This window comes from Sceloporus undulatus, chromosome 3, assembly GCF_019175285.1.
Source record: "Sceloporus undulatus isolate JIND9_A2432 ecotype Alabama chromosome 3, SceUnd_v1.1, whole genome shotgun sequence".
Classification (NCBI taxonomy): domain Eukaryota; kingdom Metazoa; phylum Chordata; class Lepidosauria; order Squamata; family Phrynosomatidae; genus Sceloporus; species Sceloporus undulatus.
In genome coordinates, this window is record NC_056524.1 from 43,405,282 (window position 1) to 43,465,615 (window position 60,334).

General features: G+C 39.4%; 1 protein-coding gene across 6 annotated transcripts; it reads left to right on the plus strand.

Annotated features, from left to right (window-relative positions):
* The first annotated feature begins 923 nt into the window (after nt 1–923).
* Nucleotides 924–57,274, plus strand: ST3GAL6 (ST3 beta-galactoside alpha-2,3-sialyltransferase 6). Of its 6 annotated transcripts, none has more exons than XM_042460300.1 (11): nt 924–1,174; nt 31,413–31,512; nt 33,170–33,247; nt 35,022–35,186; nt 36,566–36,669; nt 38,551–38,614; nt 41,287–41,385; nt 43,329–43,518; nt 46,857–46,994; nt 50,438–50,590; nt 53,425–57,274. In XM_042460300.1, the coding sequence occupies exons 2-11, from the start codon at nt 31,424–31,426 to the stop codon at nt 53,509–53,511; spliced, it is 1,167 nt and encodes a 388-aa protein (XP_042316234.1). In that variant the 5' UTR covers nt 924–1,174; nt 31,413–31,423; the 3' UTR covers nt 53,512–57,274. The 6 variants fall into 6 exon arrangements, with proteins under 6 accessions (XP_042316234.1, XP_042316233.1, XP_042316235.1 ...); XM_042460299.1 differs by lacking the exon at nt 924–1,174 and adding an exon at nt 2,360–2,720; XM_042460301.1 differs by lacking the exons at nt 924–1,174; nt 35,022–35,186 and adding an exon at nt 2,603–2,720.
* Nucleotides 57,275–60,334: the final 3,060 nt, after the last annotated feature.

Consider the following 60,334-nt stretch of genomic DNA (forward strand, 5'->3'; position numbering starts at 1 on the left):
CTAATAGCTCCTCTGCCTCTGTCCCAGGATTTATTATCATAATCAGATGCGAATGAGACTAAAAATCTGCCTTGCTTTGTAGTTCTAAAGTGCAATTAACAAATGGCTGTTAAAATCACCTTGAGTTTTAACATTCATATTAAGCAATGAGTCTGTACAGAGGTTGGGAATGGGAAGGCAAAGCATGGCAATGTAACTTCTTTGGATTGCAACTCTCAGAATTTTCCAGCCAGCATGGTTACTGTTTCTTGGGTTGTGAAAATGGGCCTCTTTTTCTTTCCCCCCATTTTGGTTAATCTGTGGGATTAAGACAGGAACAACAGGGCTGGATTATTACAGACTAATGGCCTAAAGAGAGAGCCAGCCTGACGCCGTGTTTGGAAGGTTGGACCAGGGCTCTGGAGACCAAGGTCTGATTCCCTGCTGGGCCATGGAACTGTTTGTGTCCTTGGGCAAGTCACACCCTCTCAGCCTCAGGAAAGCAATAGCAAGCCTTCTCTGAACAAATCTTGCCCACAAAAGCCTTAGGGTTGCCATAAATCAGAAACCAATGTGAAGGCACATGCCAACAAGAAACAGCCTAAAGGCACCTAGACGCCCCCCATCTGCTCTTGGAAACTAAACAGGGTCAGCTCTGGTTAGTACTTGGATGGAAGACCACCGATGAATACCAGGAGATGTAAGCTATGTTTTAGAGGAAGGAACTGGCAAGGAGAAAACCCACTCGGTGGCCTTGGAAAAGTCACATTTTCTCAGCCTCACAGGACGGCAAGAGCAAATCCAGTTCCTTCCTTCCTCTTCCCTCCCCTCCAATCCTCTCCCTCCCCTCCCTCCTCCCTTCCTTCTTCCTTCCTTCCTTCCTAGGGCGCGTTCTGGGCATTTGTGTGGGGAGCTGGAGGGCTTCCCCCTGGCCTTACCTCGAAGTGGTGGGCAGTGGCCACAGGCGGGGCCTCCTCTCCCTCCTCCTTCTCCCTCTCCTTCTGGCCACCACCACTCGCCCTGCTTCCTGCCGCCCCACTCCGGCCTCTGGGCCCCAGGAGGCTCCTTCCCTTCCCTTTCCTTGGGGCCAGAGAGACTGAGGCCGCCAAGCTGCAGAGGAAGCCACGCGGGACCCTCCCGGCGCAGCCACGCTGGAGCTTGGCAAAGGACCGGCGACGGCCGCCCCAAGGGCAAGGTGAGGCCAGGAGGATGGGGAGGGCAGACACACTGGGGAGATAATCCGGTTTGGCCGCGCTTTAACTCTTTGTCTGTCTCTTTGTAAACTCCAACTCCCAGAATTCCATAGCAAAGAGACAGACAAAGAGTTAAAGCGCAGCAACAGCCGGGGCTCCATCCAAAGGAATCCTGGGACTGGCCGTTTTGCAGTGGTGAAGTGGTTTTGAGTCTTGGGACTACAGGCGGCATCCGCACTGGAGAAATAACCCGGTTTGGCCTCGCTTTAACTGCTCTGGCGCAAGGCTATGGACGTTTGCGAGTTGGAAAACTACACAACCCTTTTGCAACTCCTTTCCAAAACTGCACATTCCCAGGATTCCGCGGCGTCGAACTGCGTTGTTTCTGCCGTGTGGATGCCTCCCTCAAGGGATGCTCTGGAGCTTAGCTCCTCCATTGGATTTGCTCAGGAGAAATAGCAAAAAACACAGACAGGGACTTTCTCTCAGGGAAGTGTGTGTGTGTGTGTGTGATTCCCCTTTCCCCTCTCCTTTGCTGGAAAGTGTAGGAAGAATCTTGTCTAGAGCTGAGGGAAGGGAAAAGGACCCGGCCTTCATCATCCTCCCTCGCAGTGAAGGATTCTGGGAGTAGATGTTCAACAAACCAAAAGGGAAGGTCCCCAAGTTTTAGTTCATATGCTGAGGCTGCACCTTTCTGGAAAAGAAGAGGCTTAAAAGGCCTCAAAGGGAAATGGACTCTTTCTTAGAGGCATGACAGACTTCCTTCCTCTCTTCGTTGGGGAAATATGCCACAAAGGCTGACCTTGGGCCTCCGTCCCTGAAAATGTTCAAATAAAGGCTGCATCCAAACTCTATAAATAATCTGGTTTAAGACCACTTTAACAGCCATGGCTCCATGGTATGGAACTGTGGGAATGGTAGTTTGTTGCGGCACCTCTGGTGCAGATCCAAAACACACAGCTAGACAAGAATGAGTTGGCATTACTGACATTTGCTTGCCTTCTGGACCGACTTTTAGTCCACAAGTCCTTTCTTTTCATCTTTTAGTGTGGCGCCCTACCAGTCTTTACTTTTCTTCCTAGGCTTTTAAAACCACATTTCCTCCTCCCAAAGGGAGCCTCTGCAAATAGCTGGAAGAATTATGGGCTTTGGAGTCTCCATAGTAAAATGGGGTCTAGAGCTATGTGCCATTTTATATGGAAGTCAAAGCCAGTAAGAACCAAAGCTATCGATTTATGCATCCTGTCTTAAAAGTTAAATACTGGCCATTTCCTTTCCCAGCCCCTGTGTATGTCTGTATACACTTGCCTTTATCATCTTTCTAACCTTTATGGTCAATGCCTCTGAGAATGAGGACTTTGCCCCTATTTATGCTAGGTGCGCATTTTGTATAACACATAAACGCGACACCTGGCCAAAACGGTAAGCATGGCATGAATTGGCTTGTTTCCCTGGCTTTGTGTACTTTCTCACCCGCAGTTCATTTCTTTGGAAGCCAGATTATTTCAGTTCAGCTTCCAGAGAAGTCGACCAGGTATAAGCTTCCAGGTAAGTCCTTTGACATGGGTTAGTTTAAAGCTCTGAAGTATAAAATAATATAAAATATAATATAAATAATAAATAATAAAAGAATTCAAACATATAGCCATGTTAGTCTGTAGAATCAGTGTGTAGAGAGATGTAGCACCTTTGAGACTTAACGTAAAGAAAGCTGTTGGCAGTATGAGCTTTCGTAGACTAAAGTCTACTTCCTCAGATGTATTTAGTGGAGTGGAAGCCAGGGACAGATATATACAGTTGGCCCTTCTTATACACGGATTTCTTATACACAGATTCAAACATCCATGGTTTGAAAATGTTCCAAAAAAGTATAAATTTCAAATATCAAACCTTGATTTTCTATTTTTTATAAGAGACACAATTTTTCTATGTCATTATATTTAATGGGACTTGAGCATCCATGGATTTTGTTATCCATGAGGGATCTTGGAACCAAAACCCAGAATATAACAAGGGTCCACTGTATAATGTGGGTGTGTATGTATGTGTACACACACACACACACACACACATGTGTATATACAGTATAAGGTATACATGCCTGTCCCTGGCTTCCACTCCACCATATGCACCTGAGGAAGTAGCCTGAAGTCCAAGAAAGCTCATGCTGCCAACTTCTTTCTTTCAGTTAGTGTAAAAAGTATTACAAGATCTCTCTATGTACTAATACAGTTGCCCCTCCTTTCTTGCGGACTTGAGGTCCGTGGTCTTGAATATTCATGGAGGGGTGACTTCCATTATTTTTAATGGGGTGCACTCCCACGGTGTGTTCCCCATGCACACACGCAGGCATGCACTCTATTCAAACCTATGGGACTTGAATATAGGCAAGTCATTGTTTTTGCAGGGGGGGGCGTCTGGAATGGATCCCCCGTGAAAATGGAGGGTTGACTGTAATAAAACATGGTTTTAAACTTCCAAGTTCAAGACTAAATATATTGACTCAGAAGCAATTTACAGTAGTTTCCATAGGATATAACTTTCAAGGAAATGTGCTTAAGACTGCAGCATGAACTAGAAATGTCTAAACCCTTTTTTTTAATTATTATTTTTTATTATTTTTCATATTTTCCATTCTACATTGACATTAAATGTTACATATTGATCTTCAATATGCTGTAACCATATACAAATCTTCCATTAAACCATACATATTTCCATCCATATTATATATACATTCTCTTGCATTGTATTATTCTATATAGACCTAAGGGGTTGAGCCATAAAGTTAGTTTAACTAAGATTATTGAAACAAAATTACCTCTTTTGTGTCTTTTATGTCTTTTATGTCACATATTTCTTCCAATATCTTATGACTGGTTCCCATTCAGTTTCTCTTTTTTCTCTTGATTCATAATTGATTAATGCTGACAATATATCCATGTCTTTATATTCTATGGCTTTCTGTAACCACTCTTCTACTTTTGGTATAATATCCGACTTCCAATTTTTCCCCAGTAGTATTCTAGCTGCTGTGATTAGATAAAGTATAATTCTCCAGTATCTTTTCTCTAAAATTTCACCCAGAAAAGATGTCATAGGCCTGTTACAGACTGCCAAAATAAAGCTGCTTCGGGTCTCTTTGGAGGTATACTATTTAAATGATGCATGGGTCCTAAGAGTCCGGAGGTCGTGCCAAAGCCACACTCCATTCCTAAGCACTGGAGTGCAGCTTTGGTGTAGCTTCTGGATTCTTAGGATGCATGCATCATTTAAACAGCATACCTCCAAAGAGACCCGAAGCAGCTTTATTTTGGCAGTCTGTAACAGGCCATATTTAGCAAATATAACTCTGGGGTTAAGGGGTATTGTATTTCAAATATTTCTTGTATGTTCTTATGTATTTTACACCAGAAGGTTTTGGCTTTTTGGCAGGACCACCACATATAATGGTAAGAACCTTTTCCTTTATGGCACTTCCAGCATTTTTATCTTTTAAATTATATTGTGTTGCTATCTTTAGTGGTGTGTAATACCATCTATTTGCTATTTTGATGTAATTTTCTCTGAGGTCTTGTGATGCAGTAAATTTATAGGACTTTTTCCATGCACGTTCCCAGTTTTCTAATGATATTTCATGCCCTATTTCCTGTGCCCATTTTACCATATACATGGTGACTTGTATAATCTAGAGATCTTCCCCTTGTCTTTTTTCCATATTATTTTATCTAATTTATTCAGCTCTTTCTCAAAACCTTCCCTGTTTAGGTCTTTTTTGTATCTTTGTGTGATTTGTAAGTATCCGAACCAAGTTATATCTTTATACCTGATCCAGCTGTCTTTTCCTTCCCACCTTCCAATGGAAAAAGCTGCTTCTATTGAGATCCATGCTGGTATTCCTCTATAAAACTTTTTCTTTACTGTATTCCAAGTCCTTAGTAACGCTTTCCTTATTATATGTTTGTTAAAGTTTTTATCCATTATTTCTTTAGAATACCGTAGATGAGCATGCCATCCATTTTTAATACTGGTTGCTTCTAAATTCAGTAATTTTTAATCTTCTAACATTATCCATTCTTGAATCCATAGCATGCTACATGCTCTATAATACAATTTTAAGTCCGGTAAAGCACACCCTCCTAGATCTTTCTCTTTTTTCAGTATTCTTAACTGTATTCTAGCCTTCTTTCCTCTCCACACAAAATTCGATATTCCTCTTTCCCATATTTCAAACATTTTTTCATTTAGAATAATTGGCAGATTTAAAAACAGAAACATAAATCTTGGTAGGACACTCATTTTTATTGCGGCTATTCTGCCCAGTAATGATAATTTATATGTGTTCCAGTGTTTCAGATCTTTCTCTATTTTTTGCCATGTTGCTTTATAGTTGTTTTTGAACAAATTTATATTACTTTCGGATAACCAAATCCCTAAATGCTTTTTTTAAAAAAAATAATATTCTGCATAGTTATGCACAATTATTTTCTGAGTATGAGGGAAAGCCATGAAACCTCTAGGAAAGGCAAGGAAATGAATGAGAGAAACTGAGTCATTCTGATGCTGTGTGATCTCCAAACTTTTTGGACTTCAGCTCCTATGATAGCTCATTGTTGGCCATGTTAGGTCAATAGGAGTTATAATGGAAAACATTTGTGGGGCACCACCTTGGGGAAGGTTGAATTAAAGGTTTCACACTACTTACTGGCAAAATCTCCAGCTAGGTACATCTGCTCAGTTGTTTTTGGTGGAGGCTAATTTCTGCTAAGCTAACTCATTGTCATGGTTTCCTCTGCAAGCAGGAAGGCTATATATGCTGTATGAGAAAGTTGAGTAAATTTGGCTTAGATATACAGTGTCACATTTCCACAGCTCATGTATCCATGTGTATTTCAGACAGTACTTAGAAATGGCAGCCTTGTAACACGCCTTGACTCAATATTTGTAGGCAGTGTAAATAAGAGTAATGAATTTCTCTGTAAGTAACGGACCAATCCTCAGACATTAATCCTCTTTTGCATTAGCCTCCCAGCCTGAGGCTGGCCATTAACACAGGACAATGCACATGCAAATCACTCCTGCATTCACAGTATATATACAACCAACTTTTTCCAAGCAAAGCATTCTCTGAAGATGCCAGCCACAGATGCTGGCAAACTCAGAATGAAACTCTACTAGAACATGGCCACATAGCCCGAAAAACCCACAAAAAACTATGGATGCTGGCCATGAAAGCCTTTGACTTTATATTGGACCAATCCTGTTTGGGGTTGGGGAATAATAGGCGAATAATGCATGTCAGATGGCTGGACTCGATCAGAGAGGTTATGGGCCTAAGCCTGTAGCATCTGAGTAGAGAGGCTGAGAGTAGGGGTTTTTGGAGATGTATCATTCATAGGTGGCCATGATTTGAGGTGTTCTGGAAGGCAGTTAACAAAGCAAAGCAAAGTGATAATGGTAGATTGGCTGCTTCAGAGGGATTTCCAAAACCATGCTGGACAAAACATTTATTTCTTATATTAATTTGTATCCCTCTTTTCTCCTAAAATTGGAACCCAAAGTGGCTGCTACTAATATGAAGAGGCAGGTGTGCTGATTTTTTTGGGGGGAGGGGTCCTGTTAGATCTTATGTTTTTGGTAATTAACCAATGAAAGATTGTCTACATTACTCTGGGCTAGCATAGTTGAGGGGTCCAGTCCAGGTCCCTTCCTATTTGGGCTCTAACCTTTGCAGGAACACTGCTTGTTCTTTTTGTTGGTGTGATGGTGGTCTCTGGAGTGGATGCACCTCAGTACATAGCATATATGTATATAGGCTTGACAAAGCTCCTTTACTGGTTGATTGGGCACTATACAAAAAGTCCTCTTCTAAAATCAAAAGGACTGGGGGGAGAGAGCGCACATTCAATTCTAACCCATGTTTGCTACTGTCAGTAGAAAAACCTGCATTTGAGATAGATCTGTAGTAGAATTATGTACATACTATTTTTTTTAAAAAACGATCCTCTTTATTACATGGATCTCAATTTAAGTTGTGAACAGCAGCTTTAAAAATCTATTCACGCTCTGGTAACCTCTCGATTGGATTTCTGCAATGCGCTCTACATGGGGCAACCCTTATACCATACCCGGAAGCTACAGATGGTACAGAATATGGCAGCCAGACTGGTCACTGGTACTTCCAGGGCCAGCCATATTACACCTATACTTAAAGATCTGCATTGGCTGCCCATCCGCTTCCAGGCACAGTACAAGGTGTTGGTGATAACCTATAAAGCCCTATATGGCTTGGGCCCAGGATACCTGAAGGACCGCCTCTCTCCATACATTCCGCCCCGCACCCTCAGAACCTCTGGGCAGCAACTACTGAGGGTTCCAGGGGCTAGACTAACCTCCACAACGAGGAGGTCATATTTCATCGTCGCCCCGGCCCTCTGGAATACGCTGCCCATAGAGCTCCGCTCGGCCACCTCCCTGATCCAGTTTAAGAAGGAGCTAAAAACCTTCTTATTTCAATCTGCATTCCCCGAATGAAGTTCCAGCTGGTCTTCCCCCCCGACGACAATGATGATTGGCTGATGGTGCTTTAATTTTGTTTTTAATATACATGTATTGTATTTTTTGTATTATGGTGTTTTTGTATTGTTATTGATAATATGTTGTTCACCGCCCTGATCAATGGAAGGGCGGTATACAAATAAATTTTTTATTTATTATTATTTTATTATTCAATGTATTTAAAAATATTACAGCTGTTGAGCTTGCTTGTTAAAAGGAATTTAATGCTGTGTGCATTAGCCCAAAGGAACCCAAGTGAAGCCATATGGCTAAGGGATGGGAGTGGGGCTTTGGCTGTCTTGTTCAGTAACTGACCAGAGTTTGTGTTGATCCACTATGAAACCTTTTACTGAAAGTTAATTAAACTCGGGGACGTTACCCTCCCATTCATACAGGAGCAGAAGAGGGGAGGAGGGGCAAGCACATGTGCCAGATAGTTGGTTAATGTTTATTTATGCTCATGCATGTAGTGCTAAATGATGGTTACATGTGAACCTGTTTTTCCAAGCAGTTTATCACACAGGATACAAATCACCCAAATCTGGTGGATAAACGGGATTTAAATCCTGTGGATATCCTGCAAGAGCGGGATTGTTTTCAAACATGTTGGGGCGCTTTGGCAGTAACCCGACATTAACCTGTGCAAAAAGTGGCAAAATCATGCCGCTTTTAACTTTGGGATTTTCTTGAAGTTAAAAAGTGGTATGATTTTGCTGCTTTTTGCACAGATTAATGTCAGGTTAATGCCAAAGCCGAGCAACGTCATCTGAAAGCAATCCCACTCTTGCAGGATATTCACAGATTCAAACCCCATTTATCCACGGGATTTGGGCACTTCTCTCTCTTATGAGAAACTCCCAAGTCTTTTATGGAAGGAATGGCAGGATATTCCTGAGTAATAGGAGTGGAGGCAGTTGTGTTTTCCACACAGTTTTGAACTCTGCTCCTATGCAAAAGTATTTAGTGTCAGGACAGATTTTAAAATATAGTCAGTTTTTCTGAGTATTGTGAAAGTTAAAATGAGTAAATAATCAAAGAGCACTGAACTGAAACGTAAATTGCATAATAAATTTCCCTGGTAATTCATGGGATGACTAGCTTCCCCTCCTGGGTAGATTAGCCAGTTCTTAATCATCTATGAACACATGTCCTCAGGGCAACATTTGCAGCATTTTGTAGAGGAAAAGGACAATGTGATGATGTAAAGCACTTGATGTGTGTTGTATCAGTACATTGTTGAAGAAAAGAATCTGAAGAGAAATTTTTTCCTGGTTTTTCTAGCACTATATGAAGGCTTCAGATTATCCAGGCTATAGGGGATAGACTGGAAGCACAATCTGGAATGAATTATTCAGTGGCCACTGTAAGTTTTGATTTCCTTAGCAAACGGTAAGCAGAGCAGCTCTGAGATTATGCTAATACATATAGGAAAGGAAAGAAGGCAGTGGTGGTGGGCGAGTTCAGGGGTGCCCAATTGCCATACAAGAGCTGGAATAGTTGGACAAAGGCTTTGAATGTCCACTTCACACTCTGCAAGTGAAGTGAGGAGAATGTGTGCTGCTCTTCACATATGTTCCATGTGTTTTTTCTGATGGTACTATGGCACTTAAATGCTGTAAATTAGACATACAAGGATATGTGATACTTTTCCTTAAAGTGTTACATTTTTAGGTTCACAGAACTGGTGGAAGGGAGAGAAAAAGGGAGATGAGTGGAATGTAGTATTATATTTGCAAGGCAGTGGAAGCATTTGTAGTTAAAAAAATACAATTATTTGAAATTAAAAAAAAGAATAAAAGAATGTAAAGATAGAAGTGTGTGTGTGTGTGTGTGTGTGTGTGTGCACGCGCTTATTAAACACATAGGCCTGTTACAGACTGCCAAAATAAAGCTGCTTTGGGTCTCTTTGGAGGTATGCTATTTAAATGACGCATGGGTCCTAAGAGTCCGGAGGTCGCACCAAAGCCACACTCCATTCCTAACCACTGGAGTGAAGCTTTGGTGCAGCTTCTGGATTCTTAGGGTGCATGCATCATTTAAATAGCATACCTCCAAAGAGACCCAAAGCAGCTTTATTTTGGTAGTCTGTAACAGGCCATAGTCTGTCTTTCTGCCAGAAAATAGCACTCAAGGCCTCTGACAATAATTATTGATATGGGAGAAGCAGTTGAGAGGGGGAGAGAAGATTTAATACAACTCTTGAGTAGATTGCATTAATGCCATATAACTTTAGGATTTATTACTACATCCCAGAATTAGGTTATTTAAAAAAACACATTTCTAGTCTTTATGGAAGTGGTGGTGGTAACTTAGATTTCTATGTTGGACTGTTTACCCACAGGAAAAATCTGTTGAACTCCTGAGTGGCCAGTGGGTAAAACCATAACCAAAGGAGTGAGAGTTTGTAGCACTAGAGGTGCATAGCTGAAGTTCAAAAATGGAAATGCAGCCATGGAAGTTTGTGGGCTGGCTCGTGTGTAAACGTGGAACACTGAATGTTCATTCTTTCCTTCTGCTGTGCCCCCTTTTCTCTTCTCTCATCTCTGTCTTTTCCTCTTCTTTAAAAACTTGGTACAGAATTTTGACCTCTTCAGCATGCATAGTCTTGCCCTCTTGCACAAAAGAAGGTAGCATGCTCTGTTTGGCTGTATAGGAAAGAAATATATATTTGGATGTATACAAAGAAAAGTAGTTCGTTTTCTATAAAAGTTGACATTTATAGACCTTGTGTACCCTGTGTAAAGTACTGTGGCACTGAGGGGCCAGTTAAAAGTTAAGTAAGTAAATACAGCCTTTTGTTGAACTAATTCTAGTAATTTCAGTTTAATTTCTGTTCAGAAAATTGCATGGTCTTTCAGTATTAGAAGTTAATTCAGTAATAGGTAACTGTGAGCCCAGCTTGTGATGTGAGTCAACATGTAAAGTTTAATAGCTGCTTCTCAGTATTCTGGTATGTGGTATACAGTTCTAGAAAAATAGACATGCAGCATTGACAGGCTCCTTTTAGCCTTTGGGAAAGCACACATGTTTCTGTTTGACATGGTTTGTTGACTAATTGCCTTTTGGCAAGTAGCAGTTAGGTCTGAGAATGGGCTATAACAGTTCCATATGGTACAGCTACATGGAAATTTTACTTCAGTGACTTCCAAGTATGCCAGGAAATAGGGGAAGCTGGCTTTCCTACAAATAAATTGCCTGAGGACTTCCTCAGAGTGCTTCCCTTGACTTGCTTCCAGTCTTTTAAATTCAAGTGAATGATGAACAGATATCACATCACTTTCAGATGCCAGACAAATCTAATCTCTTTCTTTGATAAAATTACTAGCTTGATAGATGAAGGGATATCGTATATGGATACTATGGATATTGTATATCTTGATTTCAGTAATGCTTTTGACAAGGTTCCCCATGACATTCTTGTAAACAAGCTTATAAAAAATGGGATAGACAAGGCAACTGTTACATGGATTTGTAATTGGTTGACTGACCGAACGCAAAAGGTGCTCAACAATGGCTCCTTTTCATCCTGGAGAGAAGTGACCAGTGGGGTCCCACAGGGCTCTGTCCTGGGCCCAGTGCTATTCAACATCTTTATCAACGACTTGGATGACAGAATTGGGAGCATTCTTATCAAATTTGCAGATGACACCAAATTAGGAGGAGTAGCTAACACTCCAGAGGACAGGATCAACATTCAAGATGACCTGAATAAACTAGAAAGTTGGGCCACAGTTAACAAGATGAACTTCAACAGGGAGAAATGCAAGGTACTGCACTTAGGGCAGAAAAATAAAATGCACAGATATAGGATGGGAGACACATGGCTGAACGAGACTACGTGTGAAAGGGATCTGGGAGTCCAAGTAGACCACAAGCTGAACATGAGTGAACAGTGTGATGCGGCAGCTAAAAAGGCCAATGCAATTTTAGGCTGCATCAGTAAAAGTATCGTATCTAGATCAAGGGAAGTAATAGTGCCACTCTATTCTGCTTTGGTTAGGCCCCACCTGGAATATTGTGTCCAGTTCTGGGCGCCACAATTCAAAAAGGATGTTGAAAAACTGGAACGTGTCCAAAGGAGGGCAAGTAAAATGGTGAAAGGTCTAGAAACCATGTCCTATGAGGAACAACTTAAGGAGCTGGGGATGTTTAGCCTGGAGAAGAGAAGGTTAAGAGGTGATATGATAGCCCTGTTTAAATACTTGAAGGGATGCCATACTGAGGAGGGAGCTGACTTGTTTTCACTTGCTCCAGAGACTAGGACCCGTAACAATGGATGCAAGCTACAAGAAAAGAGATTCCACCTCAACATTAGGAAGGACTTCCTGACAGTAAGGGCTGTTGGACAGTGGAACAAACTCCCTCGGAGTGTAGTGGAATCTCCTTCCTTGGAGGTCTTTAAACAGAGGCTAGATGGCCATCTGTCAGGGATGCTTTGATTTGGATTTCCTGCATGGCAGGGGGTTGGACTGGATGGCCCTTGAGGTCTCTTCCAATTCTATGATTCTATGATTCTAAATGAAGCACAGAACTGCATATAGAGACTCTTAATGCAGTATCTGTTTTCTGCTTTCCAGTCATCCCTGTTAAACAGTCACAATACAAGGAAACATATGGAAGAGGTATCTTAGACATGCTACTTGAAGTGGTGCTCTCTGGACTGGGGCTGGTCCCTGAGCCATTGGCTGCTGGTCCCCAGTGACTTTTCAGGAAAGAAAGAAACAACCATAACCAAATATAGTGCTGGTCCCTGATAGACTGGTGCTGGCCCTCCACATCAGATAGCCTGAGATGCACTGTCACAGTGCAGCTTTCATGGATGACATATTGTAGGTTATTAGCTATAAGCAGGCACACCCATGGGTTTGAGGAATTGAGGTTATGAAAGAATGAGAACAGTATTGTAATGGCAATGAATGAATGAGAATCATTTCTATATAATGAAGAAAATCAGAGCTTATGGGAGATAAAAAAGAGACGTGGATGCAACTGTTTCCTGGTTGACTATTGGTTGGTATACTACTCTTGTTCCTGGAAATTGCATGCTACTGTATTCTTGAGCCTTAAGCCTACTTTGTTTACTGTTTTGATTCCCATGCATGCTATGTTGGAAAATGAAAAAAAAAAACTATGCAACTTTACTCATGATTTTATTCTGTATCCTTTAACCTTCTGATATTTTTGTTACCTCCCCCCTCCCCAATGCCATATGATTGCGTAGGGTGGGATTGTAACTTTAAAAAAATCCTGCTGTTTCAAGCATTTTTTAAAAAGATACTTCCTCTTGTTATTTAGCATAAATCCTTTGGGATTATAGCTGTCATGTGTCTGAACATGCATGGTAAACTGACAGTGTTTAAACTGGAGTCAAGGGAGTATATTTTATTATTGACCATGCTTTAGAACAGACTGAAGTGCACTCAGGTTGGTTGAAATCAGTGGTTAGTCAGGCTTAAATAACTATTTAATATTTGTTAGTTACTCTTAGTATATCCTGCCCTTCCTTCAATAAACTCAAAGCAGTGTAGTGCTCTCCCAAATCCATCTTCGCAACAAGAAGGCAAGGCTAATATAAAGATTGGCGGTCACCTGCTGAGTTTCATGACTCAGTAGAGACTGAAGAATCTGTATCTCCCAAGGTTTCAGTGCAGCACTATTTTTCTAAACTTGCTTTGAAGCATTGTATTGGGCCTGCTGAATTTTATGGAGAAGGTTTAATTCCTTTTGCTTTTTTCTTGTGTCTTATAACCCTGGATTCTGCAATTTTCTTACAAATTTAATGGAATATTTTAGATACCATATTTTAAAAAAACGGTTTTTTTGCAGTAAATGTTTAAGAAAACTACAGTTGGATGAAATATGTTTTACTGAGAACTACAATCGACATACCCAGTTGATATGAATGCAGATTAGGCAGTGGCAGCATCTGATACATTGTAACTACTGTGCGCCCGTGTCATACGTGGACACACCACACATGGCTTTCAGCATATGCTGAAAGCCGCTAAGGAGCCCGTGGGAGCCCGCGGGCACAAGTGGCAGCATGCCCCATTGACAATAATGGGGTGTGTGCCCATGCCGCGCGTGCACCACTGTGCCACCACACCAACACGCCATGCATGAGCCCCATTATTGTCAATGGGACTCAAGCATATGCATTTTTTTTACATGGGGGCGGAACGGATCCTCCACCTAAAAAGAGGGTGCACTGTGCTGCTTATCCTGCATTTGGGTTAAATAACTACTAGTAAGCTTTTAATTCAGCTTTCAAATCATTTTTTCTATATATTATTAAATTACTACCAGTTGGATAAGCTTGGTGCAGAATGCTGCTATTAAGTGATCATGGTATTCAAAAATATAATTTTTTTAATTATTCAAAGAAGGTTGTACATTTCCTTGTTTTCGTACTTATTTTGTCTTGGTTCTCAGGCATGAGTCTAGTGTAGAATAACACCAACTACGGAACTGTTTGGTCATGTAATCTCATTGCATACCATGGATATATATCACTGTATGATGCTATGTTAAGGAGGCTATGGGAGAGCTTCCAAGATAGAGAAATGCTTAATTAGAAGTGGACCAAGAAAAAGCAATTGTGGTCCATATCTCAGTAAAGGTCCTACTACATAGTTTTTTTCAGTTGATAACTCCAATTGTTAACTCCTAACTACAGTAAAACCACTGAATCAAAGGAAACGTGATACATCAACCCTTTTGTAAATTCTGCAGAAACCGCTTTTATTGGAATTAACAGTGGATTTAGGCCTAATCGATAGTCTGAAGATGGCAAAAGCTCCACCACAGACTGCTTTTGAATAGGAATGGTATGGGTATCAGTTATAATTGATTTTCTTTTAATTGGCCTTATAACTATTTATGCGTTTATGTGGATTGTTTAATATGTCCGTGCTGCTCTACCAAAAATGTTTTGGGGGTTTGGATTTCAAAGGTTCCAAATGGTTGGTTTTACAGACTGATATTCTGCTGTATTTTCTTGGAAAACTTGGTCTCTTTGGGAAGACATTTAAGCTTTGTAGATTATTCTGCATTGGTATTTTCCTTACAAAGCTGCTAATAGTCCCAGAGAACTGGCCATTAAGGTTGGCCATAGGAAGACAAAGGAGGGCCATGATATTAATTTCCATTATGGAAAGTAAAGCAAGAACGTTAGTCATCTTTTCTTCTTCATGCATCTTGCTTAACTGTTTGTGGAGACAATGGTATTCTAGACTATGAAAATCAACTGACTGTTGATTCAAAATGCTTGTAGCAGGTGTATAATTTTCTTCCGCTATTATGCTTCTATCTCTTAATGGTATTCATCTACCCTTCTGTAGTTTTTCATGTGTTCCCTTTTGCTGGCATTTCAGTCTCTCTGTTCTCATCTTTCTCACCATTTTATTGCTGCCATTTTTTCTGTGCACTCTCTTCTGGATCCTCTTGGTCTATTTTTACCACTTTTCTCTCTGTTTCTCCTACAGTGTCAACTTCTGTGTTTTATTTCAGTTGAACCACTGTATTTCATGCTTCCTTTACACATTTCTTGGAGGGCTGTTTCTTCAGTGAAGCTTTTCCTGTATTATTGCAGGAAGGAAATCATGGGGGCTTCCAGATATTGTGGGACTGCAACTTCCAGCGTTCCTAACTATGCTGGGTAGGGCTGCTAAGCAAGTCCTAAAAATATTTCTTAATTTTCTTTCAGTGTTGAAGAAATAGTGAGAGCCAGCATGGTGTAGTCATTTGAATGTTGGACTAGGACTCTGGGAAGCCAGAGTTCAGGCCTTCACTTGACCATGGAAACCCATTGGGTGACCTTGGGCAAGTCACACTCTCTTAGCCTCACAAGAGGGCAATGAGAAACCCTCTTTCAACAAATCTTGCCACAAAAATCCTGTGATAGGTTTGCCATAATTGGGGATGACTTGAAGGACACAGTACACATACACAGACAGAAGAATTAAAAATTTATTTATTTATTTATTTATTTATTGGGTTTATATCCCACCTTTCTCCCACAATGAGATTCAAGGTGGTTTACAATAATTTAAAAAGACTGAACTAAAACATTGATTACAAAAGTTAATAAATAATTAAATATTACCAACATTAGAACACAAGTTAAAAAAAGCAACAACAACAACAACAACAAAAAACATTGAAATATTAAGACATCACCATCACACTACACAAGTAAAATTCACCCACCAAATGCCTGTCTAAATAGAATCATAGAATAATAGAGTTGGAAGAGATCCAGTTTAACCCCCCTGCCATGCAGGAAATCTCAATCAAAGCATCTCTGACAGATTGCCATCCAGCCTCTGTTTAGATGAGTTGGTTACAGCAATTTACTTTTGCCTGAACCTATTAGATAAAAATGTCTTCAGCTGCCATCGAAAAGAGAGCAGAAAGGGGGTGACCTAACTTCCCATGGGAGTTCCACAGTCTGGGAGCAGCCATGGAGAAGGATCTCTCCCAAGTCTACAGCAGCTGCACCTTTAAAGGTGGTGGGACTGAGAGAAAGCCCTCTCCTGCTGATCTTAGTGCTTGGGCTGGCTTGTATAGGGAGATACGGCCCTTCAGATAGTCTGTACCCAAGCTGTTTAGGGGTTTAAAGGTCACAACCAGTACCTTGAATTCTGCCCATACTAACTCAGTAAGAAGGCCACTACTAACATTTCAACCTTCAAAAGCCTGGCAAGAAAAATACACTATGCAATGCATTTGTAAAACTAGCTGATATGAAATATATAAGCTGCGATAATACCATTTGCAAGCATTAACACCCTGTCCTCCCCAGTGTAATGATGAGCAGTGGCTCTTTAAGGTTACAGACAAGAGATTTTCCCAACTCTGGGGACATTGAAGAATGAATCTATGACCTTTGCTGCTCAGACCATTCACTGTACAGCTGATCTGCTCTTCTTTTTGCTTTGGGTAGCAATGAAATGTTATAATATGGCATTTTCTGTAGAATTAAAGGGCTGTTTGTGTCGTGCCACCATTATGTTTGCCACCTGTCTTTTTGTGGGCTTCCAAGACAATTTCTAATTGTCATGAATGCTCAAACCTCACCTAGGAAAATATTAGTATATGCAGGTATTGTCTGAGATTTGAACAACCCACACTACAGATTTCCTGTACTCAGAATGTGAGTATTCTTTAAAACTCTCCACAGGTTGCAAGTAGGTTTTTGTTTTTTTTGAAGAGACGTAGTGAAGCATGTCAAAGTAAATAAGCAATTGATAAGAGGCACTATTGCCAAAAGCCACATGCCCTTTCAAAACAATATGGAGCACTTCTATTTGTGAAGGGTAATAGTGGAATTGTGATTAAATCACTTTTCTTTTAGTGTTGCTTTCCAAACAGAACTGTATCCAGTCTATTGTCAATCTAATGATACACAGTGATTGCTTCACTATGTGTTTATCAGCTTCAGAGCCAAAGTACAATGGTCATAGTTTCTTGGTCTGCACACAAACAGTGAAAGCCCTTGTGTGTTATCACACATGAAAATCTACACATAGCCCTCAGGGAAGTGTAGGCATTTTGTAACATTTGAAGTAGTTTTGAGGATCAGGGCTTTGCTGAACTGAGGGCGTTGATCACAAGTGCTGCTTGGATTTTAGTGTTTCAATTTCAGCTAAAGATTTGTATCCCCCACACTTGCCTTTTTCATCTACATAACAGCCAGCTTGGCACTTTATGACAGTTGTTTCCCCCTTTCCCCAACCCCCCCTTTTTCTAATGTATTGTGAATTTATTTTTAGAAAATGAGGTATCCTGTTGTAAAGAAAAACAGGAAGATAATTGTGATATGTGGAGGAAAGGAGCCGTTTGGAAGGAAATGGAAACACTTTTCAAGTTTGTTGCCTATCCCTTTGGTTGAAATAGTGCTTGATATATTTATTTTATTTTTTTGCTTTCGTTTTATGTGTTAAGCTTAAAATAAGCCATTTTTTCAAACCTGGAAAAATTACCTTTTGCACTAAAAATTTGAGAATGCCCCAGCCAGCATGGCATATAATGGGATGAATATACATATTTACATACATACATACTTACATATATATATATATGTGTGTGTGTGTGTGTGTATAAAATGGGATGAAAAGTAGATTTAGAAATTGAATAGATGAGCCAAGAAACAGATTAAGAGGTCAAATTTTGTCCTTCTTTTATTGATAAAATATTACTTTATTTAATTATGTGTCCATATGGGAATGCTATAGTACAAGTGATATGTGGCTTGGAGAAAAGTCTAAGCAATAATATTCCCACTTTTAAGGGAGTGCATCAAGGTGTGGTAGCTCTAATCTATAAAATCTTTGGATTTGTAGTTTTACTAGCTCTTTCTCCTTCTCTTCCAAAGAGTGTTGCTGCCTCACAAAGCTACAAAGCTTAGGAATCTGTAGGATGGAGATATATCTGTAGGATGGAGATAAAGTTGGTATCAAGCTGCATTGTTTCTACCGTACAAATGCACCCTATGATGGTGATTTTAGTGGCTAGATTGAAAACCATGTTGAAAGACTGAATAAACGAGGATCAATTCTTGCCTAAAAGACAACTACAGGACAAAATATGTATGAGATACAAGCACACAAACACTCATGCTACCAATTTCTTTCTTTCAGTCAGTCTCAAAGGTGATTACAAGATCCCTTTGCATACTGATTTTCCAGGCTAATATGGCTATGTCTTTGAAAAATGAAAGATGCTGAGACAGCATTTGATAATGTGAGCTGGTCATAGCCGATGACAGTGATGGAAAAAAATGGACTTTGATACAAATTTTATCACATGGATAAAAGCAATTTATAAAAAACAAGCAGTTCAGATGCTGATAAATGGTGAAATGATGAAAACATGTGATATATAAAGAGACAATAATCAGGGGCTGCCCACTTTCTCCTTTTTTAATTGACTTTAGAAATGTTGATGAAGGCCACTGGAAAAGAAGATCATATGCAAGGAATTCAATTTTTTAAAAAAATGCTAGTTTTAGAACATGTGCAAATGACGTAGCAATTATTCTACAAACTCATTTGGAATGAATCAAAACTGATGAAAATATTGAAATATTAGCTTTTACTTGGCTTGAAAATCAGTAGAGAAAAAACAGTGATGATGCTGAAAAACATGGGATGAAAAAAAGAATTTAAGTTTGGGGGAAAAGTTAAATACTATATTTAGGTGTTATCTTTATTGACAGTAATAATAATAATATAATAATAATAAAAGTTTATTTTTATCCCGCTTTTCCAACTTTGATCAAAGCGGCGTACAGAATTTAGATAAAAAATACACCATGATAAGAACATTTAAAACAGCAATTAAAAACAGTCACAATAACAACACAGGGCCAGCTGAGTGGGGGAATCCATAAACATTACAAGGTCGTCAACATAGGGGGTGAAACGTAAAATGACATCTCATGGGGGGAAGGCTTTAGAGAAGAAGAAGGTCTTAAGGTTCTTCTTAAAAGTATCTAAAGATGTGGTGGAGTGGAGCTCGTCCAGGAGATTATTCCATATTCTTTGGGCCGAGATAGAAAAGGCCCGTTGCGAGGTCCTCGCATAACGTGCAGTTGGGACCTCCAGCAGATTCTTCCCTGCTGACCTGAGTGTGCGGGGTGGATTATATGGGGAGAGGCGGTCCTTCAAGTACCCTGGGCCCAAGCCATTTAGGGCTTTATAGGTCATAACCAGCACCTTGTATTGAGCCCATAAGCAAATAGGCAGCCAATGAAGATCTTTCAAAATAGGTGTTATGTGGTCTGACCTGGAACCACCAGCTCCAAGCCAAGCTGAGAGGCTCCTGTGTTTGTGCCTGTGCCTTTTACCATCTGGGCAGCAGCTGCCGGGGAAAGTGCACTCCTCACGAGGAGGAGGGAGAACTGTCACCGTGCCCGGACCATCTCAGTGCTAAGAGCAAGGGGCTGTGATTGGGTTAGCTGATACTATCAATAAGGGAATGACGCTTTTCTCTGTCTCCCTTTGTTTTGGATGGAATAAGAAGTTGTTTGCTAAAATAACTACTTAAAACATGCAAAAATCAAATAGATTGAAATTATTACTGCTTAGAAGACCATCAGTTATAAGCATGAATGTTTTAGCAAAAATGTTTCTGTTTCAAGCAATTCTAATTCTTATGAATTATGTTTCCTTCCAAAGAGACATTTCACATTTTATTTGGGAAGGGAAGATACTTTGAATTAGATAGAAAATATTGCAAGATAAAAGACAAGATAAAAGATAAAAGAACTTCCTGATCTGAAACTACATTTTCACGCTTGTGGTTTAGTGTGGATTAAAAACTGGATAACTCTTGAGGAAAAGGGATGTTTGCAATCAGATGGATTTGACTGATTATTTGGATGTCATGCTTTTCCATAGTACTGTAGTATAAAATTAAAGCTAATGCTGATTTTAATAATAATTCTAAAAATTAAAAATAAAATTCTGTCAGAAAACCTATGCTGAAAATATGGATTAAATATAGATCTATACTTCATTCTAAAATACCATCATGGGTTTTACCATGGGAAATACTGTTTGTCAGAGAAAGTAAATTTGACAAATAATGCTTGACATATACTGACCTTTTGAAATGTGAGAAAGATAAAATTGCCTTGGAAAAAACTGGGGGTGCAAGGTATCAACACTCATTACTTTTGTTAGGAATAGTGGATGATCAACTAGGGAAAAAAAGCATGGAAGAGTTATGCAGTATATAACTACTGCAAGAATGATTTATGCACAGGGGGAAATCTAGCTTCAAGAAGGCTGACTCTATGAATTTACAGAAATGGACAAGCTTACATTTTTAATGCATGATAAATCTGTGGATGATTTGTTAAATGAATGTAAATTATTAATACATAATATGAAAATGTGTGGAGCTCTGCAATTGTCTTAGCTTTTTGAAAAATAAGAATTGTGTTATTTGTAGAAGTTTAGATCTAAAGATTTCATTAATTTTTAAAATATATGATTAATTTCTCAATAGCAAGATGAAGTATATATCACTTTGATTAATATGATTAATGACTGATTATAACCATTGCCAGGCACATTGGAAGCCACAGTTCCTTTGTCTTTGGTGATATGTTAGTTTTTAGTAGTTAGTGTAGCTGTTTAGTTAGGTTTGTTAACCTTGTATGTTGTTTTTATCATATTAATAGATTTTTTTCTTGTTGTTTGTTTTGTGTTAATAATATTAAAAAAAGAAATTAGATATTTCCCACTGTCAGCATAATTTGTATCCTTCCTTTATAATTAAGCAACTGACTCATGACTTCATCCTCCACCACAGTTGGAGGATGCAAGCATTGTTTGCTTCCTGGAGCCTTGACCTATCTATGAACATCAAAAACAAATAGCCCTCTCCTGATCTTTGTAATCTAGTTTCAGTGCATTATCCACTACTTTGTCCACACCTGTTCAAACAGAGTAACACTTATCCCCAGCAGGATTACTCCATGTCTTGTCAAAAGACCTGCCTTGGTTTTCTTGAATTTGTAAATGAGGCATCAGCAAGTGCTGGAGGGTTGCTTGAAAGTAGAAAAGATTTTACTATATTTAAATACTTCATAGATTATTGACATTTTGTATGGACTGCATCCCCACCACAGCTTTGAGGATGTAGGCACTTGATTGTGAACCCTTAACTGAAATATGGCATGTACTTTCTTCATGGCAGTGCTTCTTAACCTTTTTTGGATCATGAGCTCTTTTTAGAAGGTGATAAAAGCTATATAGCCCTTCTGCAGAAACAGTTGAGGTTTAAAAAATTTCCAGGGCCTTTTGTTCTGTTTAATAAAAGAAAATGGCCCATTTTCAAAAACGAAGTATACTTCTAGCTGCTTGTGATTTGTTTTTTTAAAATCCTGTTGTTGTTGCTGTTGTGTGCTTTCAAATAATTTCTGGCTTATGGCAACTCTATGGTGAACCTTATCACAGGGTTTTCATGGCAAGATGTGTTCAGAGGGGGGTTGCCTTTGTCTTCTTTTGAGACTGAGAGAGAGTGACTTGTCTAAAATGGGTTTCCACGGCCAAGCAGAGATTCAAACCCTGTTTTCCAGAATTGTAGTCCAGCGCTCAAATCACTGCACCACACTGGCACCTTTTGCCTGTCCAGGTGGCCAGTGGATGGTTCCAGGGGCAGAAAATTGCCCCTAACCCTGTTGCAGTTGCCTGCAAGACTCAAGAGTGAGAGACATGCAGAGTACTGGACAAAGGGAAAGGAACATACAGCAATAATGGAAGAAGAAAGAGAGGATGCATGCTGATCATCCCAACAATTCATTCCCTTTCAGGAGTGTGCTGGTTTCCTTTCAGTGGGTGAGAAATTACCCCCCCCCCCAAATCTTGGGTAGTGTTTCCTTCTCCCCCACTGTCAAAACAGGGGTGGTGCAAGGGAGAGGAGAGAAAGCATGTGTGGAGTTTTTCATATTTATTCTAGTAAACCTTTTTAGTGGGATGAGTAGTTTTTCCAGCAAGAACAATGTGCAGATCCACATGCCCTAGCAGTAGGCAACATATTTCCTTGTGCCTTTGTTCCTCAATGACCATAGTTAAAACTGAGCTAGTCACCTCATTACCATACCCACAAGTTTTGTATTTCTATGACTGTTCATATAGTGTGATTATAAAGGTTCTTCTTGGGCACCTGAGGATACAGACCCAGTCAACATAGAGTGTAATGTCTTTTGTTCAGTTAGCCATAAAAGTGTTACATGATTCCTTTCCACATTGATTTAAATTGTTACAGCCTTGTATTGATGAACCTGTGGCACACGTGCCCTCTATGGTACGCGAAGCTATCTTTGAGGGCACACAGCGGCCACAGGAAGTGGGGTGGGACATGTGCACGCTTGGCCTGGCTCCTTGTCACAGCTCAGTTTGATTTGGGACAACTGGGCCACGACACAGAGGGCCAGGGATACTTGTGTGGCTGGCCCAGCTCCTTGCTGTGGCCCAGTTCCTCTGTGGAAAACTGAGCCGCAACAAGGAGGGGCCATGTGCGGGCCTTCTGGGTGGAAGACCCTCCCCTTGCTATGCTATGGGATTCTGGGGACTGTAGTTTGGTCAGGTGTAATGAGGCCATCCATGTTATTGTTCTTTTTGTTGTTGTGTACCTTCAAGTCATTTCCAACTTATGACGACCTTGAGTGACTCTATCATGGGGTTTTCTTGGCCAGATTTCTTCAGAGGTGGTTTGCCATTGCCTTCCCCTGAGTCTGAGAGAGTGCAGCTTGCCCAAGGTCTCCCAGAGGGTTTCATGGCCAAGAGAGTTTTTTCAGAGGAGGTTTTCCATTTCCTTCCTCTGAAGCTAAGAGAGTGTGACTTGCCTAAGTCTCCCAGAGGGTTTCATTGCCTAGCTGGGTTTCAAGCCTTTGTCTCCAGAGTTGCACACTCAAACCGCTGGCTCTCTTCTTGGTATTGTATTGTGCAATACTGCCCCCAAGCCCACATGGGTCTCACAATCCCACTATTGCCAGATATTCTGCCACCATCATCTATTTTGCTGCAAGAACAGCCATGTCCTTGTCACAAAATATGATCTGAAGGGAATGTATGCCATGCTTAGCTGTATTGTGCTCCTGGCATTCTGCTAAAAAAATGATCATATGCAGCTTCTGCACCAGGTTTTATCCATCCTTGCACTGCTGCCTAAACAAACCTGTAATGATTTGATTACAGGCTGAGTCCAAAATGTTTATCCAAAATATTTGGGATCAGAAGGGTTTTGGATTTCAGGTATTTATTTATTTTAGGATTTTGGATTATTTGCATATATAATGAGATATCTTGGAGATTAGCCCCAAGTCTCAACATAAAATTAATTTATGTTTCATGTACACCTGGTAATAATCTGAAGAGAATTTTATACACAATACTTTAAATAATTTTGTGCATGAAACAAAATTTGTATACATTGAACAATTAGAAAGAAAAGGTGTCACTATTTTAGCTACCCATGTGGATAATTTTGGATTTTTTTAGTATTTTGGATGTTGAATTTCCAGATAAGGAATACTCAACCTGTACTATGGCATCTGAAATGAAAATCTTTCACTTCTTTCAAAAAGCCAGGATTTGTAAGTCAAAATAGACCTTAGTTGTCAATCCTGGCTTGTAGAGGGAGAAAGAAATTAGGATTCCAGATATGAATAACATGCTAAAGAAATAATTCCTGATTTGGAAAATAAGAGGGTGCCCCTCAATGTACCAGATGTGGATAAGAAGCTATCAGTTGCTCACTTCTGTTCTATTTTTATTTTATTAAAAAAAAAACCATGCAGGAGGAGTTGATAACTTCTTATGGAGTGTGATACCATGATATTAGTATGGTGGCTTGCAGAAAGTCTCCTGCTGCAGACTTTCCTACATTTTGTTATGCTCCAGCATGCAAAAATAAAATAAAATAAAAATAAAATGATGCATAAACCTTTTCCCCTGCTTGTTCATTCTCTTTCTTCCCAGGAAAATCTCAATCTGCTAAATGTCTGTCAGCCAAGCAACTGTTAAGTGCACAAGAATTTTATTCCCTCAGAGCTGATAACTGCAGAATTTCTTGTGCAATATGTAATTCTATGTTTTCCCTTTTTGATAACTGCTATTTTGGGAGTTCTTGGGAAAACAGGAGGAGACTATGCAGACCAAAGTTCTTGCAGAGTTTAAGTGAGACTGCTAGTTGCGAAATACAGCAAAGTGAGCACAATTAGACTGTTTCACTTAGTTCTGTTACTTTCAGTTCAACAAAGATCCTGTAGAATATAGATGAACGATCATCCCCAGTCTTCCCATCCATCCTACCAGCTTCTTCCTTGGCCCCTTCTCCTCTTTTTTGCCCAGTATTCTCTAGCATAGAGTCCCATGTCTTGAATGAGGGATTCTTGTTGGATTACACCAAGAGGAGAAGGTTAGTGGATTTCTAATGAGGCATAGGTTATTTTAGTTTTGTTTATATATTGTGGCTGGTAACGGATGTTGTACTGCATGATTTTGTAACTCTGATGATAGGATCAAAATAGTCTGAATTAAAAGTGTGGAGTGATGATTGAGTGAGGCAGGTGTTCACTCTCTTCTAACATAGAGCCCCTTCCCTCAAAACATGCTTACTAAAAATATAATAAAAAAGAAAACTTGTGTACATGCTCAGAATTGCACTGGACCAACACCATATTTGCTGTGTTCCAAAATCTTTTAAACTTTGACAAGACATTGGAAAAGAAACCAACAGTTTATATTGAAGCTGCTTTCCTTTTATATCTCATTTCCATAAAATAAACATTTTTGCCATCATTCTTAATTTTTTCTTTTGCTAGCAAATTCTCCTCTATGTTTTATGTTAATTCCATTTAAAAAAACACACAGAAGGAATATTCACTCCACAAGAGTAGATGCCTTGGATCCCATCCTGGGAAAAAAATATGGGCTATACTTTAAATAAATAAATAATACATCCACACAAGTTCTGTAAAGAAAGCTGATACAAGACCTGTGTTCATTTAACCTATTTTCTCCTTTCCCTTCCCAGTGGCTCAGTTTGTGGCAGCATCCAGAGAATTAACTACTTCATCAGTACAAGAGTTTGTTTTTGCTTAGAGCCTCTTGAGTTCGCCAGTGCACATAGTCTTCTACAACATCTTTTGTCAGTATGCAAAGGGATTTTGAAGCAGCTTTGAAACTAACTGTGCAAAAGAAGTTGTACCATAAGCTTTCATAGACTTGATATACTTCCGTAGACTCAGATGATGAAGTAGACGAAGTTTATGAAAGCTTACGTTACAATTTCTTTTGCACAGTTAGTCTCAAACATGCTACTAGAATCCTTTGCATATTATATTCCATACTAACACACCTATGTCTCTGAATTCTGTCTCTTGTCAGTTATTTGTGGCTTCATGGTTGTGCTTAGTGCAGAAAGATTTGTTCCCTGCTGCCTAATAATACACTAGCGCAGTACCACAGTTACTTTGAAACTTCTCAAGCAGGCATTCCCATCCTTAATTTCTTGATTTATAAATGTTGTTTATGAATGAAATAAATTTCTTTCTCCCCGAGTTTGGATAGGACAGTGTGAAGTGTGAAAGAATTAGTGCCCAGGATCATAGGATCAGCTCCCCAGGTGCAAGTGGATTTGTAATTCTCTGAGGAAGATACTAATCACAGTCATGTTCAAAACTGCATACTCTCCTCCCCCACAATTATGAGCATCTGCCTTTTCTGATTTGCTATCAGGATTAGGGATCTGGTGGCTACAGCCTACTCTTGCAGTTATAGGATTGTCCTCTGGGGACTGCTTCCTCATTTGCTGTGTGTGGGAATGGTTGTGTGAGAGAAGGAGACAGAGGCAGAGGGGGTGGGTACAGAAAGAACCATGCAATACTGTTAGATGTGCCCACAATTCTGTCTGGCTTCATTCTCTATCAGCTGTAGACCCCCAGTTGTCTTTCTGGCAGCCTTTTGTAAGGAAAAGGTTCCTAGAGCTTATTCCCAGTCCATCCAATCCAGTTCCTCCACTTTACCATCTTCAAGCTAAAATAGAGGTAGCATACAGTTTTTACTCCTGTTTTTCTTTAGGTAATTGCAGGCAAGGGAGGAATATTATGAGGAATGCAAGTGTGTGGGGAGGACAGATTTATGTCTTCTTTCCCCAGCATGATTCTAGAGCAAACTCCTCCCCAGTATGGCGAGAACACATAGATAAAATGTCCCTGCTGGTGTCAGTAGGGGCTTTTTTTTACCTGAACATCTAGTTATCTGATCCTTGTACCTAGTGGAGATGCCAAGGATTGAACCTGAAACCTCCTGAATGCACCACTCAGCTAATGTTAGAACTGTTTTTATCTCAGATATATTCTGTTTTAAATTCTAAACAATTAAAATACTAGTGGATCAAACAAGACCACTGTTCTTGTAAAACAATTTGATGGATGCTTGTTTACATGGCTTATGGCTATCAAGTGTTTTAAGCCACAAAGAAAACAAAAACAGATTTATTAAAAGAAATAGTTAAGAGAGAGTGAAATCACTCTATGTTGGCACAAGGAAGGGGAGAAAAAGACCAAAGGAACCTTTAATGGGAACAGTGGCTGCACTATCACAATAAGAGGCAGATAATGCACTCCTTAATTGTATTCCTTCATCTTTCAACATAGAACTTCAAGGCATGCATAAAACAGGAGATTAAAATGAACCCATATGCATTTAAAGCATGTGTGGGGGAAGAGGTAGGTATGCCTGCCATCTTATATATTAATAATAATAATATAGTTTATTTATACATCCTGCCTCTCCCACGGATCGAGGCGGGATTACAACCTTAAAAGACACTTAGTATAATTTACAATCAATACAACAATAAAATACTAACACTGATTTACCAAGAATTCCTATTAGTTCTCTAAAAATTACAATTCGTTCATTAGCCAACAATCAGAGTCAAGGAAGAGCAGTCGTCGTAACCTTTTTATATGGAATTCAGTGGATAAGCCTGCCGGAAGAGATCCGTTTTGAGTGCCTTCTTAAAGGCCTCTAAGGTAGTAATGAGATCTCTTCTGGTAGGTCATTCTATAATCTTGGGGCCGCGGCAGTGAATGCCTTATGTGAAGTTGTCATTAACCTGGTATTATAATATTCTAGTAAGAACTTCCCAGATGTTCTGAGAGTGCGGGGCGGATTATGTAGGGAGAAGCGCTCCCGCAAGTAACTTGGGCCCGAGCCATGTAGGGCTTTAAAGGTAATAACCAACACCTTGTATTGCACCCAGAAGCTAATTGGCAGCCAGTGAAGAGATTTCAGTATTGGTGTTATACGGTCAAACCTAGATGTTCCGGTAACCAATCTGGCTGCTGCATTTTGAACCAATTGAAGCTTCCGAATTTGGTACAAGGGTAGCCCCAAGTAGAGCGCATTGCAGAAATCTAACTGAGAGATTACCAGTGCAAGTACTACTGCTTCAAGGTCCTTTTGGTCCAGGTAGGGATGCAGTTGGCGTATCAACCAAAGTTGATACCAAGCACTCTTGGCTGTCGCATCTATTTGGGATGTCAATTGTAAGGATGGATCTAGGAGTACTCCCAAACTGCGAACCTCGTCCTTTAGGGGAAGTGTGACCCCATTCAGGACTGGGTGACAAAACTCCATCCCTGGACTTGGGGTACCTATCGCAAGTACCTCTGTTTTCTCTGGATTCAGTCTGAGTTTGTTTCCCCTCATCCAGCCCATTACCGATCCAAGACAGGCATCCAGAGGAGAGATGCCATCCCTAGTCACTGCAATAGTCGGGGACATAGAGAAATAAATTTGGGTGTCATCAGCATACTGATGACACCGTGCCCCATGTCTCCGGATGTTCTCTCCCAGCGGCTTCATGTAAATGTTGAAAAGCATGGGGGACAGAATGGCGCCCTGAGGGATGCCAGATGTCAGCTCTCTCTTGGAAGAGCAGTTGTCCCCCAGCATCACCATTTGGAATCTGCCTGAGAGGTAGGAATGGAATCACTGGAGCACAGTGCCCCCAATACCTAACTCCAGAAGGATACCATGGTCTATGGTATCAAATGCCACTGAGATGTCCAAGAGCACCAGCAGGGTCACATTTCCTCTGTCGATGCCCAGACGGAGATCATCGACTAAGGTGACCATGGCGGTCTCAACTCCATATCCCGCCCTGAAACCAGTTTGAAATGGGTCTAGATAATTGGCTTCATCCAAGACAGCTTGGAGCTGGAAGGCGACTGCCCTCTCGATCACCTTGCCCAAAAATGGTAAAAGAGAGATCCGTCTATAATTGTTTCTCACCCGGGGATCCAGGGAGGGTTTTTTCAAAAGTGGTCTAATGACTGCTTGCTTTAATTGTGATGGAAGTCTTCCCTCCCTGAGGGATGCTTTGATTATAGATTGTAGTAATGTTTTTGTTGCATCCCCTCCCTGGGCGGTCAACCATGATGGGCAAGGATAGAGAGGGCATGTCGTCCTCCTGACACATCCAAGAATCTTCTCCACTTCATCAGTATTTACAAACTCAAAATGATCCAGTCTAACAAGGTCCACAGAGTCACTGGATATCTCTCTTCCCATCTCTGTTATAATGCTGGCGTCCAGATCAGCCCTTATCCAAGAGATTTTATCCTCGAAAAAGTTATTAAAAGCATCACAGCAGGCTTTAGTTGGTTCAAATCATACATTTAGGGTGGGAGATGGTTGAGTTAGCTCTTTGACCACCCTAAACAGCTCTGCTGGACGAGACTCAGCGGATGCAATACGTGCAACATATTCAGTGACTATTCAAGAATATACCCATATCCTTGCATGCATGTAAAGTTCCTTAATGGGGTGGTGGCGGGGGAGGGTCCCCCCCCCTTTGCATGGCTCCTCTTTGCATGGAAGGGTCTGCATGTCACAGATTTGTTCTCCTGCAGTTTATATCAGGAGTGGGCAGCACAGGGTCTGTGGGCTTCATGCAGGTGCTCAGGGCAATGTTAAAGACACCACTCTTGTTGCTCTGCCACTCTTGCTGCCACCAAAACCATACCACAAACTACAAAAACAAAAACACACCAACCCACAACCTACCACTGTTTCTCCCTCCATTCTAAATACACATGCCCATGCTCGTGTCATTGCCCATTTCTCATCTCAGACAGGAAAGTGTGCAGTATTCTCTGTTATTATCTCACAGGGTTCTTTGTAATAGAAGGATACACCATGGTAGTGAAAGAACAACTGCTACAGTGTGTCATTTCCTTTTCCTTTCTTTTCCCCTCCTCCCTCCTTTTCCCTTTTATATCATGTCTATTAGATTGTGTGTCTGAAGGCAAGGATTGCCTTGTCGCTCTGAACAGCACATAGAAAAAATATGTGTTTCAAACCTGACGAGGATACATTACTGCAGAATAGTAATAATATAGCAGAGCCAAAACCAGTTAAATCCAATCCTCCTTTGAGATTCCATTCCAAACATAGTTACCAATTGAGGATATCATTTGATGCACCAGATGAAGTGGCTTCTAGCCCATGCTTGCAGACACACTTGCAAACTTGCAGAGTTTATGCCATAATACATCTGGTAATCTTTAAGACACCAGTGGACTGCAATATTTTTGAAAATCATTTTTCTTTGTCTTGTGTATTAGGAATAGTGCAGCATCCACACCCTGTTTGGTAAAAAGGGACCAGAGCTGGGGAGGCATGAGAGAGATCAGTTTGTTCTAGTATCATTGCAGATAAGAATCTAATTAGTATAAGTCTACGTATTTGCTAAGCGTGGTTAGTTCTGTCCAACAAGAACACTGACAACTGTGCCCAGATTAATGACTCATTAAATTCTGAGTCTTTCTTTTATGTATTTTTGCAGGCTGTAATACCTGGCAAGAGATACCTGATTCCAAAAGGTTCTGGTTTATTTGATTGTTAGGGAGATTTATTAGATGACTAAGTATTGCATGAAAAATACTTTGAACAGTTAACAGCTTTGTAAAAATGGTGAGGGTTATTAGTAGTCGAAATAATAGTATCTGAACACTTTTTAAAGATTTTAATTATTAAAAATGAGTTTAAAAGACCCCACCAGTCTAAATATGAGATCGACAGAATGTGCAGAAGGGATTTCAGTTAAAATAGAAGAAAGCAGCATTCAGTCAGATCTAAAACATAAATCGGTTTAAGGTGTAAAACTCTGTGACTTGTGAAAGAGAAGTGGATGGAGAGGCAGGCAGATAATATTAGAGGAAGGATGGACCCTGGAGAAATGTTCAACCTCTTTACTAGTTTGAACCCACTGGCATATGGAAATAATACAGTTTGTAACCCCATTTTTAAAGCATAGTGAGGTTAACCATTTGTGCTCATTTAATGCATGCTTTATGGAATAGCTGGGGGAAAACCCCTCTTACGCTTTTTACAACTCATCTGTAGACCTAAGATAAGTTATTACAGACCCATAGAGGAAAATATTGCTCTTCTTTTCCTGATCTCTACGGTCTGTTTGGTATTTGATTTTTCCTTAGCTCCCAATGTAATACACTCCCCCTTCCAAATGTAGAGCCCATGCTTGTTTTGGTTCTCTCCTCCCACCATTTATAAGAAATAGTTTGATGTGAAACATAATGCACAACCAGTCTGCATTGTAGAGACAAGGTTGAGGGAATGGTATACAGTACAACACCCTAAGAAAAGAATGTGCTGAGCTATATAATGGTTTATGTGTGTTAGAGAAGAAAACAACCAGGATGGTGGGGGAGGATTTAGCTGAAAGCAGAGCAAGATAGCAAAACTAGAAAGATATTACCAAAATAGGTGTCCAAGAGAAGGAGGACCATAGTTTATGGATTATTGTTTGAAAGCAAGTCCAGTTATAAAAGATGATCAGTTTAACCCAGCAAAGAAGGTTAGATAAGACTTGCATAGCATCTAAAGCCAATTTATAGAGGCACTTAAAGATAGCTACTTTTAATAGCTATTAATGTCAACGAACATTTTTTTTTGTATAAACAAGCCAAATGGAACTGAAAATCCTCAAAGTCAAGGAAACTGTTTAAGTCTAGAAAATGTTTTGTTAGACAGATGAGTGGTCTGGATAAACAGTTTGTCTTTTCATGTGTATTTGTCCAAATGTAAAATTTGCAAGTAGTGGTAACACAGCCTTTCTGAACTTGTATTTCAGGCAGGTCAGTCATGAGACGGATCATACTTGGGATTCTTCTGGCTGCTGGAGTGATGTATGTAATACTACACTGCAACGTGTGGAGAACAAACAGCTATTGGTAATTTCATTTTTTTCCTAGAAAAATTGCCTATTAATTGCAGAGTGCTGCATGAGTTTTTCAGCTATATGAAAAACCAGTGCAATTTTGTTATATGTAGGAGCTGGAAAGCATGTTGTTATATTTAATTAGTAAAGAAGTTTGCCATAGCAAAGCAAAAACAAAATACAACTTTGGTTGTAGAATCACAGTGGTAACCTAGCACTGTAAGCATGACATTTACGCTATAGGCAGGTGTTTGTTTTTCCCAGACAGATGGCAGGTCTTAATTAGCAAATATATGCTTGTCTCATTTTGACAGAAACCTGGCCTGCATTTTATGTACTTGTTCCTTTATTACTTTGAAATACTTAATTGGTTGTGTGCTGTACAGTGCAATCCTATGCATGTGCACTTTGAGTTAAGACACACTGTGTTCATGATGGTTTTGATAGTGTCTATTTTCAGTAGATGATTTGATGTAGATGATTTTATTTAAAAAGAAGAAAATTTTAAATGAGTAGGGTCAAAAGGCAGTTTTTCAAAGCCGTCTTACTTTGCTCTGTATTTGAGTGCTATTTGCTAGTCGTTGATCTGGTATAGTGAACACCACACAGAGACCAGAAACTGGCTCTTGTGTATATACATTTCTCAAATATTTCTACCCTCCTTGATGTATATAAGGGTTTGATCTGATAAGCCTTGCATCAGAACTTGAAGGTAACATGTTACTAGTAGTGACCTTATTTGTAACACTTACTCTTGGGCATAATTAGGGGGCACAGATGTTACTATGGAAAATAATGCCCTGAATTTTATTGCTAGTTTCAAGTAGAGTAAACTCATTGACTTAGTGTGACTTACCATGTGTTGATTCACCATTCAGCAAATGATTCAGTGGACCTACTCTGTTTGGAGTTAAGCAACAGGATTCAAGCCAAAGAATTAGTCCTAACTCTTACTAAACTGTTTGTAGACTGTTACTCCGAAAAACATTATGAGTGCTATAACAAGTAACATTTACTCAATTCATACTTGTCAAGTATTTAAGGAAAATTTTTGGCATTTGCTGGGACTTTTAATCTTTGTCAAAGAAGTACTTTGACAGTAATGCATTACTAATGAGTAATGTTATCAATTACTAATAAGAAAGGAATAACTTTTTTAAAAAAATGATATTGTTGCAGTAAGAAAATTACCAGGGGAAAAAAGAGAACCCCATGGCTCCTTAAAAACTGACAATTTTAAGTTTGCTTGGATTTCATGGATTTCATGCTGCCCCCTGTTGCCAGATGCATGCTATGTACATTTTCAAATATCAAAATGATTTATTTTATATTGCTTGGCAAAAATTAAAGGAAAGAAAAATGATTATTTTATATGTGGAGTGTAATATGTTATATAACATAGTCTTCTTTTGTAGGAATAATAGGTTTAACACGAGTAAACAAATTCAGCCACTCTTTGGGTAACATGACAGAACAAATAATGTCTACCTAATTTGACTAGTGAAACTGTCCATAATGCATACAGTTATTAGAAATGAATATACTAGCAGCTTTACTAACAGATAGTGCATGAATAAAACTGACCCCCCTCAATTTTTGGTACTCTTCTGTTAGAAACATGCTCCTATCAGTCTAGCTATAGTAATACACCCTTTGTTCTTTTGTTGTAGGATGCCCTCTACAGATGTAGAAAGAAAAGCACAACTAATGCCTTGCACTTTCAAACCCAGCACCTCAACTTTCACAAAGTAAGTAGGAAAGGGGTGATGGTTGTGGCGATATAGAAACTTGTTTATAGTTTAGGACTGATCCTATGTATAGTTTGGGCATTGGAGTTTCAGGTGGTCTCCATGACATGGATCACTTTTACCTTTTCCTAGTTTAGGGTGGTATGTTAGCTGTGATATTATTGGTGGAGTAACCTGGACAGAAGAAGCATGGGCTCAGTTAGCCGTATCCAAAGTATAAAGCTTTAAGCAAACAATAAAGGAAATTAATGAAGAATGCTGAATATAATTCACATTAAAAGGTATCTTTTTAGAATGCTAAATCTGATGCCTGTCACTGAAGAACTGTAAAATCCTGAAGCCCGAAACACATGGGCCAAAAGGAGTGGCTTCCGGCAACTTCGTGGGTATGGTGTGCAGATGACACATGCCCTAGGCACAGCTGGAAGTCACTCTGAGGCCATCTAAGGCAATCTGAAGCCACTGGCAAAAGGAGCGGCAAAAATCCACTCCTTGCCAGCAGCTTCTTTGGGACCATGGTGACCGCCATTAGGGCCAACAGAACTTCAATAGTGACTTGTGTACATGGTCACGCCACCATTAAGGACAGCTCCTTTTGTTCCCAGTGGTGGCACGTGCACACGACTGTGCCACCATTAGAGACAATGGGATTCATTGTGCCTAATGTTGGTGTGACCGCATGCATGCACCACCACTGGGGACAACGGGGCTGTCCCTAATGCTGGTATGGCCACGTGCACACTCCTCCATTAGGGACAGTCAGGCTTGCCTTCTGTAAATGGTTGAATCTGACAAGTCTTCAGATACTGAGGGCCAACTGTATTTCAGTATCAAGTCTACCTGAAAGTTGAAACAGATTTGAACTAATGCAAATGTGTTTGCACTGACAAACCTTTGGAATTGGCTGTAACAAATAGAAAGTAAGGCAGTTTTTACCTAGAAGCAACTCAATTTTTACATTTCCAGTGCTTCTTATTAAATTACAGAGTATATTTGTTAGAATGAACATCTTTAAAAGATCCACCTCTCCTTTCTCTTTTTCTCTAATAACCTCACAAATACATGCTCAAGTCCAAAGGACTTTTTTTAGCTTCAGTTTTAAAAGCTAAATTCTACCAAAAATGTAAAACATATAAAATATAGAATCTGAGGAGATTATTGCAAATCTCCAAATCTGCGCTGGGATAGACATGGGTTGTAACTGTCACTGACTGATTTTATGACACTGCCCCATGCCCAGACAGTAGGCAACCCGTATCCAACCTGGGCTTCTCCAGCAGGAAAATCCCATTCTTGAAAAGCTGCAGGAGAATCTCGGATTGGAAATGGGCTGCTTACTGAACAGGCATGGGGCAGTGTGATAAGATCTGTTGATGATGGTTACAACCCATGTCCATCCCGGTGCTGATTTGGCATGCAATAATCTCTAAGGAGATTAGAAGAGCTCACAAGGGCCATTTAATACTAGAATCATGACTTTGAGTTCTTTGAATTTAGTGTAATTGATTTCTGTAACAGAGAAAAACTGTTTTATACAGAGTCAGACCAATTTTGATCAGTTACATCTAGATGGGGAGGGTGGACTTCCCAGAGTCCAGGGACCACACACTGAATGCCAGATCTGGGAAGACTGCTGTAAAATTAATCCTTGATAGTTAACTGATGTAAGTATGCAGCGCCATTACATCCAAAGTGGCTATAGTTAAATATAGAGGCATTGTAAGGTATATATTTTTAGGAAACTTTATATTTCAAAGCACTTTCCATTGAGCAGGCAAGAAAACCCTTGCTTGCAGGCATCTGCTGTCACAACCACCTGGAAGATGAAAGAATCAGAAAAGACTTCACTTTGGTACACAGCGGTTCCTCTTTGTTCTAAGTCTCAGTTGCGACAAGACTCAAAAAAGCAGCCTCAAAGAGTGTTCTTGCAGACAGGCAGGTAGGTAGGTAGATAGGAACAACATCCAGAAAAATGAGGATGCACTAATGCTAAAGTTATTTGATTTTATTGGAATGTAATTTAATCCAAGACGATACACATATATAGATGACATAACACAACAACCTTCTCTCACCATTAAATGACTTGCTTACCTATTTTTTCACCGTATTAAAAAGAACTATAAATTCAGGAATTTAACACAGTATATTAAACTGTGACTCCCCACAGGCCAACTAAACATTAAGCACAAAGGCCAAAAGATGAATGAATGAATGAAATATTTATTTATATTCTGCCTCTTCCATTTTGGGAATCGAGGCGGGTAACAACATGATTATACAATACACAATGATAAAACAATAAACCCACAAGTCCCTAACCTAACCTAAAAGATGAGTCAAACAAAGATGACCCTGTACAAAATCTCATGTTTTTGAAACTGTTGTTGTCTATTTGTTGTCTATATGTGTGAGTGTATATGGAGATTAAAATAAATTTAAAAATAAATTGAAATTTAATTTTCTACATATTTGTAACTTCAAGGTGATGAACTAGTCAAACACATGTTGGGGAAAGTAACAGGCTGGAGTTTCTACATCTTGACTTTATAGTCTTGCTCTTAATCTTGTAACAGTTGGAAATTCCTTAGTGTTGTTAATAACAACTTCGATCTGTTTGAGGAGTATATGCTTCTCAGTAGATTGGATATTTTCTAGCCCATAAACATTTTTGTCATCTTACTAAGCATTCACCACTTTCCCAAACATTGCAGCATGAATGGTTTATGCCAAATATTGGAAGTCTAAAACAATACCTAGTATAGCAGAATGGAAATTAAAACTATGCGAGTTATTAATAATGGACAAATTGTCGATGTACAATACAGGTAAAACAAACTAAGAATATGAAAAGAAATGGGGAAAGACAGAGAAAATTTGGTACTAGTAGAGTAACAAGCACGTAAATGGAAAAAAGGGGAAAAAACCAATGAGACAGCTGATAATAATGACACTCATGGTCAAAGAGGAATAATGACAAGTGACAAGTTCGAGATGAGAGAAGATTTACATATATGGGAACTCAATGTATAAATAGAAATCTGATTTTCCTTTTTTTTCTTTCTTCTTTTCTCTTTTATTCCATTCTGTTAATTTTACATAAGTGTAAATGTACATTTAACTATTTTATGTATTCTAAGAAAATCCAATAAACATAATTAAAAAAATTAGTTAAATAAATAAATGTATTTAAATTTTATTTAATTTCCTGTTTTTTATTTTATCCCGAAAACTTGTATACCCCTGAGGATGAGATATAAATTTTTAAATAAATGGAAATTAAAATAACATTTTCACCCCTTTTTCTTCTCCTGCAAGTCTGGATATAGTCTACCCCTTTCTGTGCTCCCATAATTTTTTGGATATGTCTGAGCTGCATGAAAGCTTCAACTTTGAACTACCTTATGGAATAAGGGGAGCAGGTAAGCACTGTTGACATATGCAATATTAAATATTACATTTTGAAAGCTTAAATTATGAAAGGAATCCCTTCATTTTTATTGCCATGTTATTAAAGTTTCCTTATTTATAAGACAGTATGGTACAAACAAAGGTAGGGGCTTTGGGGACGAATTCAGAAGATACAGATTTCCCTCTCGGTATCTGTATTTTGTTTCCATATAACTGGACAGATGTGAAAAGTTCATTGTTTAACAGTTGGATCTAAATAGGCATTCACCTAAATAGATCAACCCCACATTCTAAAAAGTGAGGTGGAAACTGCAACAAGAGAATTAGTGAAAAACAAATCAACAGGAACAGATGATATTCCAATTCAACTGCTAGAATGCACATTGTTAGAGTCAACTGTAGTGCTAACCAACATATGTCAACAGGTATGGAAAACAAAACGATGGCCAACAGATTGGAAGCAACCAGTATACATCCCCATCCACAAAAATGGAGACACAAAAGACTGCAGCAACTTTAAGACCATAGCACTGTTCTCCCATGCAAGCAAAATCATGTTCAAAATTCTGCAACATAGACTCCAACCATACATGGAGAGAGAAATCCCAGAGGTCCAAGTGGGGTACAGGAAAGGGAGAAGCACTAAGGACGACATTGCAAACATACGATGGCTAATTGAATGCACCAGGGAATTCCAAAAGAAAATCAGTATGTGCTTTATAGACTATACCAAAGCTGCATAGATCATGAAAGGCTATGGAATGCCCTTAAAGACATAGGAGTGCCAACACATCTGATAGAAGATATACAGATGACACCATAGTACTAGCAGAAAACCTCACAGACCTGGAACACTTACTAAGGAATATCAAAGAAGAAAGTGAAAGGGCAGGCTTAATGTTGAGCATGAAGAAAATCAAAATAATGACCACTGAGGAACTTCACAGGTTCAACCTAGACAATGAAGTAATAGAAATAGTAAAGGAATTCCCATACCTGGGATCAAACATTGATAGAAATGGGGACTGCAGTCAGGAAATCAGAAGATGATTAAGAATGGGGTGGGTAGCTATGAAAGAACTAGAAAAGATTCTAAAATGGAAAGATATACAACTGAGCACAAAAGTTAAAATCCTACAAGCCATCATATGTGCAAACTTTGGTGCTCCTGAAGTTTCTGCCAACATTGACTCCTTTTTTCTTTAACCTGAAGAATAATCTTTCTACTCATAGTGTGCCAGTGGCAATCTCCTACAAGTTGCAAGCTCCACAGTGTTCTTTGCCTGATGTGTCTTGTGGTGGATCACTGGGACTGAATATTAGCTCTTGGTCCATGAATAGTTGCCCTCTCTTTATATAAACATTTGAGTTTCAAAAGGAGATTGTGGAGAGCTGGAAAATGAAGACACAGCTTTTTTGCAATTTATTTCTGGGGATATCCATCAGATGTTCTTCCCAGCATCGGGGGGGGGGGCAGGGGGGCAGAGGGGGAATGCAGACCCCAGTTCCAGACCTTTTCACCAATTAATTTAGAATGAGGAGATGAATGTTGCCTTTTATTCATTCCGATACTGGAGCAATTATTGTCACTGGGGTGCTACAGCCCTCACACAATATTTGTTCAGATTGTGTGCTTGAGTGAGCTTTCCAGCTATTAACTCAAAAGGAAGCAGGGAGGGGGGGAAATCCTAAACAGAACTCTAGAGGGCTGGCATGATTCTCTCTCTCTCTCTCTCTCTCTCTCTCTCTCTCTCTCATCTATATATATATATATATACACACACACACACACACATATATCCAATGTGATTATGTTGTATTTTATTGTTATGACAATGGGCCAATTTGTTTATCAAGGATTATTTTTTAAAAAATATTAATTTGTGTTTTAGAAAAATTCTTTCAGATGGCACTTTCAAGATTGAATAAATGTGGTTTGTTTCCTGAAGATGAAAGGTGAGTTCATGCAGCTACCATACTTTACTTTAATATATATATATATATATATATATATATATATATATATATATTTCCATTAAGTTAGGATGCTTGTAAAAACAATACAGGTCATGTGATACAGAATTTCACTGAGTATAGCTTAAATCATGGGGAGAATCATGTGGCCATTCAGATAGTGTTGGGCTGCAACTCCTAGCATCCCTCATCCAGGGATGTAGCCAGAATTTTGGGAAGGGGGGGGGGGGTCCAGACTAAGTGCCACCATTATAATGGGGCTTGGGTGCAGTGGCGCAGCAGCACGCACCATTTATTGTATTTAATGGAGGGGGGTGTCCGAACCCCACGGACCCCTCCCTTGGCTACGTCCCTGCCTCATCATTGGCTAGGCTGGTTGGGGCTGATGGGAGCTATAGTCTAACAACATCTGGACAGTTGTTTAATCTTTGATTAGCTGAATTCTGAATGCCAGTTAGTACTGTTTTGGGAGGTGTGAGTGTGTATATCAGTTTTTAACAGAAGAACAGGCTCTCTTGATCCTTTTCATAAAAAGGAAGGGTAGTTCTTGAGTTGTTGGCTTGAACATGGGAGCTTTTTTTTAAAATCCAACTTTGGAAATGCTACTTTGTTAAGACTACAGCTCCAAGAATCTTAAACATCCCAGTATTCCATAAGGTCCCTCAGAAAATCCAGAAACTACATCTATCCTTAGATTGATTCTGTCTCATAGATGTGGGGGGGGGGGGGGAGAAATGGGCATTGTTTGCCCTGACTAGCAGGATTGAGAACATGGCAGTATGTCTGCTGTGTTTTCCTCCATCTTCCCTGATAGGGTTGCTCACTCATTTATAATATAAACAATGCAGCATTGTGTTAAATAGGAGTTTCCAATGCTATTGCAATTTATATAATTTTTTAAAATAGAGAATGCAGGAGGAGACTGTTTTCTTGAATTTGGAGTTGATTTCTTCATGTACTATTACCAGTGTAGGCCTCCTGCAGGGTATCATGAACTCTCCTTTCCTCTCTCATACACCAGCATTACCATGTCCATGGAGTTTCACTTTTATGCAGTGTATTTTGATGCTTTTGGAATAAAATCAAGTGGGAAAGACCTATGCAACTGGCCCTACTTGTATGCTTTTCACACCCTAGTAATGTGGGTTGCACCATATGGAATAGCCTGTGCCTCTGTGTGTGAGAGTATATGTGAGAGAGACAGCAAGAGAGCAGAGGTGTTGGCAAGGAGACTGAAATAGCTACTACCTTGCTGCCAACAAAACTGAAAGTGTGTTTTTTTAAAACAACATCTACTTCCCACAGCTGGGAAGCAATTAATTCATTGTATTTTAATAGAAGCATTTATATACCAACCTTTCTCTGATTCAGATGGGAAGATTGGTGATGTATGGGGCAGGGAGAAGGTTTGTTTTGGGATAGCTAAACTAAGTCCCCATACAAACAGGCCAAAATAAAACTGCTTCAGGTCACTTTGAGGTATGCTGTTTAAATGAGGCATGCATCCTAAGAGCCCGGAAGCCATGCCAGAGCCATGCTCTAGTCCTTAGGCATGGCTTTGGTACTCATAGGATGCATGCATAATTTAAACAGCATACTTTAAAGTGACCCAAAGCAGCTTTATTTTGTCCTGTCTGTATGGGGCCTAAGACTTAACCTGGTGGCGCAGTAGTTAAATGCCTGTAGTTCAGCCACTCACTCGCAAAAAATCACAATTGTGAATTCAATACCAGCCAGGGTTCAGGATCAACTCAGCCTTGCATTCTTCCAAGATTGCTAAAACGAATACCCAGCTTGTTGGGGGCAATTCGCTTACACTTAAGGAGTGCTTAATTGCACTGATAAGCAGTGTAGAAATATATTTGCTTATTGCTATTGCTGTTGTCCATACTGGGCACTGTATATTTACATATGTATATTAATGAGTGCACTTAAGAAGAGGATAACAGGAGAGGGTCATAGTTTTGTTCTTAACTCTGTGACATATCCATAGCTCTGTTCTCATTCACATTACAGAATTATAGCACTATTATTTCACTTTAGTTTCCATGGTTCCATCCTATGGAATCCTGGGATTGTCAGCTTTGGGAGGGATATTTAGAATCCTTAGCCAGAGAGTTGTAGTGTTTCACCAGACTGCAACTCCCAAGATTCTATAATATGGACCCATGACAGTTAAACTGGAATAACAGCGCTATAATTCTGTAGCATGAATGGGTGTTGGTTCTTCCAGTCCTTAGAATATCATTGAAAGCACCTGACTTTGCCAGATTAGTCCATCATCTTATGACTATACTCATACTAAAGCTCAGTTACTGTGACATGGTGCTCCATGTCTTTTGTCTTATAACATTTTAAAGTATTATTATTACTATCAGGAAGATTTAAAGGCTGGCAGAAGAGTTGAAAAACATTACAACTAATTCTCCCCAATTATCTAAGGGCTTCTCATTTACATCTCATTGTCTTTTTCTTCTGCAACAGACAGTTCTTTACAGGAATTATACCATTTTTTCTTCCCTCATTGTCAATATGCATGGCTTTGTATATTTCTGCTAATAATGTTGCAAATAGTTTATGTTTAACTCCCCCCTCCAAAAATATATATACAGTTTCCTCACAAAACTTCAATGAGTCATGATGTCTTCATTCAGCAGTCCACCCTGTAAAAAATGTGTGGTTGTTGGCAACGGAGGTGTCCTTCGAAACAAGAGTCTGGGGGAGACAATTGATTCCTATGATGTCGTAATCAGGTAAATATAATTTCTCACGTTAAGCAGCGCTTATTAAATGGAATTATGGTATGATCCCTGTATCTGTGGGGAATATGTTCCTGGATTTTGTGTAGATACACGAAACCATGGATAGTAGTGAACTCTAGGTTGAGCGAGATGGAGAGGGGGCTAAGGAGTCAGTCTGGCTTTGCCTGCACCCACCTCACCCACCTTCCTTCCTTCCTTCCCTCCCTCTCTCCCTCCCAATGGGGCTTGGCAAGCTCCCTGTGCTCTTCATCCTTGCCAGTCACAAGGTAAGGAAGATGGGGGCTTCCCCCCTCACCACCACCTGCTTTGCATAACAGTCTTCAGACCAGCAGCATCTGCCTGGCTCACCACCAACTCCAGTTCATGCTTCTCAGCTGAGAGAGGCATGGAGGCCCCCAGCTGTGTACTTCTCTTGGTGACACTACCACACACATGTGAGAACAAAAGGAAGGAAGGCTGAACAGCCAGCCACTCAGTCACTGCTCCCAAGGGTGTCTTGGCCAAGAAGTACTAACTGAAGATGGCGGTGAGCCAGATGTTGTCAAGCTAGACACTGTTGGTTAGCTAGCTGCTGCACAAAGCAGAAGGCATGGCAGTGGCCACGGAGCAGCTCCCTGTCCCCCACGTCCCACAACAGGCAAGAGGCACACAGGAATGTGCTGTTGGAGTGGTGGGACTGAGAGAGGGGCTTCCACTGAAGATTTCAAAATCAGAGCAGGTTGTTGTGGGAGAATACAGCCCTTTAGATAACTTGGCCTTTAGAAGTAATTAGCAGTAAGAACTTTAGAAGTAATTACTAGCTCTCTCACTTGTGCTCCAAAATACATTAATAGACAGTGGAGCTGTTGTAAACAGGAAGTTGTATGCTGTCTTAGACTTGCCTTGTTCAGTAGTGGAACTATAACTCTTTGGACCAGCTGAACTTCCCAAATAATTGTTCAAAGGCAGCCCCACATAGATTGTGTTACAGTAATCCAAAGAAGATCCATCTCATCCAGGAGCTGGAAAACTTTACCCAGAAATTGAATGATGGAAACTGGTCTATATAGTGACATCTGGGACGTTTCTCAACAATAGTCTTATAACCTCTAGTGTGTTGGAACTGTGCCTTGACCGTTTCCTATTCCCTCTCAGCAAGTCCCTCTCTGGCTTTTTTTGATAAGGCAGGAATGGTCAGGGTTTAACGAACATGTGGTATTTTTTTTTGCCTCCAAGAATACTGCCCACATCCTTGGGCTGTACAAATTGAAAAGTGTCCATTATCATTGAACAAGCAGGGGCTAAAGTTACATCCGCTGCATCTGTATTAACCATATCATCGCAGTCAGAGTGCATTTTATCTGCAAAGTACTGGAAAAGTTGTTCAAAGCAGGATATCACAAGATTTGGATTCTCCTCCTGTGGGCCTGTGCATAAAAGACCCCTGACCACTTGCATGGCTTATCTCAGGAGGCCCGCAAGTGGTTACAGGAAAATCAAGCAGAGAAAGAGGCCTGCTAAAGCAACTAATAATGGCCTCTGAGCAGTTTAGAATTAAATGCCCAACAACGGCACTCCTCACTCTTCAGAAAACACAACACACTACAGACAGGAAAGGTAGTCCCTTGGCAGTTCCTCCTGACTACTTTCTCTCTTGTAGGATGAAATACATGTATAGATGGGTACTGCCTGACCTTGCTAAAGGCCTTGCTGCCCTCAAGTGTAATGGGAGTTGCCTGTTCCATTTACTAACAGTCCAGTCAGCTTCTGTATGTGAAATGGAGTGGTAGTAGTGTGTTGGCATCATGTCTTTCACCTCAAACAGTGAAATATCTTAGTTTAGACCTGCTTCTAACATGCTGTAGCAGCAATGAAGTTGTATTGTATCAAATAAAAATGGTATTGATTTTTCACATAAATAGCATTTCTTTTAGAAAAATGTTTCTCCCCAATAGAATGAATAACGGACCTGTTGTAGGCTATGAACAAGATGTTGGAAGGAAGACAACATACCGGCTCTTCTATCCAGAATCTGTTTTTTCAGATCCACTTCACTATGACCCGAACACAACTGCAGTTCTTATTGTCTTCAAGCCCTATGACTTAAAATGGCTTTGGGATTTATTAAGCGGGCATCATTTAATTGTAAGTCCATTTTGTTTTTGTTTTTTGTGTTTGGTTCCTGATCTCTTCCTTGTTTACAACAATCTTATGCAGTAGTGTGCATTTAGCACTAATTAGAGGTATGGGATCTGTGCTTTAATGACTGGATTATAAATCTAAACTCTAGTGTGTACTATTAGAGACAGGGAAGACAACAGCTCAAAGAAGCTACTGAAACTAATAAAGGAATATAGTTGTCCCTCCACCTTTGCAAATTTGATTATTCATGTATTTTATTAATATATTCTCTCTAGGAATCTCTAGGTCCTCCAGTGCAACTCTGTGGTCGACTTTAATCAAAAGTCACACTGAAGGACCTAGAGATTCCTAGAGAGAACACTATTAGACATTTGTTGCTCCTCTGGCACAATTCTATGATGAATGTCTGGCAGATGTTGACCATAGAGTTGCATTAGAGGACCTAGAGATTCCTAGAGAGGTCTTCTTTTGGGTAAAAAAAGAGTGCTTTATTTGCAGTTTTTCCACTTTCACAGGGGTCCTGTGCCCTGAACCCCAGTGAATGTGGAGGGACTGTACTTTTTTGTGGGACATTTTGCTGTATACTCTGCTTTCCATTGATCCCTACCTTATTTTATAACTATCATAAACAGAATAAAAAGAGATATTACAGCACCTTTGAGACTAACTAAAAGACAGAAATTGGTAGCATCAGCTTTTGTAGATTTGAGCCTACTTCCTTAGATGTATTTGGGCCTGTTGTAGGCTATTGAGACTGTTGAGGAACTAGGATCAAGTCTATGAAAGCTCTTCTACTAACTTCTATCCTTCAGTTATTCTTAAAGGAGCTGCAAGATCCCTTTGCATACTGATTTTCCAAACTGACATGACTATGTCTTTGAATAAACAGAATATATCATGAAATAATACAATATCCATTCAGGTGTGTCTTGATTTATTTATTTTAATGACAGCCTGGGTGAAAAGTCCTGTTCCAAATATTTATAGTGCTACTTTATTAAATATATATAGTCCAATTCATTTGAACTATAATGTTCATTTATATGACAGCTTTCTGACTTTTATGCAGCAAAACTGCTGCTTATAGAGAAGTAAGTTGTGCTGATGGGGGCTGAGGAGATAGCATTCTCAACTTTTTTTTATCATCTTCTTCCACTTCATTATGCCAACATGGGAGTTGTAGGGCCAGGTTGGCTATGATGCTGCACCTATAACAGCTATGATAAATGACAGCTCCCTGAAGCCATAAGGGCCTGGAAGGTGTGAAAAGGGGATTGACGATGGGAACCTTAACCCAGTAGCAGTAATTGGGTTAGCGGGATTGAAGAATGATCTCTTGCTTCCCTTCTTCCCAGTCATAAAGATGGACAGTAGTGGGTTCCTCCTTTTTTTATTCCATAAAATTTCTGTGGAGAAAGAGTGGGGGAGAAGAGCTTGTAGGACTCTCAAGGAATGGTTGGTATAGATCTGTGAATTGCTTCAGCACCTGCATTTTACAGTTGGTTTTGCACGTTGTTGCTGTGTTACAGTTCTTGAAGCTTTACCACAATTCTTGGGGCACTTAGTAAGGGAGGGGAAAATAGTATTGGATACACCATTTTGTAACATGCGCAATATATTCATAGATCTCACAGGCACCCATATTTGTGAGAGAAGCACTTGGTGCTCCTGTTCTTTCATTCCCATTCAAAAGTGTCCATTTCCCCATGATTCTGCATCAAAGTTTAGAAGTAGCTGCTTGCAGAAATCAGAAATGAGAGGATACAACAGGTTGGGCAAAAATAGCACTGAGATTCAGTGTCAGTCCAAGTACTGGTTTAAGGTGTCTATTCCTAATATTTAAAATGTATGAAGTCTTTATAATGATAAAGACCTAAATAGACATTTTGCCTTTGAGTCTGTACATACAGTTGCACATTCATGAGATATTCTTACTGTGTCATATCCTTGTGGCAGTGTATTCTATCTCATTGAATGTTTGTGTTGAAATCTTATCTTGAATTCCTGGCATTTTTGTCCCTCGCACATTATCTTTCCCACTCAAAGATGATTAAGATCAAAATTCTGAACTCTTGATTTGCCTTGCAGATCAGAGCATGAAAACTGACTCTGAGCAGAATGGCTTGCAGCTTTGAATGGAGAAGTAATTTTTGCAGCCTTTTCAGTCTGATCAGGGAGGCAGGACAGAAATTGTAAAGCTGACCAGTAAAATGCACTCTGTCTTCATTTCAAAAGGGGAAAGAAACAATACACATTTATTTTTTCAAATCAATGTTTTAATATTAAAACTAAAAGTTAACAGCCCCCAAAGGCCCTCTAGGGGCATGGAAGGCATTTGCACTACGTTTTTGGGCCTTCCTAGGTTATTTTAAGAACAGGAGAGACCCTTTTTAACCCCATGAGCCCTGGTGGCACAGTGGTTAAATGCCTGTACTGCCGCCATTTACTCAAAACCACAAGGTTGCAAGTTCAAGACCAGCAAAAGGGCCCAAGCTCGACTCAGGCTTGCATCCTTTCGAGGTCGCTAAAATGAGTACCCAGACTGTTGGGGGCAAATTAGCTTACTTGCTAATTAGCTTACTTGCTGTTCACCACTATGATCTTTGGAATAGCGGTATATAAATAAAACAAATTATTATTATTATTAACATGAAATGAGCAGAATTCAGTGTGGTGTAGTGGTTTGAGTGTTGCACTATGAGTCTGGAGACCAGGGTTTGAATCCCACTCAGTCATAGAAACCTACTGAGAGACCTTGGGCAAGCCACATTTTCTCATCCTCAGAGGAAGGCAAAGGCACCCCCCTCCCAAACAAATCTTGCCAAGAAAACCCTGTGATAAATTTACCTTAGAGTTGCCTTAAGTTGGAAATGACTTGAAGGTACACAACAGCAACAATAATTTTCTTCACTTACTATTTGAAAAAAAAATCAGCTTCTCCAGCATCTAAAGTGGTCCAGGCCCTGCCCTCAAAGATGGTGGAAGTGCCTGCCATGTCTCTTACAGGGTATTTGGCATATTTTGCTGCAAAAAAATTCTTTTGATCCTTGTGGAGCTGTGGGGTCCACAAAAATAGCTGTGTGGGCTATTGGCATTTAGGGAAGATAGTGAAAAGCTCTCTGATTTTCTCCTATAGCTTCTTAGTACAGTGTATAATGTTTCTGGCCAGTTTTATCCTCCTACTGTTTTTTGTAAAAAAGCATTCTTCTTAAGTTGATTCTCCATTTAAGAAATGTAAATGTAAGAAATGTTCCTCCCTGAAACATGCTTTGTCATTTGGTGTTTGAGATGTTAACAAAGATCCAACTTTTGTGTTTTGATGATAAGTTTTTGTTCCACAGAAAATTTCTGCCTTTTGGAAGAAACCAGCATTACAGTTGATTTATAAACCCCACCAAATCAGAATCCTTGACCCTGCCATTACAAGAAAAACTGCACATGATTTGCTTCATTTGCCCACAAAGTTTGCCAAACACGAAGTAAGTGCTGTCTCACATTAATGGTTTTAATGGTGCAGGCTAAGGCAGTGGTACTTAAGGATTGCTCTTGACATATCGCACTAGAAAAATTCCTTAGGATTTCTCTATAGTGAAACTAGTGATGGTTCCTCCTTGTAGTGAAATGAAGATATTGAGTAGCATATTTATATATATTTTTCTTCCAAGGAGCTCTGGCTGATAGACTTGGGTCTTTCTCCACCCCAATTTTAGCTTCATAACAACAACAATGTACAGTAGGTTTAGTTGAGAGAAAATTACTGAGTAGGGATCTGAACTTGCATCTCCGCAGTCTTGATCTGACACTCTGACCACTGCATCTCATTGGCTCACACATAAGCAGTTGTTTAAAAGAACACTGTCAGGATGAAACAATGGGTTGTTTCTTCCTGCTATTCTTTGAAAGGTTTTGTATGATTAAAGTATTTGCCATATCTGCAAATTAGAATATGCCATTTTCTTTCTTATGTGTGAGTGACTAATGGCATGATATAGGTATTAGAACAATTATTTTATAATTTGTCATTCAATTGGCTGTCCTATTAATTTACAATTTGAAAAGATGTGCATAAACATTACTAGCTTCCCTGTTCAGACATACATATATTTTTTGGCCTTTTTTTTTTTTTTGAATCACTAGTCCGAAACAAATAATCATCCCTTCTTCCAGCCCATGTTTCTACCTAAGTCATCTAGGGGCCAAATTTACTGTATTTACCAATATACAAATCCCTGGATTCTGCATCTATGGATTCAACCATCCACAGCTTGAAAATATTTTTTAAAATTCCAAAAAAAGCAAATCTTGATTTTGTTGTTTTATATGCAACACCATTTTATTTATTATTATTTTATTTACTTACAGTATTTATACCCTGCCCATCAGCCCTAAAGGCTTTCAGAGCGGCTTACAATTATTATTATTTTTAATTACACGGTTTTTACTATTAGTTTTTATTTTACTATCCCACTGTATATAATGGGACTTAAGTATCCACAGATTTTGGGATCTGCAGGCAGTCCTGGAATCAAATCCCAGTGGATAGCAGTGTCCCACTATACAGTATTACTAATTTTAGCTTTTAAAAACACCACAAAGATGGTTTTCCTCAAAAGTATTGTATTTACTTGAGTTTCACCAATTCTTATCCACAATTTTTATTTTTATCAGTGGTAGTCAGCCGCTGGATCATTTAGGTTATGTTGCAATGATACATTCTAGCCTTTATGTGTCATTGCTGGGAAATGTAAAGCCTTTCCATTAAAGAAAAAAATTCAGGCTTGTCTAAAATACTTGGCTCTTACCTGGTTCAGTCACCCGTCAGTGTCGTTGCCTGACTTACAAGTTCATAAATTTAGGAGTTTTGTTTACAGTTGCTGCACTACTGCAGTGACTCAGTGGCATCATTAGGGGGTTGTGGTGTGTGTGTGTGTGTGTGTGTGTGTGTGTGTGTGTGTGTGTGTGTACCACACCAGGTGACACCCTAAAGGGGGGTGCCAACACTGCTCCTCAAACACCTACCTTTTGGGGCTCTCACATTCACCTGCTTCCCTTTAAAACGCTTTAACATTTTAAAGGGAAGTGAGGTGAAGCTCAGTGGGAGGAGAAAAGAGAGGCCCTATAATTTTTTAAAATTAAAATTTCCAAATTTAATTACTTCTAAATTTGAATTTTTTTGAAATTTTGAATCTTTAAAATTCTTTTAAATTTTTCTTTAAAAACATCAAATTTTAACCAAATCTTCACTATGTATATGTAAATAGGTTTAGGTTGTGCATATGATACTGTAATATGTCACAACTATTAGCATTACATTCAGTGGTACATGGGATTTATAAGTAACATTAGTGCAAAAAAGCATTACTGTACTATGGATTCTTTATGGTGTGAAATGGAAAGAGGGCAATGGTGTGTGTGTGTGTGTGTGTGTGTGAGAGAGAGAGAGAGAGAGAGAGAGAGTGGATTACTGCACTGGGTGGCACAAACCCTAGTGATGCCACTGCAATGACTGAAAGGGCTCCCCAAAACTTGGCAGCCTCACCAATGTAGGGTTTTATGATGCACTGTGGAGTGGGTCTGTGAGTTAAGAGAGTTAAGAGAAGCATCTAGTAATCCCCCAGCAGTAAGATGCTTTACATTTGCCTTGTAAGATACCAGCTTCTTAATTAAATTTAAATGCTTTTTAACTTTTTGAGATTCAGTTGGCAGTGTAAGAAACCTACAATTATTATTATTTTGCCTCTCTTTTTGAATATGATGGCTGAGGATTATGGTCTGTAGTGCAAAATGTTACTTTTCCAAGTTCTCATCTACAGGTTGTAAGCCTTTCTTTAAATATAAGCTTTCCACAAGACTTCCTAAAAGCAAATGCTGCAGCTATTGTGCTGCCTGCTGCTGGAAAAACATTGCTTGGGTGCCCTGAACTTTAGAGTTGCTTGACTGTCTTAGTATTTTTTAAGTGTGACTAGTGAGTTTGTGTTCCTCACTTTTGGCAGCTGCACTGAAGAGAGCAGGAAGGAAAGTGCTAAGCATAAAGTTTCTTAACAAAGAGTCCATTGAAAGAACCCACAATTGCTAATCGCACTTTAACATTGAGAGAGCCACCATGACATGAAAGATTTAATCAACATTTGAAGAGGTGGAAACATGTGATTGGGTAAAAGTACATATCCCAAAACATTCAGACATTCCATCATTTATACATCCTCTAAACCTATCACCTAGCAATTTTTATAACATAGGATATCCCTAATTCTGAAGTAGCTACATCTATCTATTAGAGGAAAAAATCCTATTCCTTCCTAGAACCTCCACTAATTGCCTTTCTCTAAAATCAATCGAGAGCTATTGTAGTGTAGTGGTCTGAGTGTTGGACTACAACTCTGGGAGATCAGGTTCTTAGCCACACTCTCTCAGCTTCATAGAAAGGCAGTGGCAAACCTCTGAATAAATGTTGCCATGAAAGCCTTATGATAAAGTCTCTGTGATCTAGACTCTAGTAAGGCTGAAAACAACTGAAGTAAGGAAATACCTTTATTAAGAAAAATGAAAAATTACATGATATTAAGTAAGTCCCCATTGGACTGATCCTAAGTGTTTGTTTTACTCAGTATTTTGTCTTACTTTAATAGGTCCTTTAGAAAAGGTATTAATTTACTGTGGCTAGAATATAACCATAAAAGTACACCACAGACAATCCATTTGAGCTGTGGAATAATTAAGGATTAATAATTGGGGATTTCCTATCCTTGAAATTTAAATTGAAAATGCTTGCTTCTGGATTTATCAGTCTATAATTTGACAACAGAAATAGAGCTTGTCCCATTTTTCCTTAGAGAAAATGTTGCTTGTTAGATATATTTGAATACCAATTGCTTTTATTTTATAATAGTTTACATTTTTGTATGTTATTTTGTTTTTTTAGAGACCCAAGCATCCCACAACAGGGTTAATAGCCATTGCTTTTGCATTCCAAATATGCAGCGAAGTTCACCTGGCAGGTTTCAAGTATAACCTTCATGATCGAAACAGTTCTTTGCACTATTATGGTAGTGACACCATGTCTCAGATGATTCAGGTACTGTTTTCTTTTCTAGCATGCATGTTTGTTTGGGTTGTAACCAGTTGTAGCTTTGCAACTAGAAGAAAAGATTTTTCATAAGCCAGGGTACTTGATTTTAGCCAACCTAGCCCTATATTACTCTCTACCATACTGTATCTTCCAGAGGGTCCTGAAAGCCTTAGGTGGTGGCTGCAGTGAAGGACGAAATAGCATGCATACATACATAAATAAATGGATAGGTGGGTGGGTGTTCTGGTTTGCCTAAGAGGAAGTGCTTTTTATTACGAATAAAGGGTTGTACAGATTAGGGGAAAGGGGTGGCAAAGGCCGCAGCAGACAAACGCTGCTGTCTCCATGAGGCCTAAAAAGAATCTGCTCCCAGCGGGTTCTTTTTAGGTCATGCATGGGGTGCCATTGGCACTTTCGGATGCAATGATGACATCCATATGGCGTGGTGCTGTTTGAGTACTGTGCCACGTGGACATCATTGTTGCGTGCCCCGTATGGACGGGTGACCATAATCATGGCGCCCGTGCGCCGATTGTAAGGCTGGGCGCATGTGGATGCCCAGCCCTACAAAACCGTACTTTCAGCCCCAGGCCAGAGCAAAGTGCCAGTCTGTACTGGGCCTAAGTTATCAAGTGATATAAGATCAAAATTGATTGATTTTGATATATGTCCCACCTTTGTCCTAAGATGGGGACTCGAGCAGCTAAATCAAGTTGTTTCTCCCAACTAGATTAGATTCATTGAATCATCAGAATTTGTTAATTCAACATTTACATAAATTATGCTAGTTTGATTGGCCTGCTGTTCTTGGAAGTGGCACAATTTAGTGGGAGTGAGACTTAAAAGTCTCAGTGTTTTTATTTCTCCTAATAAAATAACTTAAGGAAAGTGATTGGGTTTGTTAACATTAAACCACCATTATCTTTTTGTTTGTTTGTTTGTTTAAATTAGGAACTGAAACCTTTGTTTGAAGATAATTACAAACCATAGTTTGACGTAATTGTTTCTGTCTAAATTTACAGGCCATTGACAAATTAGTTTTAGGGCCATTGTTGTGCCTTAAGGGTTTGCTGTACCATAGAGATGGGAGTGAACTGACAGAAACAAAAGTAGTCATTCATCTCTAAACCAGTTTGCTTCTTGTACATCTGTAAGATCAAATTGTTGTACAAGGCCTTAACTATGATTGGCATAAATTATGGTGTTGTATTTTGTCTGAACCAGACCAGTATTTTTTACTAAAAAATTGGGGGATAGTGGTGTCAATACGTAATGAAGATATGATGCTGATTTGGGAACCTTACATTGCTTTCCACTTTGGCTACACAGTTTAGCCTTGTATAACTACCACCTCAAGAGAAAACAAGCAAAGTTGCTTTACTACCAGTTTAAGATTATTTCTTGTATTACATTTTGATGTGTATATGCTTACGACATTTTTGGTGTACTTGTATGTGTATTGTTCAGATACTAGGGAGCCATGTTTGGCTACAGTTCCCTCTTGCTTGGCAACAAAACCACCCGGATTTGTGACTATATGAAATAATCCTGAGTGTGTTAGGAGCCAGAGCCAGCGCTTCCCCTTCTGATGGATAGCTCTCAAACTTTGAAGCCATCTCAGTCTAGGAACTATGGCCCTGTACAGACGGGCCCTTTGTGGCGCACCCATGATGTGCTAGGGTTGCCTTGGGCGGCTCGTGCACACGGCCTGCAATCCTAGCACGTGATGAGGGCATTGCAGCTGCGCAGCACCACCCACATGGCACGCAGAGCTATGACATCGCAGCTGCGATGCCATCGGGATGTCTTTGTAGGTTTGCAGTGGTGCAACTGCGCCACAAAAAGGAGCCTCTTATTAATGCTCCTTTGTTGCTGCACAGCAGAGTTGCACAGTTTGGTTACTGCGGCACTGCTGCGGAGCAAAGAGAGGCACCTTCCTGGCACCTCTTTCTGGTGCTCTGTACCCCACCTATGTTAGTTAGGGTATTCTTTCTTCCCTTTTGGGAAAAAATTACCAAGAACAAGAACCACACATTCCCTTATCTGAAAAGCTTGGAATGAGAAGTGTTTTGGATTTTGCATTTTTTTTCAGATTTTGGAATATTTGCTTACACATAATGAGATACCTTGGAGATGGGACTCAAATCTAAACATGCAATTTATTTATGTTTTGTATACACCTAATACACATAGGCTAAAAGTAATTATATACATAATATTTTAAATAATTTTATGCATAAAACAAAGTCTGTGTACACTGAACCACCACCAGAAAGCTAAGGCGTCAGCATCTCAGCCACTCATGTGGACTATTTTGAATTTTGAAGAATCAAAGTGGGGTAATTTTGGAGTATTTCAAATTTTCAAATTCCAGATAAGGGATACTCAATCTGTATCATGTTATCATTGGCTGAGTAGCATTCAAACTGGTTTGTCCTTGTTTCCCTGGCTGCTGTGCATCAGAGGCACCTAGAATCACACGGTGGCCAAATTAGCAAAGGAGAACAGGGACCTGGAAGCCCATGATCTTTTGGCTTAGCTACAAAGGCCAATTAAACATTGTGAAACTCTGACTCCCATTTATTTCACCAAGATTTAGAGAAACCTAAATTTCACTGGATTGATCCACAGAGCTGGAAAATATGGCCCGGTACAGACTGGCGAAAAGTGCCATCCTGCAGGCAGGATGAGGACTGAGTGTCCCCATGCTCAGAGCCCTCCCCATGCTGCCCAGGCACCATCCATATCTTGTCACCCCTTTTGCCAACTCCTTACTGCTTACTTTATAACTCCTTACTCCTTTCTTTATTTCTAAATCTGTATTATTTTATTCTCCACAGAATATATACCATGATATTGCTGTGGAACAGCGGTTCTTGAAGGAACTCATAGATCATAGAATCTTGATCAATCTGACAGAAGAATAAAACTGGAAGAACAATAACTATTTTCTGCAGTACTGGCTTTGGTGGTTTCTCTTTTTTATTTTTGTTTTTGGAAATATTTATCATGATTTGCCAAGATATTTAAGAAGAGGCAGATTCAAGCCAGGCTGTGCAAACTCCCAAATCTAGTGTAAACAGAGGAACATTTCTCTGCTGACTGCTAATTGGGTTTGAGCAAGCACCAAGCAACCACCACCATTAACTGACACATGTAATGCAAGAAATGTTCGTGGTGCACAAAAATGACACTCTTTTTAATACGAGAACAGGCTTTTGTTAGCCAGATTCTTCTCTACCTCCTTGTTTTCTCTCCACATAAAAGTTAGCACCTAGATCTTCAGAAACAGAGTTTTGGAAGATGAGATGAAAGGGTCATTGGTGGGGCCGTACAAAGCTCTCCATTTCTCTGTCCAAATTTAAACACGAGTGGAGAAAAATGTTACAAAAATTAATGCACAGTGGGTGAGAGGGAAGTGTCTATAGTTGAATTCAGTTCTTGGATGTGAGAAATGCTAAAAATCATGTTTTAGTTAATCTTTCAGACTTTGGCTTTATCAACAAACCAATGCAAACAGGGGTTAAGGAGATGTAGAGGTGAATGGGACATTGGCAGTGATTCACTCATAATGTTATTGCTTGCTTTATACTTAATGTCAGTAATAGTTGGTCTGATGCTTCCTGACAGTCTGGGTCTTCTCATGAGAATGGTTAAATATTCATAGAAAAGGATGTTAAAAGTCTCCCCCCCTAAAAACAAAAACAAACAAACAAACAAAAACAGAACTACAGGTGAATCTAAAGTAATTGTTCTTTTCTGGAGGTCCTGTATTTCAAAATAGTAAAGCTCTACATAAGTTGATTTGCATGTCCCAAGCTGTTTCAGTGGATTGTTAGAACACAAAGTGGGAGGTCATGGATGGATCCTGTTCTGAATGTCTCTAGAATGATTTATGTTTATTCCAAACAATCTGTAATTCAGAATTCTATTGAATCATTGTGAGGGCTCAGTCATAATCCCCATACCACGGTATTACAAACAATGTGGAAGCTAAGAATTAAAGGGTTGCATGACACCCCTTTAATATTGTTTTATTATTTTAGCCATAAAGTTGAGGTGTGTGACTATAAAGAAAAGGAAAATTCTTCAAATGAGGTGTTCTAGTGCTGACTTTGTTTTTGAGCTATGCTCTGCAAGTCTCACCAAAATCTAATTGAATGGGAAAAAAATCCATATCATAGGATATATATGTCACAGCTGGTCCCGCCATTTGCCTGACAGTCTCAAAGCAGGGGAAAAGGAAGTGAGTAAATTTTGACCTTCTTTGCCTGCTTAATATGAGTTCAGTTGCTTAATGTGAGTCCCAACTGCTGTGTACTATAATATGGTGCATGACTTGCAGCAACATGGCACAAAAGGTACTGAGAAGTGGGGAGCTTTACCTGTTGATTTCTGTTTTTCTATTTGTTAAACTTCTAAAAGTCCTCACCCAAAAAAAAAAAAAAAAGAGTTGGCAACATTGTGGGTGGATGGGTGGGTTAAAGCACATCTCCAATTTTGTTCTTGTTTTACCCTACTTATGCTAGACATATCTAAAAGAGGAGGGACAACTTTTGACCTTCTATGTGTTTATATCAAACATCCCACCTTTTCTTAGCAGTCTTATGACAGATTTGCAACACAGGTTAAGACAGTGACTGACCTATGGTACTTAGTGAATGCTGTGATCAATCTGGAATTTGGACCTAGGTCTTCTCATCTCTAGCTAGCACTCTAACCTGGTAATGCAAAACTTGCAGTCCTCCAGATGTTGTTAAAATAGAAGTTCCAACAGCCCTAGCCAGCATAATCAATGGTGAAGGATGCTAGGAGTTGCAATCAAAAACATCTGGAGGACAACATGATTCCTACCTCTGCTTTGAGCCCAATACCATACTGGCACTCTGTTGTTGGACTGCATTCCTATCACTTCATTACCAATAGTGAGGAATGATGGGAGTTGCGCTCCAAAAACATCTAGATGGCCACAGTTTGCTCATCCCTAGTCTAGCTGTTTGCCAACTTCTAGCCAATGACTCTTTCCTTCAGTGTGGATATAAAGTGATAGTTTAATATTCATCAGTGCATTTGGGGCTGCTATTAGAGACAGAAAGAGCCAGTAAAAGCAGGTGGGAAGCCAAGAGTTGATTAGCAATGTAGCTTTTCCAGGAGAAAAAAAAGTAGCACCCCATAGAAATCTAGAATCCCTGCAGGGTTCTACTTAGAAAGGTTAAGTGAGCAAGAAAGGCCTGTGTTCCATATATGTACACTGTTTTACTTCTTAAAAATATAACAAATGTGATTTCTGAATTGTTTGGAAAATAATTGTGTATTGCAGATTGCTCCCAAATCTAAAGCTGCTTCTGCCAGCCCTGTTTCACGCCCCTTTGTTCCTAAGGAAAAGTGTATATTCTCAAACTATCTAAGCCAAAGATCACAATGATTCTTCCCAAGGAAGATTGATCTGAGTTTCTGGATTTTTTTTTGTTTCCGTTTTAACCAGTTTTCTATAATTAAGTAAAGCACTTTTTATAAAGCCTTTAATATGTCTTAACCTGTCATTTCCCCAGACAGTCTTCTATAAACTACTTTTCTCTTTGCAATTGCTGCATACTTTTTAGGGGCCTTTGTCCACCCCTTCCCTTTTGTTTTGATACATAGCTGATTGCTATAGTTTGAGGTAGATAAATTGACAATGGGTAAATGTAATGATAGACTTATATGCCTTGTGGCATTGATACATCTTATTTGTTAAAAGAAAAATCATTGTATACCACAATACAATTTATGTATGTTAGTCTGATCCTACTTGACCCAAGATACACAGCATTGGGGAGGGGGTGTGGGATAACCAAACTTGTAGTACATGCACATGACATCCTCTATGAGTGTGTGAAATGACTTCAAATGCACCTGAACTTTTCATTTAATTATACCTGGCATAGTCACTGCTGTCTATAAAAAAGCAGAGAAATAAATGACCATATCTACTATATGGTCACCCTGTAGATATATGAGGACCTGTATCATTCTAAATTTACACTAATACATCTAAGAGATGATCTTTATTTAGGACAGCTTGTTTTTGCTCACATGTTGATAAATGGCTATCAATATCTGTCTTAAATTGTAGCAGTATAATCTAGCACTATTTTAACAAGATACTTTTCTTATAATCTAAATATTTTCATACAGAAACCCTTTGGTTCTGCTGTGTCCCAAATCATGACTAAGGATAATGGGATAAATTATACCATTATTGAAAGTGCTTTCATGATTCCTTAACTAGCTTTGTAATTTAGGAGAATATCAAGGTATGAGAATGGAAAAATATACTTGCTCAGTTTTACACTCTTGAACACTTCTCAGTATTCCGGGTCTTATGCATTATATCACTTCTTAGGGGGGAAATGAATTAGGATATTAACTTTGCCCTAAATTACCTTTAAATGTATTTCTTTTGTAACCAACCTCCACTCCCAGACCTGCCTTAATTTTCTTAACATTTGAAATGTAGTTGTTTTATGTACATTGGTGGGGAAGAAAATTTGTATCTTGATAAGTGAGAATAGTCATTGCTTTTCAGATTTGTTTTGATGTCTGTGAAACCAAAATTTCGATAACCATTATTACTATTTGTTTAAAGTGGAATTTTAATGTTGTGAATATAAAGAGATTATTTTTGTTATAATAAACTTGTTAAAATGATTTATTTGCATTTGTTGTGCTTTTAAAAAGACTTAACTGTTTACACTGGGCTGTGCATCAGATACAGTTCAGCTGCCCACAAGTTGCAAATAATATAACTGATGAGCTTGTTTTTAGCTGCCCTCAAGTCAATCTTGACTCAAAGCGACCCCATGCATGAGACGTTTCCAAGACCCTGTGTCCTCCACTCCTCTGCTTAGGTCTTGCAGGCTCAGCCTATGGGATCCCTGATTGAGACCAACCATCTGGGCATGTGGTCTTCCTTTCATTCTGCTGCTCTCAACCTTTCTTAGCATTACTGTCTTTTAAAATGATTCATGCTTGTCCTGATGTGGCTTCCAAGGAGAGTTCAGACTCGATCTATTCTAGAACCCATTTGTTGGTCTTCTTGGCTGTCCCTGTATCCTCAGCACTCTTCTCCAGCACCACATCTCAAAAGTTTATTTTCCTTCTCTCAGCTTTCTTCACTGTCCAGCTTTCACATCCATACAAAAATAATATTGTCACATTACTCCACTTTGATTCTTGCCATTTTCAGTTGGACTCTCTTTTGTAATTTAACTGCTTCAGCAAGAATCGCCTTCTGTTTTGTAATCTGCAAACACAGAAGCTCTGTTCAAAATGGCATGTACCTTCTCAGAAGTAAGCCCGGCTGAGTTTTATGGGGCTTACTTCCAGATAGGTGAATATAGTATGCAATGTTAAGGTAAGATTCACATATTGCAGAATAAGTGAGACACATGATCTCCAGAATAAACTTGAATATAATTAGCACACTTTTTAATGACAGCACAGTGTGGGGCGGGGGAAGAACAAAAAATCAACCTGAGATTTGGCCAATCATGTGATGGTGAAAAGTAGCTGTAACTGGGTGCTTCCAGTTAGACAACAATAGTTCTACCATTGAAAGGGATTATTCTACTGTTCTGTCTTTGCCTCGTTAGTAAATATTTTTGCAGTAAGAAAAGAGATAGAATAAGCAAAATGGGCATACAAATGGGAGGCTATCATATCAGGATCTGTCATAAATGTACATGAGACAGGATGATTGTACCAAAAAAGATATCATTTTGAAGAATCTTGTGAAAATTGATAGGAACCGCCTTTCCAACAGCAAATTGGTTGCACAACTGCTTTATGGATCCTGACAGGGACACCTTCCCAACTCTGCACCATTAGAACTTCTGCAATCCAAATTTTCTAAGATCGGCATTCCAAGCTCCAAAATGTGTTTCTAATGCATCTGAGATTGGAGTCAGGTTTTATAAAAATGGAGGTCAGAGTGTGGGTGACCATACTCAGCTGCTGGCTCAAACTATCCTTCTTTCCCACCAGCCTTGCTCCACTCACCCTGACTGATGAATTCCAGTCTACATGGAAACAGACGGTGATTACTAAAACTTCTTCACTGGGCTACTTTCCAGACCTTTTGCTCAGCATGGGATATGATAAGGCTAAATCAACCATCAAACAACAGGTGATAGATATAGAGAGATGTAGCTAGTGCCCCAACTTTTATTGTTAGTGACTCCCAATAGATATTAGCATAACCTATGGCATGCCTAGCAGAACTCTTAAGTATCGAAACACTGGAGAAATTTTACTTTGGCATAATGCCATGTCTTTCCCCCAGCTGTCCTTGGGCTCATTCCCACTTACATTTAAAGTTGCAATTCACCTTTGCTCTGTGTTGGTAAATCGATTCCAAAAGGTCCATCATTCCCATTATGAAAGCAGATCCTTTCATTATCCCCTTGTAATTGCTTCTTTTTTGGCATGATTGTTGTCTCCACTAGTTTGCGCCACTTCAAAATGCATGTCAATCATCTGCGCTTCATCAGTGACGTAATTGGCAGCTGGGCAGCCTGGCTTGGGAAATATATATATATACTGATAGAAGATTCAATTCATTCATTTTGCAACTACTTGCCTCATTATGAGCTGCTGTTGGATCACCCAGGTAATTGCAAGTAGTTGCAAAATCAATGAATCGAATCTTCTATCAGTCTTTAAAAACTTGCCTCACTGATTGTAAGAAGTTGCAAAATCAAAGAATCAAATCTTCTGTCAGTGTTATTTTTTTTAAAAAAAAATTTAGACCCATAGGTGACACCACAAGCACAAAGGCAGCTTTCAAAAGAACATTCAAAGAACTAGTGTCAGGAAAGAAGGGCTTTTTTGCATTTTCCTCACTTCAGCACAACTGAAACTGATCACAGTAAGATTGGAACTGATTTCAAATGGGAATGATGGTCATATAACCAGTTCAGCAATTCACGTTAAATTATAGTGGGAATTCAGCCCTTGAAGGCTGATACAAGAAGATCCCCTTCTCAGACAGATTGTGCCCCTGTGACTCCATAACACAGCATGTATTACTTCAGTGGTCATATTACAGGGACATCTGCCTCAACCTTATTTCCCTCTATTGTATAAACATCAAGGACACACTAGTCAATTTTACATTTCTTTCCTGCTTTCGGACACCAACCCTGATATATAATGTTGCCTGATTCAGGCAATGACAACCTCAGTAGGCTAGTACCAATTTTGCTCTGCTATGGTGGATTTTAAGAGGTATTTTAAATATTTTTAACCAGTGTTTTACCTTTTAAAACCTTTTTTATTCTGTATCCCCTATTTACCTGTGCTGGCCTATGACAGTAATAAAGATGAACTTGGACTGTTGCCACTTCCATTCCTCTCAGGTATTTTAGAAACACAGAAAGTGCCTTATCCAAAGTGCCAACTTTGACTGCCAGCTAGTCTCTAGATTTTAGGCAGGATTTTTTCCCTAGTTCTGCCAGGAGATCCCTGGTATTTGAAGGTGGTCTCCTGTCCAAGTACTAAAAAGACCTGACTCTGCTTAGCTTCAGTGCAAACTAAAGAAAGGAACATGGTGCTATTATGTTATCAATACTGCAACATATATAAATGGCAGGGGTGAGGAATAGGTTATTTGGTACCTCATGCAGGTATAACCGCAATGCTGAGTTTTCACTCCAAATTTGAAAAAAAAAAATCCAAGAAGTGAAAAGGCTCTGTTCATGTGGTTTCACA

What these genes read in the sequence shown, in the direction of transcription:
- ST3GAL6 (XM_042460299.1), top strand. Translation starts at nt 2,606, where the DNA reads ATGAATTGGCTTGTTTCCCTGGCTTTGTGTACTTTCTCACCCGCAGTT. An exon ending in AGCACCTCAACTTTCACAAA is followed by an intron (nt 33,248 to 35,021) that starts GTAAGTAGGAAA and finishes TCCATTGAGCAG; the next exon opens with GCAAGAAAACCCTTGCTTGC. An exon ending in GTGTTCTTGCAGACAGGCAG is followed by an intron (nt 35,187 to 36,565) that starts GTAGGTAGGTAG and finishes TTCTCCTGCAAG; the next exon opens with TCTGGATATAGTCTACCCCT.